The following is a 72,089-nucleotide window of genomic DNA, read 5'->3' as shown; positions in this document are numbered from 1 at the left end:
TTCAGCCCAATCCCTGCGGAACATAGTGAAAACATCTATGTTGTGACATTAGCCTTGCTACTTTGTCTTTGGGGTTGGCTAATGTGGCTGAAGTCAACGAATGAGGGCCAGCATGGTATCACTCCCTCAACAGTGTTGATCCACAAAGAGCCTCCCTGTGGCTGTGGTGGGTGCCAGCACGCATCGTCCACTTTGATCTATCCCTAGTTGTGGCGTGTTTTGTGCCGAAAGTCTAAATCTTCTCTTGTTGGAGTACCCTCTGCATTTATAGGCATCTCGGGAGAAGACTTAGCGGTGAACGAAACTCCTTTTGACTTATGTGGTGAGAAAACTTCCAAGATATGGCCGTGGATGGATATCTTCCTTTAGGGCGAAGCAAAGTCATCGAGAGCCTCATGGGCCCTGTTGCCAATAGGCAACAGGGATACCGTGATCGGTGCTAGTATTTCCTGGGCCTAGCTAGGCTATGGTTTTTCTGCCTTTTCTTGATGATCTTCTCCATCCATCAATGGGTTGGTTCTTGCAGGTTGCTCTATGATTCCATTATGTATGATAGAATGACGTCATTTCCTGTGATATATAAATACCATGAAAGGCATGCAACATATGTACGACTGGGTTAATGTTAGTCATCAAGTGACACAAATGATCAAATATCCATAAAATAGCCATTCAAATGAATGCTAAATGTGGTGCATAAGTGACGCCAACACTAACAAAGGAAGTATTAGATCCAAAGAAAAAGTCAGTGATTTATGACCATCCATACCCTATTAAATGAGATAATACAACCGCTTCTCCTCTCTCGAAGTATTTAAATAGGGGTATATAGTGGAAATATTGTAGATAAATATTTTGAAACATATTCTTCCGAGACCATGGACATAAATATTGAAACAGAGAGAGTATAATCTCAATAAGTGAAAACCATTAAAATAGTTGTGGACACGATTAAAGGGGTGCAAGGAGGTCACAAATCCAGCTTCAATTTTTTTTAAAGGGTCATTTAAGAGAAAAATCCGTTTGAAATTGGAAATTCAAACCCTGTCACGTCTTGTATCCTCTACCAGCGCGAGATTTCAAAATAAAATACTAAATCCGCGTGCCTCTCCACCCTACCACCATATCTCGGATATCTGTGACTTAGAGTGATGCCATGTGTCTTGTGTTTTTGTGATATGAGTGGCAAATCTAATAGGCACATGAATTTTTTTTAAGCCTCAATAATAGATATAAGTTGTAATATCTGAACGTGTGCTAAAACCTTACACACGCATATCCATACACATCTAAAACGTACGTTAGACCTACAAACTATGCACATACATCTACTTAAGAGATCCACAAAACCTTAGACTCTACAAATAACGGGCATGTTGTCCTCCTATTGTAGTTCACACGTGCTCGAGACTGTGCGGAAGAATTATATTATGAAGTTTCCCCTCTCCTTGTGCACTAGCCCCGTGCACTAACATCATGGCCATCCGTTAGCCCCGTGCAAAGGTGATTTGAAGTCTGAGTATAGGAATTTATAACTTAAGGATCTGTTTATTTTAGCTGTGGATTATAAAAAATAGTTTATAGATTATGGATTGTAAAAAACTAAATTTTGAAAGTTCGATAGTATAATATGCACAAGCAGATAAAAGACGAATTGCTAGATTATTATAATCTGAGAACTAGATTGTCCAATCCATCTTTTATAATTCAACCTGTGTGCAAATTGAAATAAACAGACACTAAATAATTAGGGACACTTTTTCATTTTGCCGTTGCATTTTTTTATACCGGATCAAAATGGCTTATCCCTCATGTGCCACAGGTTGCAATTCCTTATCCATCTATGTCATTACCATCAACTCCATTAGTTTGTGCCATTAAAAATTCTCCATGTTAAAGAGACTACCCTTTTCTTCAACCTTTAGCCTTTCTTCTACAACCAGAGGTTGGATTTGATGGGCAAAAATTAGGGAAGAAAAAGAAGAAAAAAACAAGAGCTCCAAGCGTGTGTCTTGGTTCCGCTCTAGATAACCTTCCAAGCTCTGAGCTCCAAGAACTGGAAGTCTTTACGGGGATCTCCATGAACGTCGCCGGAGCTGGATGTCCCGCCGGCGACGCTCTCAACGAACTGGCGTGCGCCCGCGTGGTTGCCTCGAGCCCGAAGCCGCGACGTGGGGCCTTGTCATTGCCTAATTGGTTGGCTTCTTTCACTGATCATGCACTCATCGCACACGAAGTAAATTTTACAAATCTTAGTTTTATAAAAGATCTTTTCCTTTGTAATGATATATGTTCACTTTTTTTCTTTTTTATTTAATTGTTAGATCAGAAAATAGATGGTGTCCTATAAAATTTATTTTTTATTTCCCATGCTTCGTCCAACTGTGTCAATACCGCAGCAAGTGTACGTCACCATCTCGGTATTGGCCTCCATCGCCGCCGCGGCCGCCGTTAACTTCATCGCCACTTCGTAGCTTCCTTCACGGACGGAAAATGAGCAATGGATTTGCTGCCATTCTTCTATTTTCTTCCCAGTCGACAGAAATCGGGTGGAGGATGAACAGGAAAGAACGAGAGGAGTAAAAAATTTGGAGGATGAACAAGTGCAAGCAGGTCTTTTTACGTCTCTATTACAAGTTAACTAGTTAACAATGGCATGTAAAGAGTAATAATTTGTATCAGGATGGCATACAGGGAGGGGTACATCGTTTTGCTACGGTAGATTAGGACACGGTTCGTTTAATGTAACTGTACATGTGATATCGTGGCTGATATACGGGGGCCTATTGAGTTATGTCAGAGGATCTTCAGTAAATTAGGGGTTCGAGAATTTGCAACGGCACTAGAGAAATTTCTCAAATATGCACATGCAGTGAACCAATACTGCGTGAGCCTCTGGCCCCACACGCAGCGACCCCGCAAGCTCACACCAAACACCAACACAAACCCCTTCCCGAGCAGCGTTCTAACGTTCAAATATTCGAAAAGAGCGGCGCATCGCGAGGAGGTTAGATGAGAAGGTACTAGGAGACGTCAGGGGCAGCGGTGGTGGCGGCGGCGTCGATGGATTTCCACGCGCTCTCACGCCGCGAGCTCCAGGCGCTGTGCAAGCGCAACCGTGTCCGGGCCAACATGACCAACGCTGACATGGCGGAGGCGCTCCAGTCCCTCCCCTCGGTAAGCGTCCTCGATCTCCCTATCCGTTTCGATGAATCGCTGCGGGATTTATTATCCTAGGCTCGGCGTTCGTGAGGCGTTTTGGAGTGGGTTGTCCGATAGATGTTGATGCGCGCGGCGGTTGTTTTTTGTGGGTTAGGTGGACGGGATCGACGAGATCCGGAGGACGGCGCCGCCGGTGATGTCCGCGATGAATTCGGCGCCGGAGGTGATTGGGGAGGAGCAGCCGCACGGGTGCCCGCTCCCCCGCCGCGGCCGTGCGCGTGCGAAGACAAGGAGGGCTGCGGCGCATAAGACGGAGGAGGCGGCACCGGCCCCTGCCACCTTGCAGGGGAGCCAGAGGATGGCGACACCGGAGGCCGCGGCGCCTATGGAGGCGGAAGGGGTGTCCACGGCAAAGAGAAGGACGAGGAGGAGGTCAGCGAGATCTAAAGGGAAGATGGCTGTGGCAGCAAGGAAGGAGCCGAAACGTGAGGAGATTTTTTTCCCTTTCCCTGATTAACTTGCGTATTGTTCGATTGCTTGAATGCAGCTTTCGGTGCTAGTTTTTTAGTTCTTTCTTTGCTGTAATTGAAATTGTAGATTCGGTATTGTCCGGAAGCAGTCATTGATGCTAGTTTTTTAATGTACAGCTGATTCTTCGGATACGACCATCGGTTCTGCTGTACTAGTTTCAGATAAGAGCTGTGATGATCCTAAGGAGGAGCAAGTGGTTGCCGCGGTAGAGGATAAGGCTACGACGACACAGGAAGGTGAGATGCATTACCGAAATCCGTCGATTTGTTCTCTGCTTTATCTCTAGTTGTTGAGTTGCTGAATCTTTTTGCTAATTGTGCATCCTATTGCATCGTTATCAGGAATTGTAGAAGAACAGAAACTGGTCAGTACTGTTCACAAGTCTGCTTCCTTGTCTACGATGGAGGATTTACCAATCCTAAGCGTCTCGTCCAAGGTGGAAGCCCCAGAACCAGTCATTGAGATGGAACAACATGCCTCAGTTGGAGATGCTGAGGCATTTGCCGAATGGTCACCTGCGAGGGAGATGACTGATAAGATTAATCCTGTCATTGAAGATAAGGCAGTGGTTGCGGATGAGATGGCCGTCAAGGAAGATGGTTTCACTCTCACTGATGAGGCTGATCAGTCGAATCTTCTTGTCAATACACTTGACAGATTTGTAAAGCCCGTGTGTGAATTCGCCGTCAAGGAGGAGAAGAAAGAGGGTGAATGTTGGTGGATGCTTATGTAATTTACAAGGAGATATAGGACACCAGGTCCAGTCAGTCAGGAACTACCAACAACCATCAATAGATATGATCCGGGTAACAAAAGGCATGAAAAACTCTACAATCAGGATTAGAAGAGGCGGACCAAAATTACCCATGCTTTGCCGTCCTCCTACAATCTGGAACTTTAACTAGTATGATCCTTGTTGATTTACAACTGAAACAATAGTGACTCGGGCCAAAGCTAGATGGCAAATAGTCACAGCATCAAATAGCTTGAAAAAATGTTCAATAATAGAGGACACAACGAGTTCTGAGAGTATGGCTGCATAGGAAATTAAATGTAGACAACCAGTTAAGTGCGTTACCATGTTGTTTGTAATATTATAGTAAATTTTCAGCATGTGTATATGCCCTGATGCAGATTAATCCTGGAACAAATAGTTTATACTGGAGCATGAAAACACATATATGGCCACTGTAGACACCTTCCACTAGGTGTACAAGATATTTTCTTGTCATTTACTACAGTTTTTTTCTCTGAAACACAATATTTTTTTGTTCAAACAAACATGCACATGTGGATAACTTCTGTATCATGAGGTCTGTCAGTGTTTTAGAATTGTCTAGACAATAAAAAGCCAACCCTTTTGAAGTTTCCAAGGATGCACAAAACCAGGAAATAGTTTTCCTTAGTACTGGAGGTAGAGAACAACAATACTGTAGTACTCTGCTTTTTTAGCCTCCTTTCAGTGGTTAGGTTGAGCATAAATCGGCAACCACATTGAGAATCTGCTATGTAGGGTCTGAAGTCATTAGATGAATATAAATTGGCAACAACATTGTTATTTTTAGTGCTACTTTTTCTGTCAACCCTGGCTATTTAATTATTATGGCTAGATTTCAGATCCTATGCTGGAGGCAGAATCAACCTAAGAAAATATCACCAGATTGGGATTCAGTAATCTAGCCATTTAGTGTGATAATTCTTGATCTGTCATTGATTCAGTTCAACTGAATTCCAGCTGTCTGTTCAATGGCTCTTTATTTGCTAATGCAATGCAATGTCAAAATGTTTTGCTCTGATGTCTGAAAAAATGCATACTGTACTTAAAAGTTCGGTATTTGAGATCACTCTCTCATATATGCTCTGTGATGTAGTCACTGAAGTATTTCTATACTATTTTGTCCTTCCTGTTAGCACTGAACAAAAGGTTTAACAAATGCACTTATTTGTACTGGTATACAATACTTGTATTTCTCCTATCTGATTGAACAAGATTATAATCTTGTCTTTTGAGTTATGAACATATGATCTAACAAACGTTCGTACAGAGAGCTTAGTGGAATTCATTTGAATTGTTGTCTAGCTCAGTAGCATGGAACTCATTTGAACTATACGTCTGCTTCATGAAGTGGGGAAGTATATACGAATGTTTCTACTCACTAGCCACTATTTAGTTATGGGATGCTTTGTTTCTCCGATCAGTTACTCTGTTCTATATCTTGTGTCAGCATGGCAGCCTTCGTTTCATTGCCGTTATGGATAGCAGAGTGGGTGGCAAAATGAAACTGGTGCTTCTTGTTAAAATGAATTGCTCTGATGGTAATGAGATTAGAATTCGGACGTCTTTATACATGCTGCTTGTTCTTTTGAGGTCCACTGGCTAGTATCTTTGTTCAGTAGGCCGGGGTAAGTTGTCAGTAAGGATTCTATCTTGTACTATTGGACTAGTATCTACTTGCTACTTTGCTAGGATTACCAATTTTAACCTTTTTACTTGAGAAAGCGACTTATATTATTATGGAATTTATAATTTGCAGTTTACTAATTTGCGAGATGACCACATGTATCTAGAGTTGTTTGCTGGTTGAAGATGTAGACAATGTTTACAAGCATTTTTTTCCTTGCATTATGTGGCCAACGACTACAAGGTTGCCCATGTCGAAACTTAACATGTCTGTACATGTAAATATGAACTGGACTTGTTAAGTTCACACATATGAACAAAGGCTGTTAGGACTTGAAAAAAGGGGAAAGGAGCAGAACGATTAGGGGTTACAAATTCTCTTGATCCATATGTCGAATATCTAACTATGGGGTATATACGCATAAGAAGTATATCATATACAGACAAGGTATATATGACGCACATTCGGTAGCTCCAGATATCACGGAACCGAATCAGCGGTACCTGATACACATGGAATCAAGGAAGTACATACCGAGAGGGTTTAGATTGGTTACCCAAACCAATACGACATGTGTTCAAAACAAATCTATATACTTGGATGTCAAGCAAGACAACTCCCTATCGACTACAGCTGGATAGGAGTCGATACCTCACCCCTATATAAGGAAAGGCTAAGAGGGAGAACAAGTAAAAAGAACTACGAGCAACACAAAAGGCAACAACAAAGGAGTTACTCGACAACTTTAGCCCTAGGAAAGATTAGATCCAATCAACTCCTTGTAATAGTCTTAGCCACCTTGCTTGTACTCAAGATCATCAATACAAGACAGCAATACCTCCACAGGACGTAGGGTATTATTCTAATGGGAGGCTTGAACCTGTATACATCGTTTTGTCTCGCTTTGTGATTAATCCCTACTTTCGCAGGTACCCAGTCAATTTATGGACATATTGTCGGGAACTAATCTTCGACAGTTAGCATGCCAAGTAGGGGTCTTCTTCTATTTTGTAGGATTAATCATGTCTCAGACTCACTCTTGCATCGGATTTTTCAACACCGGCTTCTACAACTGCTTCGAGTTGACGGAGGACGTCTTCGAGTCCCCTTCCGTCGACTTGGAAATCATCTTCAGAACTATGGTTTTTTGTTAGGACGATCAAGGTGGACTGATCCACACCGGTACCCTTGAGTCCATACCATTGGATGCATACCGTGAGGTGGGACATCTCGAGTGGGATTCTATGGAGCCTAATGTTCTCTATTGCATGGACATCGACAGCGACTAGGGTGGCGACGGTGACTCTAACACTAGCCAGAGCAGATTCGTGTTTATGGCTAGAGGCAATGACCCCTCATCGGCTGACCCAATGGCAGTAGATCCAAACGTCGTGGTCGATAACGGTGCGGAAATACTTGGAGATCCAATGACAGCGGTCGCTGCTGACGGTACTGGTGTCGAGTTACCACTCGAAACATCCGCATCTGGAGTTGTACATGCACCCGACATGGCTCTCCACCGGCAGAACACGAGAAGGCAGATGCCTCCTGGCCTCTCCCGATGACTTCTAGTGGGTGTACCTATGCCCGCGACAGCTCACAGTTTAAGGGACAAGTTCCCTCCGAACAATCATCATGAGGCTTCATCGGCTCGACCGCAACCGAGCCTCGATAGTGATATATTCAGTACTCCGGATGCTAACGTGCAAGGAGCTCATCTGAGTCTCAGATCCCTTCCAGAATTGGATCCGGCGAATCCACTAACTCCCATGGTCAATGCGGCTCAGAACCAAGTTCCTACTCGATGCGGCTCAGAACCAAGTTGCCCGAGCTAATAATCCCCGCAACTCTAGGCCCCCCAGTCAGAACTATCCCGGCTTGAGGAGCCACGGGCGAGAACGCTCTCGAGTAGGGGAATCCCAGATGGGATGCTCAGGTGGTCGAGCCTAAAAACGATACTGTGGGCCAAACTGTAGCTACCCTATCCAAAGGCATGCGCATCAGGAAGATCTGAGGAATCGTATTCCTCATAGCCGGCTTGATCTACGTATGGCAATCGAAAACTGCCATGAGGAACTCCGTGAAGACGATTGCCACTATTACGACCGCAGATCTACAGGACGAGATGGTCGATATGATTCCCGCGCTCGAAGAGACAGGCATAGCAGTCCTCCACCACCTCCTCATGAAGAGTTCGACAGGGGCTGCGAGGCTTTCCTACACAAACTCCGGTCGATTCATTGGCCCGAGAACATCAAAGCGGGCCCAATCCAGAAATACGACGGAAAGATTAATCCCAACGAGTGACAGCAGATCTACACCACCGTAATTCGAGTAGTCGGTGGTGACAATAGAGTAATGGCCAATTATTTGTTAACTCCCCTTGGTGGACCTGCAAAGTCCTAGTTGCTAAACTTACCGCCCAACTCGATTTGTTCGTGGGCAGAACTCAAGGCTCAGTTCATAGCCAACTTCCGAGGCACATTCGAGCGCCCAGGAACGGTGAACGACCTCCACCAGCTGCACCAAGGCAACAACGAATCTCTTCTAGATTTCATCCACAGGTTCAGCGACAAGCGTAACACAATCCTGGACATCTCAGATGAATCGGTAATTATTGCCTTCAAACGAGGTGTTCAGGACACAAACTTGCGTGGAAAGATGGCTACTCGGAAGATCCACACGCTCAAAGAGCTTTTCAAGTTGGCCGACAAGTGCGTGATGAGCGGAAGCGCAGGTGCGCGCTAAAAACCTCCAATCTGGCAAGGACAAACCCGAGTCCTCGAAGAACGGAGGAAAGAAGAACAAACCCGGTGACAAGAGTAAGGATCCCGATACAACTGTAGCCGAGGTCAATATGAGTAAATCGTGCAACACTGGAGACAACAAATGCCTTATTCAAGGTGGTGGAAAGTAGTGCCCCATCCATCGGAGCAACCAACACGACTTTGGCGAGTGCTTTGTGTTCAAGAAGAAACTTGATGAAAAGATCAAAGAAAATGCTAAGCGTGGTAGTAAGCAGGTTAAGCCTAATGTTGAGGTTGACGAGCCCTAGTTCCATGAGGCTGACCATAGCTTGGCGCACATCTTCGGAGGATCTACCACATATGAGTCCAAGAGATAGCACAAGACGGTCGAGCGAGAAGTTAACCTGGCCCTAACTGGGCCTACTCGGTATCTCAAGTGGTCGGCTGCGATATCTCAAGTGGTCGGAACAGTCAATCACCTCTGATCAAACCGACCATCCGGTCGTAGTACCACATCCTGGTCGATACCCGGTCGTAGTTCAGCCGACCATACTCAACATCAAGGTTTCCAAAACTCTGATCGATGGAGGTAGTTTACTCAACCTCATTTTCTCCAAAATCTTGGACAAGATGGGAATCCAGAGGTCAGAGCTTAAAACTGGAGTCGTGCCTTTCTACAGCATAACTCCTAACTCATCGACCATGCCTCTCAGCCAGATCGAGCTGCCGGTCACGTTTGGCATGCTCGATAACTTCCGCACAGAAAAGTTGACCTTTGATGTCGCAGATTTTGAGATGGTGTACAATGTGATCATAGGCCGCCAAATGCTGGACAAGTTCATAGCGGTGGTTCACTATGCCTACCAAGCGCTTAAGATCCCGGGTCCTAACGGGGCCATTACGGTTAAAGGAGATCAGTGTGCAGCGGTCAGATGCAACAAGCCAAACCTGTATATGGTCGAACACTTCAATTGAGTGGCCATCACTCCTAAGGACACAAGTTCTAAGCATCAAAGGTAGCTAGGTGTTTTCGAGGCCAAAGACTCCAGGCTCATAAGTCTTACTGGTGCTACCAAATCTGACGATGCCAAAGGCAAGACCCGCGACGGCGTCTGCAACAAAAAGACCGATAGTTGCGTCAAGGCAGTGCCCCTCAACCCGTCTAAACCATCCAAGATGGTAAATGTTGGGGCCAACCTCTAGGCAAACCAAAACATGTTTGCATGGCAACCGTACGATATGCCTGGGGTCTCCAGGGAGGTGATCGATCATAGACTGGCTGTTAAACCCGATACCAAACCTGTGGTGCAGAAGACAGGAAGCAAGCCATCCAGGAGGAGGTAGATAAGCTCCTAAAGGCGGGCTTCATTCGAGAAGTACGTCATCCTACAAGGCTTGTGAATCCCGTTCTCGTCAATAAGGCGAATGGCAGATGAAGAACGTGCATCGACTTCACTGACCTCAACAAGGCTTGCCCCAATAATCCTTTTCCTCTCCCGCGCATCGACCAGATCATCGACTCTTCGGCAAGCTGTGAATTGTTATGTTTTCTAGATGCCTATTCGGGATATCACCAAATTAGCAAGGGATTAGAGGATGAGGAGAAAACTGCTTTTACTACTCCTTTCGATGTATTTTGTTATGTAAAGATGCCTTTCAGTTTAAAAAATACTGGAGCTACGTATCAAAGGTGTATTCAAAACTATCTGCAACTCCAAATCGGGCACAATGTAGAAGCGTACATCGATGATGTTGTAATCAAATTGAAAACCAGAAACTCATTGGTTGACGATCTCAAAGAAATGTTCGACAACCTCAGGAAGTATCATATGATGCTCAACCCAGAAAAGTGCACATTTGGCATGCCGTCCAGCAACTTCTCTACTTACTGGTGTCGAGTTTAGGCATTGAGGCCAACCCGCACAAAATTGAGGCTCTCGACCAAATGCGGTCACCTCGAACACTGAAAGAGGTCCAAAAACTGACAGGTTGCATTGCTGCTCTTAGTCGATTCATTTCCAAGATAGGTGAGCGAGCGATGCCTTTCTTCAAGCTGTTTAAGAAACACGATCAGTTTAAGTGGACGGAAGAAGTGAAGCGCGCATTCCAGGACTTAAAATGTTACTTATCATCTCCATTAATCTTTGTACCGCCTAACCAAAAATAGGAGGTCTTTTTGTATATTGCAGCTACCCCACAAGTTGTACGCACGCTACTAGTGGTCGAACGGGAGTGTCCCGAGAGAAAGGCCAAGGTTCAGAAACATGTTTACTACATGAGCGAGGTTCTACATGATGCAAAGCTATGATACCCACAAGTACAGAAGCTGATATATGCAGTCTTGATGTCTTCTCAGAAATTACAGAACTACTTTCAAGCGCACAGGATCACTGTTATGATGACGTACCCGCTGAAGGATGTAATACGCAATCGGGAAGCTACTGGATGAATCGCGCAATGGGCAATAGAACTAAATGAGTTTGATGTAAGCTACGCACCATACACGAGCGTGAAATCCGTAGTGTTAGTGGACTTCATCGCCGAATGGACAAGTGTTGAAGAAGCAAGGTCAAACATGGTCAATAATCACTAGACGCTCTTCTTTGATGAATCTCTCACGCTCCAAGGCATGGGGGCTGGCATTATACTCAAATCTCCAATGGGCGATGAACTCAGGTATGTTGTTCAATTAGATTTTAAAGCCTCCAACAATGTTACAGAATATGAAGGACTGGTAAACGGGCTCTGCATAGCTACGTCACTTAGAATTAAACTTCTTGTGAAAGGGGACTCATAGTTAGTCGTGAACCAAGTTCAAAAGGAGTACCAGTGCTCAGACTACAACATGACAGCTTATTTACTCGAGGTACGAAAGCTTGAGCAAAAGTTTGAAGGGCTAGAAGTGATGCACATCAGAAGGAGTGGTAACTCTGGTACGGATGAACTTGCTAGACTCGATTCTTCTCAAGCACCACTACCCATAGGAGTCTTCGTTGAGAAACTCCTTAAACCATCTGTCTCGACAGTTCGGCGAACGGATGTTGCCCAACCAAACTAGCAGTTTGGCTAGGTCAGCGAGGCAAAACCCGTAGACACGGATGCTACACTACTCGAACGCCACCCAACATGGATGACTCCATATCAAGACTATCTCAAGGGTCGAGACATCCCTGATGATGATGTGTCTATAGAGAAAATTACTCGTAAATCCAAGCTCTATATTTTGGTAAACGGCAAGCTCTATCGAAAGGGGAGTAACAGAATCTTGATGAAGTGCATCACTCAGGAAGAGGGCTGTAAATTACTACTCGATATCCATGGAGGCATGTGTGATAATCATGCGTCTTCTCACACATTGGTTGGAAAAGTTTTCCACCAGGGATTCTATTGGCCGATTGCCCTCCAGAATGCTTCTGAGCTGGTCAAAAAGTGCGAGAGCTACCAATTTTTTTGGAAGGTAGACCACTCGACCAGCCCAAGCTCTGCAAACAATTCCTCTTATTATCTTATGCTCTCATTGTAGGGGAACGGGTAGGCTACGCTAGCACAAAATAAATTTTCTCTACCGCGTTCAACCAGGAAGCCATGCGAGTAGGGGATCATGGATCGTTACCACTTGACGAGCAGTGCAGCGGAAGAAGAGTTGGAGCAGACCAATCCAACGTCGTGCGCGTCAAGCAGTCGATCGTCAACCTCGTCCCGAGCACGTCTCGAGCACCTTCTGAGTACTCGCGAGTACGTCCCGAGTACTCCCGAGCACAACCCGAGCACCTCCGAGCAGGACCCGAGTACCCCCGAGCACGTCCCGAGCACCCCCGAGGACGTCCCGAGCACCCCCCAAGCACGTCCCGAGCACCCCCGAGCACGTCCCGAGCACCCCCGAGGACGTCCCGAGTACCCCCGAGCACGTCCCGAGCACTCCCGAGCAGATCAGCACCGCAATAGTAGCAGCGCCTCTACGGTATCCACACGTACAAGGATGGAATCGCCGTGCGCCGGTGTGCTAGCACCGCGCGCCCGGCTAGGGTTTCGAAGGGAGTTCGGGAATAGGAGGTGGCTAGGGTTTTGGTGGCAAGATCTGTTTTTCGGAAAAACTCTCAATACACCTTGGCCCCTGCCTATTCTTATATAGAGCACGCTAATGGGCCATTAATCAATATTAAAGCCCATTGTGACTCTAAACCCTAATGGACCTTTAATCAATATTAAAGCCCATTAGCAGATCCAATCTGCAAACTCGATCACCTCTAGGGCATATCACCAACACTCGTATAAAATGTATATCCATTTATGTCATATCCTTGGAATGTGAGGATTGTAGTTGACGGTCCATGAGCCAACGCATTCAACTGAGCACACTCTATTTGCTTATCCATCACATGTCTACGTAACCAGGCATCAAAATGATCTCGGTGCTCTCGTGCAATCCAAACATCAGGCTTCCTTGGGTTTTTGGTGCATAGCATCTTCTGGTGTTCTTTGACATACAGGGCCACTACAACTGATTGTTGCAAAACTATGAAATGTGCTTGTGCAAATGAAATGGGGTCGTTAGTGCAGAATGAGTTTACACCTATCGTCCCTTTCCCCTGTAGCCTCCCCTCATGGCGAAATACAGGCACACTAATCTATTTGAGATTCATGTAGTCGACGCAAAAATCAATAACCTCCTCGGTTCCCTAGCTCTCGGCCATGCAGCCTTTCTACCGATTTTGGTTATGAACATATTCTTCACAACTCCCATGAACCTCTCAAAAGGGTACATCTGGTGCAGAAAACACGGGGCCAATAATTCATATATCTTTCACAATGTGAACAATAATATGCACCATGATATCAAAATGATGGAGAGAAACATGGCTCAAGCTGGGATAGAGTCTCGACCATGTCTTCCTACAACTTATGTAGCTTGGTCGGATCAATGGCCTTCTGTGATATCACGTTGAAGAATGAACACAACTTTTTGATTGTGTTTCGGACCTTCGGCGGTAGAATACCTCTAATTGCAATTAGAAGCATCTGTGTCATCATCACATGATAATCATGAGACTTCATGCCAGTTAATTTCAAATCTTTCATGTTTACTAGTCTCTTTATGTTGACGAAGTAACCGGATGAAACTTTGATTCCATACAAGCACTTGCACATTGCAATTTTCTCACCTTGCTCAGACTGTAGCTAGCGGGACTAAGATATTTTTCATCTTCTTCCATATATTCGGGATGTAGATCCTATTTGAGTTTCAAATGTTTCAAGTCCTTTCGTGCTTGGAGTGTATCCTTTGTTTTGCCAGGTATGTCTAGTAACATACCAATCAAACTATCACACATATTCTTCTCAATGCGCATGACATTGATTGCATGTCGAACCACCAAATCTGGCCAATAAGCTAAGTCATAAAAAAACAGATTTGTTTTTTAACATAGTAGCTCTAAGATTAGATTTCAGAATTGGTGTACTCTCGTGTCCCTTTCCAAGGATAACCCTAAGTTCATTTACCATCTCATATATCTGTCTCCCAGTGCAATGCTTAGGAGGTGATCGACTCTCAACTTTTCCATCAAAATCTCTCCTATTATTGCGGTACGGGTGATCCTTGTGAAGAAATTTACGATGACCTAGGTACACCATTTTTCGGCAGTTCTTCAGACACAAGCTCTATGTTCATCCAAGTAATGCACGCATGTAAAGTAGACTTTGATAGTCTGGCCCGATAGGTTACCAAAGGATTACCAATCTTGGATTGTTACGAATAGCATTGCGCGTAGGCTGAAGTTCTCTCATTTGTATTCATCCCATAACCGCACATTATCATTACATAGTGCTACAAGATTTTCCATTAATGATTTCAGGTAGACTTCGATATCGTTGTTAGGTTGCCTCGGCCCTTGTATCAGTGCCGCATCATAAGGTACTTCGGCTTCATACACAATCAAGGAGGAATGTTGCAGATACATAGAGTCAAAGGCCAAGTGCTCTGATTACTGCTCATGTTGCCGAATGGATTCATCCCTTCCGTACTCAGGCCAAATCTTATATTCCTCACATCTTTTGCAAATGGCTTCTTATATTTCCTATCGATGTTTCTCCACTGTGTAGAATCGGCGAGGTGTCTTAGCATTCTATCATCCTTGTGCTCCTCGACGTGCTATTTGTTCGGCATGCCTTTTGTTCATGAATAAGTGCTTCAAACGAGGGACTATATGAAAATATCACATCACCTTGACATGAGGCCTTTTCTTCTTTCCTTTACCATCTATATCATCACTATCGTTCTTGTACCGTGGTACACCACAGACCAGACATGCTTCCAAGTCTGCATGCTCCTCGCGATACAACATGCAATCATTTGACATGCATGTATTTTTTGTACTTCCGACCCCAATGGGAACACAACCTGCTTTACCTAGTACGTGTTTTTTGGCAGCATGTTTCCCTTTGGAAGCAATTTCTTTAAGAATAGTAGCAACTCTGTGAAGCTTGTATTAGACCACCCATTGCTTGCCTTCAATTGTAGCAGTTAAAGCACGATATGCAATTTTGTGTGATCCTTCTTGCAGGCTGAGAACAACAGTGTTTTAGAGTCCTCTACCATACGCTGAAACTTTTAAAACTCTCTTTCATTGGTGAAGTTCCCCTCCCCATCGCACAACATCTGCTCCAGATTATCGTCGTCGTCGTCAACCAATATTTTCTCTAGATCATCATCAATCAATGTATCTCCGACAGACGACATATCGGTGTATTCGTCAGCTGGCATATCGGGGAACATGTCTTTGACTTCTCTGTCAATGTGTTGCTCTTCCTGTACGATCTTAGCTTCACCATGTTCGGTCCAATGAGTATAGTCATACATAAAGCCCTTTGGCATCAAGTGTGAATGTATCTGCTGGGTGGTGGAAATTTGCTTCTTGTTCTCGCAATCGACGCATGGACAACACATATATTAAGACTGTGTATTTGACTGGCCCTGCTAGTAGGAAATACTCAATATCATTCTTGTACTCTACGCTCACACGGTTCGCATCGTACATTCATCTTCTGTCCATCTACAATTACATCATTATTGTAAATCCATATTCATAATATCTAGAAAATTTTGCAATCACCAACAAATAAACTACCTCATCATCTCAATCGGCCCGGGTTGGAGGAGCCGTCTTTTGTATGCTTTTTTTGTGTCCGCTTACAATGAGTGTCTGTTGGTGCCATCCCTAAAAATTTTTATTATTATTCAACTCTTACGTGCATGATATACATATAGCGATAACTTATCAAAATTAAACAGCACATTGATCCACGTTGCTCTCCGGCTCTTCGTTCTCTAAAGAAGGAGCACATGCAATGCGATGAGCATGAGTGATATGCCATGAAATGTGATCTGAATGTTATGAAAATGCACATGAATGAAGTGCACCGGGTAATGAACATGATAGAACAAGATTTGTGCAAAGAAGACATCATAAGCTAATGGTATAAACAATTAAGTGAAGTGTTGTCCTACTTTACCAATTAGATCAAAAGAGAGTATACTAACACAACTTATATTTAGGAAAGACCTAACATGCCAACCAATATTTTTACTGTGTAGGGTTATACCAACAAAGATTTCTAGAAGTGGTCTCAACCCTAAATCATTTTTATTTATTTCTGTGCAATTTTTAGAAATTAACAATGTGATACTAAACATGTGTTAAAACAATGGGCAAACTACTCTAACATGCGGACAACTATTTTCCCATTTAGCATTCTATTTATAAAGATTATTGGAACTGGATTCATTATTTTTGGATAAACCAATGTTAAATAATGATTCAAGCGAGGTTGGACACAATTAAATCAGTATAGGAACAAAAATGCAATTCTCATGAGCGCTAACAATTTATACAGCGGAGCATGAACATATAAAGCTAGAAAAACTGGTTTCATAATTTTTTGACCTATACCAAAATTACTATGAATTTTCTAATCTTCAGCTAAATTTCTTGTTGTATAGATAATCCTTCCCCCTATTATATTTCTTTTTTAACCAAAAATACAAATCTTAGCTAACCCCTTGCACTGGACCCCATCTACCCTCGGTCAGAGATCGATAGTGCCCAGGGCTTGTGCTAACCCGAGTCAACATAGTGCCCCGAGAGAGAAAGAGGCAGCCAGCAGTGAAGGCAATGGTCACCGGTCACCGGCGGCGAAAGGGGCGACGGTGTGCCTGGCTGAGGACACCATAGGCACCCATGTGCAACAAAGAATACATTACTGGGATCTTTGGCCAGTAGGCCTAGCCAGAAGACAACTAACGGTGACAAGGAGGCAGACGGCAATGGGAGTAGTGACGCGGCAACACCTGGCTTACGCAGAGCACTAGGATGACGACGGGCTACGACCGAACTAGCGTGTGTAAAAGATTGGGTGTGGCACTGTGAAGCTCACCAAGCAATAAAATTGGATGGAGAGGGCTCAGAAGCGGTGGTGCATCGGTAGGGGCGAGGAAGTTCGTCGGGACCAAAGAAGACGTTGTTATACTCGAACTTGGGGAAGGGTCACTTTTTTATACTTCACACATCACTGTCGGCTAATACTACCAGCCAGCAGTGGTGTCCAACTATCGCTGCTAGTCGGTGGTTTTAGCCGGCAGTGATGATGGAGCTAGGCATCACTGTCGGCTCAAGCCATCGGCCGGTAGTGATGACTCTTATCACTACCAGTTTATAAGCCACATTGACTGATTCTTCTTATGCAGCTTATGAATTATCAGTGATGCCCCATCACTGCCAGCCTATTAGGAACCGACAGTGATGGCCGAACATATATAGCCCGTTTTGTAGTAGTGCCATGTCGCAAGCCAAGTCATGGACCACATGCGCCATGCAACATTTGTGCCTCTAACCCGCACATGCTTGTGTAATCGTAAGGGTCGACTCTGATACAATTTAAAATACTCAAAATTGTAAATTGGCTTAGGCCAATTCGCAAAAGAAGCTATGCTGATGTGGTATCTCATTCCAATGAACTAAGTCATCATGGTTTAATCAATCAGGTTTGAAAAGCTCTCAACTCCACAATGGTGATGATGCAGCCTCTAGTCAGGCTCCAAAGAACAGTATGAGAAATATAAGAATGGCAAGCCATTTCTGCTATTGTTTCAACTCCAAGAAGGTCCATGGGAGATGATGAGATTCCACGAATGGTACATGAGCGCATGTCGAGCGGGGTTCTCCATAATCACTACTTATGTCCCCGCTAACGTTTTTCTAAGCGGAGACTCCTATCTCATGGTGGATTTTAAGGTTATGCACGCTTTGTTCCATCGCGACAACCTAGACATCAATCTCATAAGCGTGTGGTACCTGTAAGTGCATACAATCTACCCCTATGTTTGTATATCTACCAATATATCCTATAGAAGCTAATAACTAGTGACTTGTTATGTAGAATGCAATTTAATGATGCGAAAAAGTTGAATGTACCGGTCGGATTCATTAATCCGCAACGAATTTTCTAGCCCAAATTGGTCGTGAAGTTGAGGACAGATGACCCCAGATTAAGGGGAAGAGTAACAAGGAGAAAGCAATGGTCATAAAAGAAATGACCAAATCACGCAGACTTGATATGTCAACCTACATAGGAAGGGCTACGCTAAAAATGCAAGACAAGGACTATATCATGGCTCCCTATAACTTTAAGTAAGTGTGATACGTCAAGAACCTAACATGAGTATTCAATTTAATAGGTCGATCAAGAACCTAATATAAAGATTCATGTAGCGATTCATGTAGTCCTTGACTCAGCCGATTTGCCCCAAAAATATTACTAAGATCTCATCGATGTTATACAGAGGTAAAAAAATCCACATACAGAAAATTCTTATAAATCATTTATGAATTAATAATTACTTATTAGCATTCGAATATGGTCTACAAGTGGTATGTAACGAAAGATGGGATACACGATACGACCAAGTCGGATGCGATGACGGGTCCATACATACTTTCCGGTAACAACACACTTCTAATGCTTGTACCTCACTATTTATGACTAAGAGTCTTAATGAACTAACGAATACATTGTGTTACTATTTGAAGTGTCACAAGCAAGATTGACACGTTTTTTGTGAATATTATGTTTGCCAATTTCTTAGGGTAAACGAGAGGTACACAACGAACCCCGAGAATGTAAGTCATCATTGCACTTGTACATTCTTATTTGGTTCTATTTCCGTTGTCAGTAGTGTTTTAGCTCTTTTAGTCGTGTTTTTATTTTAGGCACGGATGATCGAATGTACCCACACCTCACTCAAAGACGAAGATATCCAAAACGTCCAACATGACATATGTCGGTTCATCATGCATGAAGTCATTCACAATAGTGACAGGTTCTTTGACCTCAAAGTTGTCCTAAGGAACCCCCTGTGGAAAGCCTGTGGAAATCGTTCATTTCCACAGGCCTTCGATCACAGACGCTTACTTTAAACGCATGTAAAAACTAGTTACGAACTATCTCTAAAAAATAGTTTTTATAGTAGTATCAATGTCAACTTTAAAGTAGATCATCACCCCCATGTCCACATAGCCTCACCTTGAAGGCTCGCGACCTGAATCGGCAGCCATTTAAGATGAGGGCTTTCCTTGCCCAATCAATGGATTGCAACTATGAAGGTTTGGTGTATGCGATCATGGTGTCATCTGTGGCAAGGAGAATTTCCTGCCGAATGGATAGGGATAGCCAAGAGCAGATGAAAATTCTCCCCCTCGTCATGCTTGATGAAACGAAGCAAGTAAGGAGGAGTGTTTGGTTGAAGGATAATGTTGGATAGGATAGGGTTATCTCTATCTTTTAATAGGATGAGCTAATTTTTTGTTTGGTTAGATGAATGGGATGAACTACCTTTATATTTGGTTGGTGGGACAATAGTAGATAGGATGAGTCAATTTTCTGTTTGGTTGGATAAATTAGGTGAGGTAAGTTGATTATGATGATTTTTTGGTGAACATCCCAATGTGTGCACACTCATATTTATATACATTCCAAAAGCGTTGGGATGAATTTATGTATGTTTGAATTCAAATTAAATTAAAAAGAGAATGTCACACGGAATGATAAAAATACATATAAATGGAGTATTGCAAAGGAACTTATTTTTTCACCAAATAATCTAGGGTTGGAAATAATTTTAAAAATTATTACACCATACGAGAGGAATATTAGTGAATTTTTTCAGATTTTTGGAATTTTTTTGAGGCCTTAAAAATTGCTAGAATTTCTAGGAGTAGCCCTCTTTAGAGATTTTTATTTTGATATATACGATGTATATTGAGGTGAATCCTTGTAAAATAGATTCATCATGAATTATAGAGCCTATAGAAAAAGTTTCGTCATTTTTGGAGCAAGGCAACCCAACTATCCAAATCGCAACAGATGGGTACTGTTTATCCAACCCCACTAGTTATCATAGGAACAGGGTGAGGAATCAAAGGACCAGCAGACTGAAGCGGGCGGGGTACTAGCCCGGCTGTTTTTTCGATATGGGACGATCCTGAATCTAGAGAAAATTCGGTGAAGGTGAATAACTCTATCCACTCTGAGTCATTCAACTAAACATCTGGACGAGTATTGTTTACTTGAATGGGAAGATCTCATCCACCCTGCGTCACCCAATCAAACACACTTCAAGTTGTCTGGTTGATGATGCTCTGCATCCCTTTGGATGCACGGCCTGCCCTTGCGATCGCCAAGGCTGTTTCAGGGCTTTGGCTTGCTTTTGCACTGGCATGATTCCACCAACATGGCCCGCATTGTGATCGAGGTTCTTCTCCATGATGATCCCCACGTCCCAGATGATGTCAGTGAGACAATTGGGATTGCTCCATCTGCTCGCTCCTGGTTCGTTCCTGTGGAGATCCTGCAAGCAACAAATTGCCAGTGCCTCCTTATGAAGATGCACTACCTCACCATGGTCCTATACATCCTATTCCCCACCCTGATCCCCGTTGGATAGGCCCTCACGGTCCTCAGGATGATGGGCCAGAGGGTGGTGAATCTCATGTTGATGAAGCGCCTGCTCCTGGTGATGTTGCTGGAGATGATAATGCTGCTGCAGATGACAATGTTGGGCTTCCCTCATATGAGAATACTTTCTCTGGCGCTGCAGCGAACTTTCCAGGTTGATGAACTGGTTCTTGAAGTGGTTCCTGAAGCAGTGGCACCCTCTTCTGCTGCTGGCCTGATGGTGTCTGGTTCGGTTGTTCTTGAAGCCTCAACTCTGACTATTGTTCGTTCATATGTTATTGCTCCAAGCCAGGTATTTGGGCGTAAGGTCAATGTTACCTCTTCAATTGCCACAAATGTCTCCCCCTTGCATCTTTGCCATTCTATTATCAATCATGTGGCAATTGATTTAGGGATTAAGGTTCCCCCATGTATAGCTGACCTCCCTACGATCATTGCTTTATTCAAGGTGCTTGCTGATCCTGCGGCCCCAAGCAGTCGTACCCTGAAGGAGTTGGATGATGATGAGGTGGTGGAGGTGTTGTCTCCCTGAAAGCAACCCCATAAGCTCAAGGTTCCCCTGGACGTGGCTTTCCCTAGGAGGAGCGAGAGGCTAAACAAGGAGCTGGATGGTTTCAAGGACAAAGCCAGCGCAGAAACTGCTCAGCCCATGTATGTGGGTTCAAAGAATGATAATGATGGTTCTTTTTTCCAGAATGATAATGATAATGATAATGATGGTTCTTGTGCCCGGGTCCCTCGCCTTTCAACTGGGAACATCCAAAGTATGGGCACTGGCTTCCTGAAGAAGCAATCTGGTGCTGTTTCTACGCTGCTCTGAATGTTTCGTCATCCGATGATGAATATGATGGATAAAATGATTGGAAGCAATGGAGCTAGTAGTTGTCTAGCTAATACTCCATCCGTTCAAATATAGTAGATGTATTTTTTTAAATCGATCTTCGAAGTTAAATTCTGATTAAGGTTTTCTAACAAAATATATCATTTATAGCTATAAAACCTATATAAAATAATTTTGAATTATAAATATAATTGTATAATTTTTATATACTAGATATTCTTATAATTTGATTAAATATTAGTCAAAGTATACAAAGTTTGACTTTTTGAAAAGAAATATGTATATTATTTCTAAACGGAGAGAGTAATAGTTTTGTATGCATGTGTCGTATGTTAGTAAGGGTCTGCTTTTGGCATCAAGAAGCTTGTCAATTGTGTGATCTTTTATCCTCAAGACTAGCCACCTTTCTTTATATAATCAGTTGTGTGATCTCCGCAGAAAAAAGAGTTTATGTAATCGGTTTGGCACACATGCTTCTTATGATTATTAAGACTATTTTTCTATATGATGATTATCCTCGTCATTGTGCTGATGTCTAGTGTAATTCTGGTGGCACAAGTACTTTGATTCCTTTTGGTGCCTGTTAATGCATCTAAATTTCTTCATCCTTGTGCTTCCAGATTGGGACTTTGCTATGCACTGTTCCTTTGCCTATTTCAACATAGTATCCAAAGAATAATAATAAATACTGGAACATTTTAGCTTGGAACATTAGATGCATCAACTCTAAGCCTAAGTGGGATGACATTCGTACTCGAGAAGAAGAGAGTAGTTTGATTCAACTTATCATCAAGTTTTTTATTTTTTAGGACAACTTATATCAGCAAGTTTTGTCCTCCTAGTCTGAATAAATTTTCTATATCTCGACAGTGGGTGTCTCTGCATTGACACAGAGAGGAAGTACAGATTTCCAAACTTCCTCTCTACTGTGGAGCTGCATTGACACACCGCGTAATTTTTTGGTACCCCTGCTAGGAATATCTATTCTAAATTGAAACAGTTGAGGAAGGGATTGAAGGCTTGGAGTAGAGAACTCACTGTTAAACAAATTGATCAGTAACTCTAGTTGGACGATTGCCTTGCTTAATGGCTTAGAAAATCAAAGATAACTTAACAGAGCAGGAAAAAAAATCTAAAAGCGTTGTCTCCTTTCTCTCTTGGAGTCTAAGAGAATCTATTAGAAACAAAGAACCTGTCACACCCCAGGAAAAACAAATTATAGCCAACTACTACACTTACAGCCCTGCTAGGCCCAATTTGTTGTCCGTTAGGCTCAGCTGTTATGCCCAAAGAATTAGCCAGATGAGTCTTTTCCTATTCTTCTCCCTTGTTTGTTCCCCTTCCTCCCTTACGTTGCTTTTCTCACAACAAAAACAGATCCGCCCCTGAGCATGGAAGGTGCTCCATTTCTGTTAGGCCTGTAGGCCAGGAGATGGAGCAGGCCGCGACAATCATTGGCCGCCGGAGGCGCCTTCCGGAACCGAAGTCGTCGTCCTATCCTGTCTTCGAAATTTCCATGCAGCGTTGCTGCAGTCCGATTGTCATCAAGCCCTATTTATTTGCTTCTTCCTATCTCTCTGTACGATCTGGTTCTTCGGATCTCTTTGTACTAGTCAACGTATTCGATCTAGTTCTAGGAATTTACTGATTGCTAGTGTATCTTAGTACAAGATGATAGTGGTTTTGCACAGTGATACCGGAAAAATATATTGCTCTCTGTTCTGGACAGCAAATTAGAGATGTTTACTACCATTTAAGCTAACTTGCGCATATGTGGTTCAAGGAGGATTACTATTGTAACTAGTCAATGACGTGGCTGACAATATACTTGCGTGGTTTGTTAAGATCAATATTTGAAAAATATGTACTCCCTCATTTTATTTTCAAAAAGTCAAACTTCTTAAGTTTTAACTGACAATTAATCAAATTAGATGTATGCTTAATATACAAAATTTATTTCAATAGGTACTTGTAATATTATGTAGATTTTATACCAATTAACAACATATTATAAAAGAAATTAATAGTTAAAGTTTACTTTTAATAATTTTTTCAAAATAAAATACTTCTTACCTTCTTGAAGGGTGACATTTAGGCTTAGCAACTTGAATGTACGTCGTTTGAAAAGTTACCATCCACTAAAGTGACAAATAAAAATTAAATAACAGAAGACAAGAGCATGAGAAAAAATAGTCAATAAGCCTACTAATGGTCGGCCGTCGTAGCCACTGTAGAGTTGATCATAAACCAGGCAATAGTAAAAATCAACCTACACTTAGGTTCACGAATTCGTTTGGCCACCGAAATACGGTGGCTTAGGAATTCTCCGAAATTCATGAATATCGGCACAAATTTGGTAGAAACCAGATGAATTCTATCAAATTCTGCTTAGCATTTTGTGCGTAACATAGCAATTCTGCTTAGCATTTTAGACCAGCAATAGGTGGCGTTGGTCGATAATCTATCTGGTAACATATTGATGAAGAGTTCAGTTGAATCACTTAGCAATTTTAGGCGCATCAAACTAAAACCACAAGTGACACTCCAAATCAAGTTTGAAGACTGAAGACCACTAATGTATTTTACTCTTATTAAATTACAAGCATTGGTATTGGGATCAGTATGATTGCACAAATTGAGGTTTGTTGACCTTCGTGTTAAGGGTTGAATATTCGTCTACAGAATGGACTCATCTTGACGACTTCACTAGTCTTTCGTTCAGCCATTGCGACTTTGCGAGTAATGTTCTTGCGGTATCTTTCGACGGCTTGAGCTATATGCTTTTGCATAAATGCTCCACCTGCAGCTGAATACAGATTCATCCTATGCTCATTGTTGGTACCGCTGTAAAATGTGTGCAGGATTAACCAATCCCAATCCATGGTTAGGAAATTCTTGTAGAGCTTCATTCAATCGGTCCCAAGCAAATAATCATTCTGTTAAAAATAAATAAATTGATGCAAACAAAACAAATGCAAACATACTCTGAAAATTCAGCAATGCAAACTTAAAAAGATTTAGAATCCAATGAAATATTCACATTTCAAAACTAACGTATAAACCACTGTAATGAGCACATTTAATTTTCCAAAATTTAACTAGAATTTTACCGGACACTCAAAGAAAAACCCATAAAATACTATTTTGAAATTTTGGAAATTCCTAGGATGTAAGAGCAACTCCAACCAACCTTCATCCAACCTCCTACCATATTTTTGAGGGAGAAATGATCAAAAATCCTCTCCAACCAATCCCTCATCCAACCTTCTAGATTTGAGAAGCCCTCATTTCTCCTCCTTCATCCCCACATATAGGAGGTTGTAGTCAAGCCTCTATCTGTGCCACAACGCTAGTGGCCCCCTCATGCACCACCGTGCAACCCAACAGCCGCTGCTGCCATTGCTACCGTGAACCTCCATCGCCAACGTGCATGCTACCATCACCCCAAAATAGATTCCTTTCGTCACACTGATCCTTCTAGTATCGACCTCCGGTCACGCCTCACCGCCGTTTGCCACCAAGGATAGGTCAAAGGATCAGTCAAAACTGATACCAAAAGTTTCGAGTAGAACCCAAAACTTCCAAGTAAATTAAAAAACCAAAACCTAACTGAGAGATCAAACATAAAAGATCGGTTGGAACAAGCTGAGAAGAGGCTCATAATATGGGGGTCAAATATGAGTAGCTATACAGGGTAAACAGTCACAGCAGAGAAGGCAGCTTGCAATTCAGTGATCCAGGATGCGAACCTTCATTCAGTACATATCACAATTTGGAAAGAGTTCCACGTCCAACAGAACGTATACATAAGAGGGTAGTGCATCTGCGTCCATTTGACTAGATATTTGGTGTAAATACAGGGCACGCGGAACTCTTAGTATCAGGATATAAGAAATTTGCATCATCTTGGATATTTCAAAATTGCCGCTACCACTCCACATCTCAACCATTTCCTACCAACCAGTGTTGCTGATAGTATTTGAGCGATAAAAAGCCTGCACTCGTAAAGAACCCATATATATAAATAAGCAGCATAACTTCAGGAACAAACAGCACAATGAGCAGTGCAAAATTAGCTGGCACATAGAAAAGAAAAACAAATCTGAAATTGTGGACATACCTGGGCACATGAGCAAAGAGATTAAGATCATGAAAATATATTTGAAGATATTCTGCATGTTTAGCTGACCATCATGGAATAGATTGCATCTTTCTCCACAACCTTTTTTACATATTTAGTAGTTTGTGATAACTTTCACAAACAAACTTGGATGTATACATTTACAAAAAAGAATCACTATCGATCTTATATACATGTTAGCTGAAAAAAATGAATAACCAGAACAAGTACAAGGACTATTTGCACGATCTCGATCTATGACTCATGAAAGCAGAGGGGGCAAGAGATGTAACTATCAAGTTAGCCTCAGTTAGTCTTCTTGTACAGTACATGCAAAATATTTGTAAAATTGCTTTTTTTGCAGAACAGGAGCTCCTAGTCAGGCTTTGTGTACTCGAGCAGCATGTGCGGTGACCTATAAATGTTTACCAATGTCCAATATAGAACTTCTTCAACTTCTAACTCGCCCTCAGCTCTCGCCGCATAAATACCTTCACAGATGTCGAGTAACCTACAAAAAATAGGTATATCATTCTTTATCCTAAAAAAACAAATATTGACAATAAATCTATTTCAGAAAAGAGTCAGTTTGTTTATCCTATGACCATTTGAAATTTTAATTAGCTTGAGAAATATACATATACTGCAGCCTGAATTCGGAACTTTGTTCTGTCCTGTTCGCGTTGTTTGGGTATTGAAAAAAGGTGAAAGCAATGAAATGTAAAAAGACAGGCATTCAACTTTATCAGTTCCGAAAGCATAAATTTGCAAGGAAAACGATAACACGGAAAATTAGGGCTTTCGGAGCTGTGCCTATGCTTGCAAAATCTTCTGGATTCTGACATCTTTTTTCGGCAACATAGTCTCATGCCACCACCACACGCAAACAAATGCTGCTGTAAGGTGTGAACAGATGCCATCTGCGGTTACCTCCAAGCCGACAACAGTAGATCCAAGTATTGGGCTAGAGCTGTGGATCCAAGTATTGGGCTAACAGATTCGCAGTTAAGGGGAGGGTGTGGTGCAGCAAGACATGGCAGCACCAAAGACTAGTGATGGTAGGGCCTGGGTTGGTACGGAGGTTGTAGGTTGTAGGTTGTAGTTATGGTGGATCGGAGGGCGGGGCTTGACGTCCAGGTGCCGCAATGGCAACCTGGCCAGCGACGTCGATGTGGAGAGCTGAGGCAGAGGGATGAGGTAAGAGACTTCTTTATTGATTCTTGCTTTAGGGAATGAGTCACAATTGCCATGCTACTTATAGCTAGGCTTTAACTAACCAAAGGATCCTAAAAACTCGACCAAACCAAATGCTAACAAACAAACTAATTGAATCATTATGAGCTTGCTCTTCTAGCTGTTGCTTCGCTTCACTCTGTGAGCCTTTGCATGCTAGTTATGAGCTGGGTTAAGGAAGGTATTCAATGCTTCGTGAGCTGTTGTGTGGTTGTGTTCTTGCTAGATGGCTTGTTGTCCATGGCCCATGGTTGTTGTGCTAGCTTCATTCACGTCTAGCTTTAATCTTTGCTTTTCCGCTACGTCTATCCGTGCTTTAGTCTCTCTTTGAGTTCGTCTATCCCGTGCGAGTCCACATATTCCTAGGTCCATTAGTCATTTCTTTTCCCATTGTTATTGATGCAACAGTGTCATTTAGATCTTTCAGTAGCTTTAGTGACAACTTCTTTTGTTGTCTCGCTACTTGTCATTGTTGTGTTTGCAATTCTTCATCTAGGGCATTCTTTTGTCGTCTTGGTCTTTCCGTAGCTTTAATGATTACTTCTTTTGTTGTCTTGCTACTCATCGTCGCTTTGTTGCAATTCTTGACCAAGGATATTCTTTGTTGTCATCATCACAATTCTACTCGTGTGCTTAGTATTGCACTTCTTCGGCTTGATTCAACAGGATTACAAGACTTCACTTTACGACGGCTTTTAAGAGATAATTTTTTGATATATTAGTCTAAGTTTATTACTTAGTGTCATCTCTTTCAAATGCAACGTTATTGCATACGCCTTGCATTTGAAGAGGGGTGTTGGGAATATAGAGTTCTTATCAATTACATATAGGTTAGGTTACTAGAGTCCTTATCTTGTACTCCTCATGTACTCTATATATTGCCCCCCGAAGCTATGCATACGCCTTGCATTTGAGGAGGGTGTTAGGAATATAGAGTTCTTTCTTATCAATTACGTATAGATTAGGTTACTAGAGTCCTTATCTTGTACTCCTCGTGTACTCTATATGTTGCCCTGAGGAGTTACTATTGAATATAAGTTGCTGACGTGTCGTCAAAGAAGGCGCAAGCTACTGATGACGCTGTGTATGGATGGTCAAGTGCTATGAAATGCGCATATTTAGAAAAAACGGTGGAACACAGCGAGGATAACAGACTTGCCATGTACCTTAGGTAGACCCTCGACAAAGTCCATTGAGATGTCCGCCCAAACCTATGATGGCACAGTGAGCGGTTGAAGAACGCATGCTAGGTGGAGCATCTCTGTTTTGTTACGCTGACAGGTGACACAGGAGTGAACAAAATCACGAACGAGGCTGCGGTCATGAGGCATGTGGAAGTCGGCTTGCAATCTGTGCAACGTCTTCTGAATCCCCTCGTAACTAACAAAGTGGGCGGTCAGCAACAGAACTATGAGCAAAGGCGACAAGGTAGCCAAGAACACATGACGGTCGTGTAGGATGAGGCCATCGTAGATCCTCCAAGGTGCGTCGGGGTTGCCGGCAAGGATCTGGTCACGGATGGTCACCATGTCTGGATTGGTGTCGAGTTCGCGGCAGATGTCATTGTAGCAGTGCAGTCAAAGGTGCAAAAAGGGTTCTCCTAGGCGCTCAGGCGAGGGAAGGCGCAGCAGTAGCTCCTCAAGGCATGCAAGGCGCAACGCTCTTCGCAAGGCGCACGCTTTTTGGGCTTAAGCGCAAGGCGCACAGTGCATAGGCGCTCGCTTTTGCTCTGCCTTGTTGTCTTTTATCTGCTACCGCTAGTGGCTAGTGCCATGTAGATGTGATGCTCGGGAGGGAAAAAGGAGCAAAGGAAGTGGTGAAAAGGGGGTTTGGGAGTTGTTCCGGCCGTGAAAGTTGTGGTCCAGCCGAGTTCTTTCCTTTGCTCTCTTTTTTGGCTTTAGGGAGTAGGTGTGGATTGATGCATACAATGGCAAGTGTACATTGATGGTCTGACTCCCTTTCTCACCTCTAATACTCTAACCTCTGTGTTTCCTTTTGTTTTCTTTTTTTATAACTTAGGCAAATACATGTGATGTTTAGCTCAGGCAATGTAATTATAGAAGTGTCATCGGATAATACATGCATTTTCCTGCTATTATGTTACTACAATGAGATGGACTAAGAATTGGCAGCAACAATGTTAATAACTATGGATATATCTTATATGTATGTTATATACTAGGGGTACGATAAAGGTTATTATACTTGCACCTATTGTTTCTTAAGCGCACGCCTTTTTTGCGCCTTGCGCCTAAGGCAATTTAGGGACCTTGCGTCTTAAGTGTGCCTTGCTCTTTCAACTGCATTGCATTGTAGAGGTAGAAAGTCGGCCAAGAAATACTCAGCAAGGCACCCTAATCAGAGTCACGACGCAAGAGCGCATTCGCAACCATATTTAGGCACCTAGGGCGGTATTCCATCGTGAAGTCAAAGCCAAAGAGTTTGCTAATCTGTTGATAGTGCGGGATGGTTGATAGTCGCTAATCCAACATGAACTTTCAGACTATAATGATCGATGTAGATGACGAAGCAGCGGCCTCATAAGTGAGGTCACCAGTGGCGCACCGCTTGAACCAGTCCGATGAGCTCCCTCTCGTATGCTGCAAGCTTGACGTGTCGTGCCACGAAGGGTCGACTTAAGAACGCAAGCGGCTCGTCACCCTAATGCAGAACAACACTTAAGCCAGTCCTCAAAGCATCGTAGTCGACAAGGAAAGGTTTGTCGAAGGTCAGAAGTTGGAGGATCAGTGCCGTGGATAGGGCATGCTTGAGGGCTTGGAATGTCGTCTATGCCTCCAGCGACCAATGAAAGGACTCCTTTAGCAGCTTAGTGAGCGACGTGATAATGGTGTTGAAGTCCTGGATGAACTTGCGGCAATATCATGCAAGTCCCGATAATCCACGCAATCCATGAGCTAAGCAAGGCACCAACCAAGATGCTACCGTCTGCACTCCATCCATGGCCATGCCGTCTTAAGAAATGATATGGCTGAGCTAAGATATGGATGAGGCGCCGAACATGCACTTGGATCGCTTGAGGAAGAGGGAGTGCAATGCTGACCCATCCGTGGCTAGAGTACGGTACTCATAGGCGTGTGCGAGACTCATTGCTATCTGGATGTCCTGCGATCATGGAGCTCAACATCGATGCAGACCCGATCCAGAAGGCTAGCGGTGAACAACTGCACTTGTTGGGTCGAAGACAGGTGATCCGTGCAGCAAAGGAATGCCAAAAAAATTTCCTGGTAATCATCAACCTTATCGTGGAATGGAAGCCACGCTAATTCACCGAGTGGATTGCTCCGGAGTGGAGGCCCGAAGCGTAGATTGCACAACTCTTTGAAGCTCTTTCAAGCGCTCCCAGATCGGTGTGCCTATGTCGCGTTCTAACATGAAGTACCAATGTTGAGCGACGCTGATGAGGTGATAGGAGGCAAGCCACACCTTGTCAGCCTCCAATGTATGTTGGTCGCGGTAGAATTGGTCGCATCTGTTCAACAAGCTAAGTGGATCTTCCTTTGCATCGAAGGTTGGAAACTCGAGCTTATGGAACCGTGGCACGCCGGTGCTGCCACCAGCAAGTGGCACCTGATTGTATATTGGATCTATGGTGGTACGGAGTTATGGCACAGATGTAAACGGCTAGTACCTGAAGGAGTTGGGAATAGGTAATGGTGAGTGGGGAAACTGGATGTGTTGAATGTCTGTGGTGGGCGATAGTTGTGGTCGTGTGAAGGTTGATGGTGTTGTGCTGGCAGGGATGACAGGCGTGGGCAATGCTAGAAAAGAGGCTGACACGCTGGAAGCTGCACCGCCTAGCAGCGAGGGTGCCTGGTTCGTGAACTCCAGCGGGCACTTTTCCACCACCGTGAGGCGCAAGGACATGGTGGACATCTGTTGTGCCATATCGCCCAGCTAATTCTTCATGTCGGTCAACATTTTGGTCATGGCCTCCATGGCCTGTTCATTCGCCGCCGAGGTAGCCCCTTCCTCATCATTGGAACCTGGCATCTTCGATACCAAATTGGTAGCCTAGGTTTGTGCAGAGGTTGTAATTGTGCCGGATCCAAGGGAAGGGCTAGCCGTGACGGCAACCTAGCCAGCAACGTCAATGTGGAGAGCTAAGGTTGATGTGAGGGCTGAGGTAGAGGGATGAGGCAAGAGACTTCTTTATTGATTCTTGCTTCAATGAATGAATCACAATTGACGTGCTACTTATAGCCAGGATTTAACTAACCGAAGGATACTAACAACTCAATCAAACCAAATGCTAACAAATAAACTAATTGAGTCATTATCCTAATCGACTGAAGTCTCTGGGCCAAATGCTAACAAATAAACTAATTGAGTCATTATCCTAATCGACTGAAGTCTCTGGAACATAGCTGCCGCTTGAGTCAATCCTTAGCCACTTTACTTCGTGTTGCATCGCTAGTACGTTTTGCCGATCATAACAGGTGAAATTAAAGATGGTGAGACCAGTGTGACAACTAAACACATAAGGCAGCCATGGAGACAAAGATTGTCATTGTGAACAATCCTAAGATTTGCCACCACAATTGCGCACTCTAGGCAGCCACTACAGTGCTGTCCACACCCTGGAATACCCACTGAGAGAATCGTGCCCAAAAGGGGAGGCAACAATGAGACAAATGTGGCATCTTGCAATTGAGGCAAGTGCACTTGTGATAGGGGAATGGAAGTTTTGTAGCTTTCTTTTATTCTTGTGGATGTCTAGTGTCTCCAAATCAACAGAATGGAAGAGAAATAGGGTGCTGATGAAGATGTAGTGGCAATTGTATCATTTCTGAGAAGTTGACCCCTACAACAGCATGTTCTATAGCTATTTTGGGAAGCAATGGCTCAAGATCAATTAAGCAAAAAATGATGGCAGAATAAGAGATAACATATTTCCCAAAGACAGAGACCAAATGTTCCCAAGAAATATTCAAATTACTTGGTTCAAATTTTGATCTTTTTTACTGTTGTTTATTAAGTCCACAGCATGGAAAATTTTCAAAACATATTTAACATACCTGTCACAAGATGGAAGGTTCTCATAAGGTATTCTCATTCTCAAGTCTGAGCATTGCAGCCTAATAAATCTTGCAACAGCTAAGACAAAAGTAATGTACAAACTCCATATGCTAAATTTGCTGAGTGTTTCACCAATAATGCCCTCTGAAATGTAAAAAATAATAAAATTATTAGCAGGAAAGAGATAGCAGCTAAAAGTACCCTTCCTTTTGTAAACAAAACTGTAATCCTAAAACTGATATCGTAAACAAATTCAAGCTCCACAATATGAACGAACATTAGCAAGAGTAAACAAATAACTTCAATCAAGAGATCGTTCTTGCGAGAACTACGATTAAAATATTTAGCATAAATTTGAGTCCATCTGATACGTGAAAATCAGTTAAGGATAAGAACAAAAACTAACCAAACATGAAAGTTACCGAATTCTGAATTAAGTCTGCTAACAATGCTAAACTGTTGGTTCATCCAAACTTTCTGTGTGAATTAGTTTTCATGCATTAAGATCAAATAGAACCACAACTACAAACTCATTATAAGTCCAGATGTATTGCTAAAGTTTTGAAATAATGCACTTCATCATATAAAAATCATGCAATGAAAGAGCACAGAAAAAAAAATGCAGGGTAATGAAAAATAGAAGGACAGATTAAGCATTGAGATTTGTATCAGCATCTTCAAACAATATATAGAAATGTAAACTTATTATCTTCTCTATCAGAATTCAAAGGTCACTCGAGATTTGGTAGGGAACTAATCAAATGTGAAACCATGGATAGATACATACGAGGTGTCTCCTCAGACACGACAATAACCATGGGACCATTAAGCCCTTGACAGCCAGCCAAATCTGATGGGTTTGCATTGTAGAATGACCACCAAGGAGGAGTGCCATTATTCAAGAGCAGTTCACCACTAACTGAATCTATCTGCACTAATGGATAGATAACACAATTTAGCTTCTGTCAAAGGAAAGCTAACAAATAAATAGAAGTCTAGAAATTTAGTGCATACCGCTGCTTCTAGTTGCCGAACTTCACCTGAACCAGTGACCCGAAAGTACCGAGGGTATGCATCAACTATACTGAAGCTGTTTGCAGTTCCATTAAGCACTTGTTTAACATCATCTACACTCGGGTGGTGTTCAACAGAGGATTCATATTTCACTAATTCCTTCCCTTTTGGTCTAGCTCTGAGAAAATCCCAATTTAAAATAAGTTCCATCTTTCCAAAAGGCATTTGTGTCTCCTCAAGGGATTGGATAAATCTGCTTTGGACTGGAGGAGGTATCAACCACATTGTGGATGCATCAGGTTGGCAGCAAATCAGTTGAATGTCATCGACATTGTATGCCCCTAGGTAACCTAGAGGATCAACATCATCATAGGCCTTCAAGTACTTCCAAGGTATCTTTTCACAGGCAGTAGTCTTAAAAAAAGTTAACCTTCCACCAAGAGCATTTATATCAATCTTAACACTTACATCAATAATGGGGTTGGCAATATTTGTAGGGTTACCACTACTGTAAATCTGAAATTTTGAAAAATAAGAAAATTGTCTTTAGACATTGCAAGAGCATAGACCAGTTGTACAGGAGATATGAGAACAAATATTGAATCGAGGGAAGTTGATGGTAAACATTTGAACTAAGGGAAAAGGGAATAAACATAAAAGGTGGAAAACATTGGCTGTCTACTAGTAAAAATAAGTTTGCACAATGAAATCACGTGATAAAGAGAGCATGTTACAAAGGTATATCAGGTTTTCTGTATTCAGCAAAAAGTAAGTTATATATACATAAGGGAAAGCAGATTTGAGGAACAAAATGAGGGACAATCCTCTAAAGTTTATTGAAATCGTAACTGCCATATTACAAATGCAAGTATGCAACCAATATGATGTGAACACAGCTATTATTCCTAGTGTGATGGAAAAACAAATATGACTGTTAAGGCAAAAATATTAAATTAATTTCCAAAAGCATAGTAATGACTAACTGAGAAAAAAGCCCACCACCTAAGCATGCCCATTGCCCAATAAAAAGTTACCAGGATTCTGATGGTTCAACAAACACTAAATGCAACATTCTTACAATATAATAATGCCCGTCACCTAAAAAAGGAAAATTGAGGATTTGCCACTCCAATAAAGTGCATTTGAGAGCTATCATTCCATTATTTCATTGAAATATGGGACATCGAAACATTGAGTGAAAAAAGTTTCAAAACCTGACAAAGGGAGTGGCAAATCCACGATAAATTATGCTGATGAGGAAATGGTGATTTCTTTGTGCGAGACAAGGCTCAGCATTTTTTAATATGCAGAGAAGGGGCTTGGAGAAAGACATATTAATGTAACTATTCTGGAAAATTGTTGTACTCACGTACCAGCATAGGAGCCCAAATAACACAAATAAGTACAAAGAATAGGCATATCCCACTAGAGAATTTTGTCATTTTTGTTTGCTTTTCTCCTTGTCGATGATTCGCCCTATTCAAAACTGCATCGCATTTCACAAGGAACAAGCTTGCATATATATCCTCCAACTGTTCAGATCAATAGAAGTATCAGATTGGAAAATTTGCCTTATGTAGCCATAATAAAAATACTGCAAAAGACAAATAAATAAATACATTGACTGAGAAAGCAAAAAGTTCAGATAATTTCAGGCCGTCCATAAATGCATATACTTTACGATAATGCCATCAATTTTGTAGTTAACATGTCCCTTGAAAAGGGGTATGTTTGCTATTATGATGTTATATAAAGCTGACTGCACAAATCACATGTTAGAGGACCTATTAATGTTAAAGCTTAATTCAGTAAGTTAAGCATGCCTTCTGAATATTCTACAAAAGCTGAATATTGGTCACGGAGCTTCTGGGACTTCTACTGAATTCTGAAATCAAACATCAGCTGGGTTATTAAATACAACTAGCCAAACAGGCCCCTAAAAATTGCTCGTTCATACTTCAGAAGTCCACGGTGGTAGAATTGTCAATGTTGAAAACTAAAACCATTCAAATGCAAGTAAAAATACCGCATTTTTTACCACTAAGACAATTTTTTTCAGGGTTACTAGCACTAATAAAATCTTCCCTTGTTTTCAAATCAGACATTCTGAATATGAATGCTAAAGTATAAGAGATGGAACCTATAAAGAAGTTGTACAATTGCCATGATGGTGATCAGAGCACAGTAACTCTAGAACCTTCATACAAGATTATACGATTTTTACTACTGGAACGACAAGAAAATTTTGAATTGAATGTAGTTAGTTGTGCATCACTCAAAGCATACAGAGGCACATCTAGTGGTTTCCTACAGCTCAAGGTTGGCTTCAGGACCTATATGCAAAAAAACTAATGGAATGATTAGCCATGTATTAGCAAAAGAACATCTAGAACCAATACATACCTTAAGCCAATCATACATTGTTAATGATGTGGTTGTGCAAGACCAATCAAGCACACACCGCAACTCATACAAGAATGGTAACGCACGATACAGCCGGAAGCCCAAGTAATTTACTTGAGTAACTTTGCTGGTCAAAAACTGTCTATATAAGTTGCTCTTGTTAGGAATACCATATCTGATCTGTAATGCCTGCAGTGCTAGGGAAATTGATTTTGTAAGGTAGATAGCGCGTAGAACAAGTCCTCCAACATCCCTGTGAGCTAGCTCCATTCCCCAGGCATATTCAGTGACTGAATACGTGAAAAGCACAAGGTTAAAAAGATAGAAAACAACTTTTCCGGTGGCAAAGGACCATAGGTATATAATGCGGTCAACCACTATCAAGAAAAAGAGAACCTGCAAAAGAGGTAGGGCAATCACTAAGGGGGCCAAGAGCTCATAAAATAATATATACTAGAACCTTAACTAGAACAATACATTAGCATGTAAGTTTGTAACAACGTCAATGGGAAGGTGAGCTCACCATTAGGATGAAAACAAACTCTTTTGGGAACTGATCCTCCAGCTGGTAAACTTCTATAAACTCGCTCTTATTTTTTAGGACAGATTGATAGAACATGGCAACAAGGAAGAAAACTGCCAAATCAGCACCAAAATAATATGCATAAAGATCAATCTCTCTTTTACCACCACCAATCACTGAGACGATTGGATAAGGAAAATTTATTTCTTCAAAAAGTCCTGCTTTCTGTGATTCATGAATCTCCTTTTCTACGTCTGCTGCTGGAGTGAGTGATTTGTACCATCCTGCGGACTGGCAATCTGCAGGAGAAGCGTAAACAACTTCTACTACAGCAAGAGCCATATTAGAATTTTCTTTGCTTTTTTCAATACTTTGAATCCGGACTTTACTACAACAATGGCAAGAGGAAGGCAAGTTAGCCTGGCATCTTTCTTCGTGTGCAATAGCAAGCAACCTATTTATTGCTGACTCTATCCTCTCCGGTTGGATTCCATCTTCTGGCCAATGGTTTACTTCCATTGTAACTTGAACAAAATATGGAGGAGATTCTGCTCCCTGTGTTAATGACATCCAATATCTAGACAAGCCTCTACCAGTCATCCTTATGAGATTCATTACAGGCAAATGCAAACTTTTTAGCCTATCTCTCCAACTGTAAGGCATACAGTGTTTCTCTTCCACGTTGTTTCTTGCACTAAGAAAGCTGAATTCTGTTACAGGAACCCATTCACCATCTTTGGCAGTGATAGAGCTTTGCAAGAGAGTAGATATATATACTAAAATGAGAGGTAATATACTAACGACAAACGATGCCTTTATTTTATCATCAGGGAATCCTAATCTCTGGAGAAGAGGTAAATGTATATTCAAACCACAGTGCTGAATGATAATCTGAAATATATACTGTGATAGAATGTTGAGCTCAGTGTAGATCAGCATGATGACCCAAAACAAGTAACTTGGCCCATAATTCACACAAAGAGCATATAAGAAAAGCGCCCCAAGGTAGACCATGGATAGCAAACTAAAGTTCCACAGGAAAACCAGAACAAAACAGCAATAGCAAACATAATCATAATTACTTCGCATCTGATACCATATATACCGAAAGATCACACCAATTGGCATGCTTGATTTCACTTTAGTTCCTGAGGCATCTGAAACGGAATGTGTCCTCAACAGCTGCCCCTCTTGTGTTTCCCTCTGACTTTCAACATCATAAATGTCATCTTCTGCAATATGCTCATTGGAATGTGGTTCATCTGGATCAATGTTCAAAAAGCTCACAATATTTGTGACTGCCTGGTTTCCAAACGACTGAACATGGGAAACACCGTCACCAATCAATTGTACAGCTGATTTTAGTGGGTTTTCCTTGGGTTGTCCTCTTGCCCTCCCCTCTTTGTATAAACTATAATTAACCTTGCCATCACTCTCCTCAAGCTCAGTGATCTCTGGTGTCGAACCTAGGGAATTTCTAGTATTATCAGTCAGCACAAGTTCTTCACTTCTCCCCCTGGTTGGTGGTCTCAAAGTATCAGATGAGCACTGGAACAGCAAATCTGCCATGTTCTTTTGTGTATCTGTTAAAGAAAATTCAAAGGACTGTGATGATTCTGCGCTTCCAGTCTTATCTTGGTTGGTTGGTGATCCATTCTCATTTTCTTCATGTGGGGTACTAGTATCACTATACAACTTAGTATTCCTTCTGCGTCTTAGGCCCTCATTGTGAGACGTATCATTTATTGGTGTGAAGGAGTTCATTCTGTTAAGCTGACTTTGTAAATTGTACATCTCAGATTTCATCCTTTCCACTTGCATGTTGCGCTGACGTTTATGCTCCTCAGACCTGCGAAGATGCTGCAGCTGCTCGGTTTTCTTTAACACTTTTTTTTCCTGCTCACGGACCATAGCACCAATTTGCTCTGCTTCAAGGTATCTTGACACATAATCAAACTCACTAGAGCTAAAGATGTATGATTGGACGGACACCAATAGGAAGATCACTATCTCAACAAAAGCCGATCGTGATGTTATCTTAAAACCATAGTCATACTTGTAGAATCCAATTATTTCATACACGTAATCAATTTGATCACACTTGCCAGAACTAAACTGCCCAATGTAAGGAGATTGATAAGCAAGTGACAAAACAATGAGAGCAAAATTATACATCCGTAGATACTTGAAAATCATGTTCTTCTTCTTCAATATTTCAAGTCTCATTCTGAAGAAAACAAGAGCAAAACCGAGATAACCAAGGTGCAGAACATCGTACTCTAGAGTACCGGTAATAGCAATTAGTGCCAAAACTATGTCTAATAAATGGCAATAAGCATAAAGCCGTACATAGTCAAGCAATGTCCAGAAGCTCTTTGTTTCCAGTGAGAGGTCCCTCCAAACTAATGCATTTTTCCTTTGGGACATCATCTGACGATACGTATCCGAGTCCGAGAAACCAGAGAAGCGGTCAGAGCGTAGCTTAAAAGAGGAAAATATAAACACAACGTAGTAGCTAATCAGCATTCGAGGATCATCGGCAATTAGTCCTGCATCGAATTAATATAGAAATAGTTTGTAAATGTTCTGATTAAAGCTGTACTATAATATAACATTGAATTTAATTAGTTACAACGAAGAATGGCGCAAGGACATACCGAGCCAGCATTTTGAGCAATAATCAATGAAAATCCTTGAATTCTTCCAACATTCATTACAATGGACTTCAATGTCATTGATATCATGAAACCAGGGCATCCCATCATTCCAAAGAGCAAAATATTCAAGTATTAAGACAGAAGCAAATAGAAATACAAAAAGGGGCCACAATTTCTGGATTAGATCTCTGTTCATAAGAATGCATACGACGAGGAACATGATATAAAAGATCGATACAACATTCAACAATGTAAAGCTTGCCAGCAGTAACACAATCATGTTAATTTCCAGACCTCGCAGTTTGAAAAGATTTTCTATCCAGAATTTCATGTAACATTTGAATGTTGTCTTCTGAGTCTCGAATCTCTCTCTTTTCAGAGAAATAATTCTTTTCTTGTCCCACTTGTGACTTTCTTTTGACAATCCCCAAATCTTCGCAAACGAGTATCTGTTGTCCTCATCTGAGCCTTTGATGACATTATCGACATACTCTGATTTCTGGTAAATTTTGCCTGAACCAAGAGATGAACTTGAGCTGCTACCAATAAGACCTTGAACTTTAGAAAACAACGAAGTAAACCTATTTGATGAATGACTTTCTTCATTGCTTCTAACAGGACTATAAGGTGGATCAGATGAGATAAACAGCTGGCAGGGTTCTTCCCATTTACCCTTGTGTACCAGAGATGTTGGCATCAAATCTAACCAATGGAAAACATTATACTGAATGGTACAAGCCACAATCACCAAAACTTTTCCCCTAAGTCCATGTTCGACACCCCAAAACCCAGAATCATAATATTTCAAACCAAGAGACACAGACAAACCATAGAAACGCTGACCAGGACACATTTGTGCAGGTTTGCACACCATTTGAAATAGATACTCAGATGCAGCAAGTAAACCGGTGTAGACCAGGTACACCTTCGAAGGCATTCGAGACACTTTTGGTAAAATAGAAAACACAATGAGGCCTAGCAGATAAATTAGGCCAGACAAACTGATTGATGACAGGCAAGCATAGAAGACACTAACTGATAATATCTTCTCGCTGTGCCAAATTAGAAACCTTCTTAGGAACCCCAGAAACCCAGATTCCGAAGCATCAGATACACCAAAGTTCTTGTCACTATTTTGTCTTCTTTCATAGCTGTAAAGTTGCATTACTATTAGAATAGCCAATGATTGCCAAACATTTGTCAACAAAGAAGCTTCAGGATCAAATCCCAGATCAGGATATAGTTTAACAAACTTTGATACTGATTCTGCAAAGATCGGTGAAACACTCAGGCTGTAGGTAAAGATAAAAACAACCGTGGCATATACTTTTAGAGGAAACCACAGTTGCCTTTTTGTCTTTTCAACGAGCTGCCTTCCAATTATCCAAAATAGAAGGAAAAACAAGTAACCAAATGATATATAATTGGGGGTCACCAAGTATAGAGTCAATAGGATTGTGAGAAAGGCCACATAAGTTCCATATGAACGATACACTGACAGAAACTTCAGGCCGATTTTACTGAGATATGTTGCAATCTTTTTCTCTGCAAAACAGCAGAAAAGGGAAATACCACATTATGGATTTTCTACAAATGGAACCTACTTTCCTTATATTCAAATCTGCATACTCAAATCTTCGCATGATCAGACCTTCCTAACAGGAAGTTAAAAGGCGAATACCCTAGCTTCTCCCACATACATCTTGTTTGGATTAGTGCTTGCATGCCATAAAGGGCCAATATATCAACATATACAAGAATAAAAATACAGAAAAGCCCTTTACAGAGACATACAAGTACTAACATAGTCTAACAATCAAATTGAAATTATCGATTTTTACAAGGAAGAAGGGTTAAATTCAACTGAAACATAGAACATCTTCCAAATTTTCAATAAATATTTGTTGAAAATATTATAGTTTTACTATGCCAATATAGAATTTCAGTTGTCAAAATAAGAACGATCAAATCTTATGAGTACTTTAGAGTGTCCAAAGTCCAAGACTACTCTGCTAAACAAAGATATGTAATTTGCAATGAATTGTTTGACACATCACAAAACCTTAGTTGCATGAATAATTTTGGATGCAGCGCTCCTGGACCAGCCCTTTTATCGACACATTAGCCCTATCCCAGGGACATACTATAACACACAACTAAAATTATCACTGAAGAAAGAGCTCTCACCACCAGGTTTGGAATTAACTGACGAAGCGTGACATATGTGAAAGTTCAATCCTAAGTGAGTTATACTTGTCATAGCTCACGCTATAATTAATCAATCAAAAATTGAAATGTTCATGGTGATGAGGCTATACCATGTGAGTTACGGTGGGCTTGACCATCTCGCGAGTTTTGTGAGCTATAAACTGAAAGTAGAACTGACTTGTTCAAACCAGCCTTTAGAATAGTGAATCCAACAGGTGGATAAGGTGTATGTCGAAGAACCGCTGAGAGTGAAAAAAGCATCTTAAAACCATGACTATGCACGGCACAGAAGCACACTATTGAGCCTATCTCTAGAAAGTCCTTTGCTGTAGCATTATATGAGAGACCTGCAAGATGCATCAGAGAGTAGATTAGGATGGTACAAGGAGGATGATACTTTGATTATTCACTAGCATGTCAAATTTTATGTCCATAATTCATCACAGAGCACACATAATTGCCAGATTACAAGAGGAAGAATAACCAACAGTGAATAAAACAAAAGGAGTGAACAAACCAAAAAGGCAATGTTTATTCATGCCAATGAAGCCCTGGTTGAGGGTGTGGATGTACTCCTAGACGACCCAAGTTTGAGTCCTCTTCGACGCGAATTTGGTTGTCTTCTTAATAAAGCCACCTAATTCCTCCTAGGTTGGTCTAGTTTTTTTTTATTCATGCCAATGTGTAACCTCATTATCCATACAAGCAAGATCCCTCTGGAATTTGTTTTATTCATGCCAATGCGTAGCCTCTTTACCCATACAAACAACATCACTCTGGAATCTAAACAAATATTTTGTAGGAAACTTATGTAAGAGCTCGTAACACTAAACACCGTTATGACATACATGACAGATCTAGAAACTATTTTTGGTGAAGTCAGATAGGATCTGTGATTGTATGATCTACGATGCAATCATGTCAGAGCACCTATGGCTCGATTCAAAATCTCGATCCTGATAACCTTGGTCTGCAGCTCTACAAAAACAAACCCTAGGCCTGGAACACGATATTTGTGTTGTTGAGCTTTATTCAGGCCAAGCACCTGTCTTTCTAATTTCCTGTCTTAAACAATGCTTGGCCGTGAGGTTCATGTCTCAGCACACAGCACTTTCCACCTTGGGAATCATGATAAAGTTGGTAGGCATTATGGATTAATACCATAGAGGCGTAGATCATGAGATTTAGGATCACTCCGTATACGCCTAGCACATTTTAACTTTTTTCATCTTTCCCCAGTATAAAATCGTGCTTGGCTGGCGATGCATCCCTCAGAGCCTTGCTCCTTGGGCAGAAATGCAACACTTCACCCAATGTGCAGAGTGAGGTGCCTTGCCTTACTGTGTGCCTTGCCCAAGGGCCATGCTGAACAGCTTTTACCCCTTTAATAGCACTCGGTGGTCATCTATGTTACAAATGATAAACAAGGGTACCTTGCCAGAGTATTGGAGACAAAACAAAACAAAAGAGTGCGCACCTAACTGTGAGAGTACCTCCATTGTTAATGAACCACTGCGCTTCAGAGCACTTGACACTAGATCAAACTGAAGAATGTACAGTACTGAAAAATGCACCTCGCAGAATAACACTAAGATCTGGCGCAGTCTCTTGTTTATGGAATGATTCACCAGAAACACCAGGAAAAAGCACACTGAGCAGAAGCGATGTTAATTAGAAATGATACAGATCTAGGAAATTAATGAGGGAAAAGGATAAAACAATTGATGCTACAAAGTGATTAATAAGATAAAAGAGCCAACTACCAACATAAGAACATAAAGAACATTGCTCTTTTATACAGGACTGAATTTGTCGACACGAATGAGTAGATACATACAGAATAGGACAATGATGTGAAGGGCAAGATATGTTAAGAAAAACTTAGCAGAATAGCAGTGTTTTGCGTGCTCAGAGCCTAGAGCTTACAAGTTGCACTAAATGGCCGGGAGAACAAAAAATAAACCTTAGAGCATCCGCTATGGAGACATCATAGTTGACATATAGGTGAGGTTCATGCCAGTCATTACTCAGAACAGAACATGAGCTGTTCATAGATGAATAACTCAAGTAATGCATAGCCTTGAAGAGTTTTAATGACAAACACTTTAAGAAAAAGTACACAAATTCGATGGGTCAAATATCTTTTTAACATTTTATAGGACAACCTATAAGATCTACCATGAGTTAAAAAGACAACATAGAGAAGGAATGTTTCACCATACTGTAAACTGCATGAATAAATCCACGTTTCATCACAAGAAGAAAGAGTAATGTCAAAGTAATTGCACGTGAAAGTTTGCGTAGTCCCCATGCTAGTGTTGATACAATAAGTACCATTGTATCTTCCTTCTCTGCAAATAATGGGCAATAAGCAAATTAGAACAAAGTCAATGACATCATACAAGAACAAAATTTTCGCAATATCAAACTTAGGGCACTAGAGCTCTTGTGCAATATGTTGGAAATAAACTCTCAAAAATCAAAATAATGAGAAATGTGATAAGGTAATGTACCAGAAACTGTTACCACTATACCAGGAAAACAACGTCCTGTTTCAAGATATCAAAGCCAAGGACATAGCTTCCAATGACAGGTTTAAGTCAGAAGATTTGCTCAAAAGTATGGCATGATAAATAGGTTAAGGCATGTTGGAACATGATTACAAAGTTCAGAAACGGAACGGCACAAAGGAGATTAAATTAAACCATTGCTTAATTTGGTGTTAAGGGCCTTGAAAACAGATCCAAGTCCTATAAGCATATAAGACAAACAAACAGGAAATCACATGAGCTTCCCAACAAATGACTTTTGGAGGGTGTAAGCTTGAGATAGCTCTTAAACTGGCCTAAAATCCACTAAATAGCCACATAAACCCAGCCAAGCTTCAGAACCAAGAAAAACAACATGAATAACTTTGTATTAATGGGTTCAAGTAGGACTTGAATAATCACGACTTCAATTTGTTCCCTTGAACAATAATCATGCAAAATGAGAAGCTAAGGGTTGCAGGAGTTTCAAGCTGAATCTGAAACTCAGAAACAAAAGCAGAAGAAATCTATGGAATATAATTGCGGTTTCTTTTTGCAAGCTTGTCATTGGTGTTGTCATAATTAAATACATAAGACATATCCAACATGGTTCAATTTATGACAGATTATACAGAGCGTCATATTGCTCAACTAACAGATGTGGCAACAATGGAAATGTAAAATCAAAATGCTTGTTCATGATAATATGATGCACATACCATCAATGAGGTGATCATCGCTCGATGACGGACCCTCCTCAGAAGTCAAGTAAAGGAAAACAGAATTATTTACAAGATTACACAGTGCTACAAAGACTCCAAGGCAGAATTGGGCAAGTAAAAATAATCCAGGAATAGGATAGTGCCACAACCCAATAGTTTCCCAAATCATCATATCCTGCAATGTTGATTTGATAGCTTTTGTTAAATATTGATAGATAAAATAATTTCCGGTTGACTTGCATAGCCTAAGTTGATACCTTTTGAAATCTTTTGTTAAAGAATGTGAATGCCACATTGAAGACATATGTACTGGCTGCCCAGAGTAGAATGAACACTAGAAGTGACCCATTCAATCGATGCATTTGGAACAAGGAAGGGAAAGCATATAAAATGTATCCAACATATGCTAGGAGACCAAAAGCACAAATACTAGTGAAGTTGAAACTCCAGAAGGAAAGGGCAAGCAGCAGGACCTGCAATAGTCAAAGGTGTTTTGTTAGATGAGAAACACCTTCAGAGTTTTTTTTTTTCCAGCCTATAAGATTAAGGCATTCTTACTGTTTCTCTTAAAGACATGCTCAAAAAAAGATCAAACATATATACATGTACAAGGGGCCAAAGAAAACACACTATATAAAGAGCTGATACAAACTAAAATACATACCACTAACAAATAACACTGTTTTATACACCTCTTTCTTTTTCATAATCCAAGAATAAATGCTCATTCCAACTTTACATAAGAAGAATATGCATAAACTAGACAGGCAAATAGATTAGTTTAGTACAATTAGGAAAACAGATTTCTTTTTAATGCCTATGCACTCTGTTGCTGAAAATGCTTTGTTTTATTATGAACATTGTTATTAAGTTGAACGATTAGTCACGACTAATCGTCGATTAATCGACAAGTCGGTACCCATGCTCGACTAGAGGGTCTCGACTCAACTTGGAGGGCTAATCGAGCGAACGGTTGACTGGGCGGCTGGGCGTTCGACTGGAGATCGATTGGGCTATCCTTGGCCCATTTTTTCAGCCCACATTTGTTGCCACCAGTCCAATTCAGTCCAAATCATAACCTTGAGCAACTAAACCCTTGTCGCCGCCAGCTCCTTCACAACCGCAGCTCCGCCAACCCCTTCCTATCACCGCCGCCCCCTTCCTGGTGGGCTGCCGCCCCCTTCCTGTCACCGCTGCCGCACCCCCGTCCTTTCGCCACCGCCGCCACCCCCTTCCTGTCGCCGCCGCCGTCTCCTTCCATTCGCAGGTTCTCAACTTCTCATCCCCCTGTGACTTTTGCTCTGTTCTCTCTTCTCTAACTCTCTATTCTCATCCCCCTCGGTCCCTCACCCCTTCAAGGCCTCACCCCCCTTTGTTTATCTTTATCTGCTGTCCAAAAGTCTTGCAATTGTTGTTATATTGTGACCTCTGTGGCCTGCAAATACATAGTCCAAAGTCCAGACTAGTTTGTCCACCTCCAAACTAGTCGTGGACAGGTCGCAACTAGTCAACAAAGTCAACCCTATGGCGACTCGACTCGACTTTACGACTTGATAACTATGATTATGAAAATGCCACTGAGATTTTAAACTTTATCAAATGCCACTAAAGCAATTGTTTCAGGATCGCTATGGGCCCTTGTATGATGTCATCACATTGATGCACTGCTGCTACAACCCTGAGCTCTGATAGCTTCACTCACGGTGGATATTGTGTGCCTGAACAATGCTATGTTACAAGGCATGACTACTGTTCCACACTGGTTTCTTCTCCAAAGCCATGAGGCACATGTTAATAGCATCCTGTTCTTGTGTGATCTCCACAAGCTTTTGGTCTGAACTATAGTGTTGGGAGGTGGTACATTCTCCAGTACCTCAAATTGAACCGACTGCAGCTCAAGTTGAGCAGCCACCTCAACCTTTCCAAGGCATTGTTTAGCATTGAGGTGGACTATGATAATCTCGTTTGGTGCAACTGCTTTTAGATATTTTAGTGTTTGGCTACAGCTTTTATTCTAATCTTGGTTGCAAGTAATGATATTAATGCGTGTCAAATTACACAAGGATGTGCGGGCCAACAGTTGTATAACAGAATTTATCTAAACTTAATTTGATTTCCCAAACAAACTACAAGATTTTTCACAACTGTTTTCCTACAGCAACTTAAAAAATAAGCACATCACAGCACAGCGCAGCAACCACAAACTGGCTCTAAGTCTGTAATGCGCTCTTCTGGTTCCACCACACATGCAATCATGTGCTGCTGCAGCACATTGAGCTTGGTGTCAAACTCATCCATCTTCTTAACTGCATGATCAGTGCAGCAAAGCCCTTCTATATTAAGCCCAAGCAACTTCAACTAAGCATTAGAAACCATTGCTTCTGAACTTTACATCGAGTTGTTGTGTAGGAGACGAATAGCATTAGAATACAATGAGGAGGGCTCCCATCATCACGGGTCATCAAGACCGTGTGCTCATCAGTGACTTTAGGAACGTGGCAAGAACAAAAAGGAATGGTTGGCCCAGCCAAGAATGTCAAACTCTACAACAAGAAATAGGAAAGGTATGGAGTAACAAAACAAATACTTGGAGAGATTACCGGGAAGCCATAAGTGAAGAAGTTAATACTGAAAGTTCTGAAAACTGATCCTCTAATTAATACGTTAGCATGCCTTCTGCCAGATCTGAGGTAAAGGAAAGTTAGTTAGCAATAAGATGTAATTTAATGTTGTAAATCTAGAGTGGTAGCAGTTACAAATAAACAAAGCAGAAGTTATGCAGCTTGCTAACAACACTGAAAGTTCAATACAACATTTTGCAGAGGGCATTATTCTGTTGGCAGGAAAATGATGGAAACATAAGTAGATGACTTACTGCATCAAGATTGAGAAACTTGAGTATATTATATCAGGAAATTTAGCAGTCAAGTCAGTATCAAGTTACAAATAGTAAAGGCAAATTTTGCTAGGACACACTGACTTTCTGGCTTTTGCTGGTGGACACTACAAATTTTTATCTTTAGGGGAAGACACTGGAAAACACTGTGCTCATTAAAATATTAATATTCTGGTCAATAGGAGAGAGAAACAGGACGAAATGTCTATTTTTCCATCGGGCCCACTGGTCATATCCTTTCTTCTTCCTCTAGATTCTTCATCTTTGCTGCTCCTTTCTTCAAAGTAAAGCCAATCACAGCAGCCTACTGTCAGGTTCTTGCCATCCACCACCGAAGAGATTGCAGCAGCAGCCCATGGTCCTCCCAAATCACAAACAGAACACTACAATCTTCTCAAATATAGCCCATAGCCTAATCAAGCATAACCTGTCCATGGCCCTCGCAGCGGATGGAGCCGAGGTCGTAACATCTGGCAGTCGGTCCATACACGGACATGATGTATACCATCATTAGCTCCTCGAAGCCCTGTTTCCAGATCTCTCTCCAGATCAAGCCAAGTCCAAATGAGATCTCCACAAGAATATGTACATAAACAAACAAAAGAAATCAATCGGTGTCCCAAGATTTGGCGCACGTGGACGGAGGTGGACAAGCCGCGACGAGGAAGATTTGTATGGGCTTCCCCTACACCCACGCCTTCACGATCCCCTCCATCCCGACCGCCCTCGCTATCGACTCTCCGACTCTCACCACTATGCTTGCTTGGACTGGGCACCGGTTTATCGTCCACTGAACCACCGCGCCAGGTGGTGTTGGTTGACAATTCGATAAATGGCCAGTCAGGTCCTGCCGCTCGCCATCATAGACCATGCATCCGCGCTCAATCTCATCGTCGCCTCACGTCCCCCCCCCCCCCTGCATCGTCCAGCGACGCTACACGCGACACGTCATGAATTAGAGAGGAATAGGGAGGTGCTGGGGAAGAAGAGAAGAGGAAGGAGGAGGGCACTCTGATCATTTTTTAGATTATTTCTCTCCCCCATTCAACAAAATAGTATATTTTAACGCGTGCAATGTCTCCTGGCAAATATCAAGCTTTTGGGAGTGTCTTCCCCCAAAAAAGACCAAAAGTTTTAGTCTCCACCAGCAAAAGCCACGAAGTCAAAGTGTCCTCTAGCAAAAAATTACCAAGAATAAACAGTGCTTTTCATCTCCTTAGTTCTCCTATTGTATTCATTTTGGTCCCTCTACATTCAAAACAGCTAATTTGACCCTTCTACTTTCATTACCAGGTGATTTTCAACGGCAACAAAAGAAGCAAGATCCCAACTGAATCAACGACCTACCTTGCTTCTCATTTCGAGTTCTACATTTAACCTTGCTTTCTCAGTACTTTACTTGAATCACTAGAAGCTCCAAAAAATTGCTTCATGTGCTCAACAAGCCTGATGAATTAGAAGTGATTTCTTTTGGGCCAGATCAAGTAGTGTGTAGTTCAGATAAAAGTTAGCACATTTCTCAACCCCAAACCAACAATCTGAATGTACTGATGATGTTTATCAACTCATTTGAACAACCATGTCCAGAAGACAGCAATTCACAGATATCAAAACAGGTTCCGTTTGAGCAAAACCATCTAGGGAAACCCAAATTAACCTCATTTGGCAAACCGACAATTTTTTTTATCTACCAAAAGTACTAAATTAGCTCAGTAATATCAAAGAGAAGATAATTACATAATAATATCACAAAGGAGCTCAACTGCTAAATAACATCACAAGAACTATTGAAAATGGAAATAACAATGCGTCAATGCCACAGTAAAATGACTTTTTTCATCTCCGAGGCTAGCAACGCCAGAAGAGAGAAACACTAAAAAAACAATATTACCGGTGATTGGATCAAAATATATGTTGTTTCACCTTTAAAACAATTTTAAGTTCTAATCAAAAATATTTCAAATGAATATCAGTGTGATTGTGATGTCATTTAGCAGCATTTTTTGTGGTTTTAGTACCTAAAACGTTCAGTTACTTCACAAGTGAGGCAAATGAAATTGAATAAGTTCAAGAATTTAGCAGAAAAAATTATTTCCATACCGAGATTGGCGAACCAAAAATGCATTCCTAGAAGGAAGAAGGTCTTCTGTTAAGCTGTCATCTTCTATAGATATAAGCGAATCCATTTCCTGTATGTCTTGTTTGGCTGATGACAACTACAGTAAGTGGAAAAGAGCCAGTATTAGAAGGAAAGACCTTTTGTCCATTGAAAAGCCAGAACCCTCTTCTTTTTAGTTGGATCTTGTGGGTTTCATCTCTAGCCTACCCCTAATTGCTTGGGACAAAGGCTGTTGTTGTTGCTGTGTTGTTGAAAAGCCAGAACCCAGCAAAGTTTCCTATTATTGGCAGAATTCTGATGATAGTTTGACTGCTACTGATTCTGAATTTGAACTAATGGAATGATAGTCTGCCGTGATATTTCTAATGATGTATACTGTATTACATTTTACTTCAGTGTAGATTGGTCAATTGATCAATAGGTTAAATCCATCTAAAAACATAGAGACCACTTCTTTATTTGATTGAACACCAAAAGCTACATTTGGGGTAACACTTGACATTACATTCAGAAATGTTTTGTCCCTTCATATATTACTACCACAGCCAACAACGCAGTTGACCTCAAGAACATAATTTGTTCTATTTCAAGTTCTTGCTTTAAGCTCTGCCTAATATCTGACTAGAGATCCCGATCCAGAGTTGTTGTAGTATTTTATTTTCATTATGCTACTGGGTTCTCGAAAAATAACTGGAGGATATGATGCCGTTGTCAAATTGATTGTAGACTCTGCTGCATAAAGCTCCAACATAATGAACTAATGGCAATAACGGTGTTTGAGCAGAACAACAACAGTTGAGTAAGTTATATTTGAACATAATATTAATCGCAATATGCACAAGTCCGCTACTAGACAGCTCATCCCAATCAATTCGAATAATTCCATCCTCCATATTATCAACCAAATCCTACCTCAATATAACATGAGGGATTACTACCATGAAAACATCAAGATTTAAGAACGACTGAACATGAACAATGATGATAAGAATCATTCAAAAAAAATATCACAAGGTTTTTTTTTTTCCATATGAATGCCAGACAACATCACATCGTGCATGCTCAAGAAATTCAAGCATAGTTGCTTACCATGAAGTAATAAATCAGAAGTGAAATACTAGAAGACAGCTCAGGCCATTCTGATTTCGAGGAAACTTTGAATAGCCCAATGAAGTCAGCAAATGCTAGCACAACATAGGGAAACCTCACAGGCAACTGGTAGATATAAAGCAGAAGAATACTGAACACCGAATATATCTCAAGTAGCCTCCACCATCTTCACAAAATATTTGAAATTAAATTTAACAATATCAGTAAAAAGCGCATTTGCTAAGATAATAAACCAATTCACAGCAAGGAGCTTACCGGAAAAGACCAAGAAAGTTGCTTGTTAAGGACCAATCCACAAGTCCAATGCAGCTAAATACAAAGAACGGTAAAGAAATCCACGAAGGATGGCTAATACTGACAACTAACTGGGCGGCAGGCAGTAACAAACAGCATGCTACCCGCAAATGGTAACCTGCATGGAGTAAATGCTTTTTCACTGTTCTGAACTAATGTGGCAACAGTTATATGGCAAACCGCAAACATAAATAAGCATAGGAAATTCGGGGTTCTATAACATTGCAAGTCTAAGAGGAAATTAAAAAAAAAAGGTAACTAATATCATTTCCCAATGATCTTTTTCCAAATATCTCCTTCGTAATATAACTGGTTTTGCAATGGTCTGAAGTCTGAACTAATTATTACATAAGTCAGTTTGAATGCACTACTCCCTTGATTCTTTTCTATTTTATGTTCTATGAGTTAAAATGTGTTCTCTTTTTTATCTTATAGTTTTCCAAAAAGAGAGATATCTACAGCTTCCTAAAGTGCCCCTGGCTAATTTAGTTTATCTAATTTAATATTTTACAAGACACTATCCCTTTGTTCGTTGGTCAGTGGGCAGTTTAGGAGACAAATAAACTCAATAAAGCTGCAAGAGACACAACCTTATATAGGGTTATCTTGTGCTTTTTCTGAATACGTCATCACAAATCTAAAATCATAAAATAAAATAGGATGGAGGTAATAAATCATTCTAAGAATATAACTATGAATTTTTTTAGTCTAGTCCATATTGATCCACAATGCGCAGCAAACTGACCTATTTGCTCAACCCCAAAGGAAAAGTTGAGCCAACATGAATCTTGATGAAGCCTGCTTCCGAGGACTTCAACCAAAGCAAGAACAGCAACAGATAGCTGCATGACAAGAAAATAGATAACTGATGGTGATTCCCAAGGCTGGTCCCTGCATCAACTGCCATGATTAGTTGCAATCCAGAGGTGCTTGCATAGGAAGCATCTACCAACAGGTGGACACATGGATATGTTCACATACATGAGAATACGGGATCAACATGAAGAAAAGCACACATGCATAAACTTAACTACCTTGCTAAACCAACCAGCTTCGCCCACCAAGAATGAGCCACAGACCAACGCTTTCCCTCAATGCACCAGATTATATGAAATGTAACTTGTGCTAAAATAGCAAGCACTGAGTAAATAATTGTACACCACAACAAAAGGTACAGCCTCCAAGTGTGAAACCCTTCAAAATGAGAAAAGAACATTAGTCATTTAGGATCCGCATCAATAATCAGATAAATATTGTGTGTGTAGATTGCAAGTAATGCAGTTAGGAGAACCAATTTTGCATGAAAAAGTTACACCAATAATCATTCCAAACTTAAAGGAAAAGTTCATAAGAATAACTATCAGTAAATTTCCTTGAGTTTATTTGGTATCTGAATTTCATTTAATATGCATTTAACCCACTGAACAAGACAAGGGTTTTTTTTTAGAGTAACAAGTTAAGAGTTAAATGGTCTCACATGAGATCAAAGTGAAACCTATAAGTTATGTTCAAATAAGTTATTCCTTCTCTTCACTCGTCCTTCCCGTCAAAACCTATAAGCTACAGCCAAACCACCTCTCCGGCAGATCATGGCCCCTCACCGCCTCCTCGCCAGAATCTAGCCAGAGTTGAGCAGGTGAGAGACCTAACTCTTCTTTTATTTTTATATTTTCAAAACTTATGCAGGAGCTCTTCCAATCAATTAAGGCGGCAAGAGAGACCACCTCTTCAAGGGGGGGAGTGCCCCGCATGGGAACCCGAACCTAAAATTCCTTCCAATCAGAAATGTGCGGATCCAAATTCAGCACTGTGTTTTCCAAATCATGTATCTCTTCTTCCTCACGAGTCTCCTCATCAAAAGAACCACTATGAGTGGAGTTCATGATGATAAATCAACAATCAACCTTGAATACAAACAGGTAGGGAGGCCCTTTCATTAAGCAGTCACACAGTATCTTTTCCGAGAAAAGATCGTGCCTGGTATGTGGTAGTCGTCCCGCGACTCAGCAATTCGTCAAACACCACCCCATGTTTGTGATCTTCTCGGGAGAAATCATGCCACTATCTTCAATAACCTCATCAGAAAGCCTATCAACACCAACACTAACTGCCATCATCAGCTGGATTGACGATTCATCCAAGTATTGCTGAAGGCCCCTGCTGTCCAAGGCCAGCGTAAACTATACAAAAAGCCACGTGGAGGCTGTGCGAACTGCTCTCTACACATGTGTCTCTGATAGCTATGTTGTAATTTTTACATCTTATAAGGGCAATTATGTTACCTATGGGATGTATGTTCTTCGTTTGATCTAATATTTGCAGGGGTAATCCCTTCTCAGACATATTAACCTTCAAAAAGACTTGATCTCACATCAACTACTTTTTTATGGTGCATAGGCTACTTTGCACCAAGCCACCAAAAAAGACAAAAAAAAATTGTACCAGGCATAGACATAGCAAGCATTATGCCAAAATTATTAGCATGGAAAAACAATGAAAATATGAAAAGCAAAAGGAACTGTCAACCGTGTGCCTGGACAAGAACATGCAGTGGACTTGATATATGGCAGTTACTTGTCTTCATCCACACGTAATTTGTTGAGGGCATTGACATGACTCAATTAAGCATGTGCTACAATTTGCTACAGTTTAGCTTGGCAACATCAACTTAGTTCTTCAAATAACCAACCAGAACGACAGTCTAGCTTTAATAGACGAATATAGTTTACACTAGAGAAATGCACAAAAAAGACATCATAGACATACCTCTTCTTGGAGCAACAAATCGAATAGCAAAGAGGATGATCATATTAATTAGAGAAATCAAGCTCCAATCAAGTAAAGAAGCTGCAAAAAAATGGATGCAAAGTGAATGGTTAGATCAACAGTAAACATGTGCTTAAAACTGGTCAGATTTTAGTGCTTTGAGAAAGACAGCTTCGAAGAGCCTTACGGACCAGCTTGAGATTGCTATGCAAAACAGGGGGGAAACAAATAAAGATGAAGGAGATCAATCCAAGGGCCTGGTTTTCAGGAAGGTAGCCATCTAAAGCAACACCAGAACCTGAATGACTCAGGATCATCAATTGAAGAGGGTTGCCAGGCTGAAGGGGTAGTATCACTACCCCTTGGCCGTCGCCTTCCAAGCCATGTTGAGCCCTTGGGGCATGAGGACCAGCCAGCCAAAGGGTCTCATTAGTCATTACCCTTTGGCACGTCAGGTCCTTGCCAAAGCCTCCATTCCTGGAGTCCACACAAAGTACCCCTACATTTGTAACCCTTTTAAGACGCACCTTTCTATCTATACTGAGGCCAGATGAAAACAGACATGTATTCTAAACATACTAACCACTTTTCTACCATGTCCCATTTTCCCCCACAGGCTTCAGGGGCTACACTATTCAGGTTCTGCACCCTTATTCTCTGTTTATTCATGTAACTACAACAAATCCTATTTGGCATGTTTCATTTGGGGGTAGGGGGAATATCCAACTCGTGCATGCAGGTTCAATTGATCAATGGAAAAGTACAACATAATTTTCTGAGCAACAGATGATAAGAAACTAGTTTCAGAGTCTGAGAAGTAAATAAGATCATCAGTGATGGCGATAAATACATTTAGCATTCAAGGAGCATCACATCGCGATAGTAGTTTCCTGTATCCACATCTACCTAGTATTCTGAGTTCTCAAAAGTGGTGCTCCAGGATACATCAACATTATAACTGTGTCACATGACATGACAGTGGTTCCAGAAAGTATTGTTAAAAATTTTGGCACAGCTGCATCAGCGTCAGGTTAGTGCAGTGTGCTACACCGTTCTACGTCACTAAGAAGTTACGCATTCTAAACATACAAATAGACTGACGCTTCTCCGGCAGACATCCTAGACATCGCCACAACTATGTATGTGAAATGTTCAAAACATGACAGGTGTTTCAGAAAGTGTGAAATTCTGATCACGGCCTGCTAGAAGTATCACTATCAGCACAGATAAGAGAATTGATCTCTCATTCCAATAGGAACCGAGCTTTCATCTTCATTTAAACCATTTGCATGCATTCAATGACTTCCCCTATCACACATTCTATGTTGGCAACTTATCAATCTTGCCCCATGGGCACCAGCACTTCCATTAGCTGCGCAATCGAGTCCATGTCCCCCAGAGCACGGCAACAGTAGAAAACACTATGAGCGCAACCATAAGGAATCGAAGATTGTAGCCAGCTAAAATCACCGCGCGGCAGCATCGAAAGCCTCGCCCAATCGACAGAGTAACCCGCGCAGCAGACACGGCTAGGCATTTCGCATAGGGTTCGGATCGGAGGAAGCGCACCTGCCAGGAGCAGCACTGGCAGCAGGAAGCCGCCGGCACACCCGTCCGTCCGCCACGCCATCGAGGGACGGCGGCGGCGGCTCCTCCTCCTTTCGCTTCGGTCCTCCGGCTAGTCCAACGCGACCGCCATCTCGGGCGCGAACACGAACCGGATCGAGACCGCTCTCTGTCCTTCCGCGCCGGGGAGGGAGAAGAGATTGTTGGGGATTGCGGCGGCGAGGAGAAAATCTTACTGGGGTAGGGTGTGTTATCTCCTCTTTCCTCTGTTTCTTCACCCTCTTGCTTTTCCGATGTGATCTCCCCAAAAGCTGTCGACGATATGTGCCAAGTTTTCAGCCCAAACATGACCCACATAAGGCCCGCCCGTGCCCGATGGTCTCTTTTTTTGCCCGTTAAGCCCATTAGCCTGTTAATACATGAAAAAATCAAAAAAAATTAAAAAATCAGAAAAACTCAAGAAAAAATGAAAAAATTAAATGGGTCGTGTTGTGCCAGCTGCCGCGGTTTTGACCCATGCCGTCGTGTCGTGCCTATAGTAGCGAGCATCAAGCCAGCCCATCTGGACAGCACTAATCTGCTCTCTCTTGGGGAAAAGCGTGGGACGGGCGGACGGAGGCCTGCTGCAAGTGCGACACATGTGCATGTGGGGTTTGCTCACCCAACTTGGGGCCATGGGGCATGTTGACTTGCAGGGCCACGTGACGTTGGCTGGGCTTAAGAGAGAGTTAGTGTTACGGCTTGTAGGAGTACAACAAAAGATACTTGCAAAAGACATTAAAGAGAGGTGATATAGTCACGGCAATTGGGCTCATTACGTGGAGTAAGGGTTATAGAGGAATTTTCTTAGTGAAAATATTTATTGAACAATAAAGAAGAAATGCGGTCAGAAATGAGGGTCAGACTTCTTTTCAACATGAGCTGGAGTTAAACTGGAGGCAAATATGGTTGTTACCATGTTAGGGGAAAGTGCATCAATTCCTTTGATGTTTAACACATAATAGCCTGCCAGCTCGTCGTAATCTACAATGTCATAGAATGCAAATTTGTCGTAATCTACAACATCATGGAATGCAAATTGATACTATCTTTCCGATGTGTCACTGACTTGATGAAGATGAGAATATATGTTCCTAACATGCAAGCAGATTTGAGAGAGATGGAGCTCCTTTTGCTTAGATGAGATATGCCTGAAGCTAATTGATTGTGTTTCAGTATCCCAAGTGGTTGCAAAGATTCTCAAATGGATGATAGGCAACGTTTGTTGGTTGTGACTATATTATGGACATGGTGGGGAAGATCATGAATGCTTAGGAAAGTAGCCGATCTATTGATGTTTTTGAGATAGTAACACAACGAAGAGAATGCAAGTTTTGGGACTGTTTTGGCAAGTATAATACAAGAGTTCCTACATCGACTTGTAATGGAATCATCCGCTGAGAGAATGCATTAAGTTTAATTCAGATGGTACTTTGTTAGTACTCGAAACCATGGTGGATGGGGCTTCATCACATAGGACAGTTTTGGTGACATTCTAGTAGTAGTTGCAGGCCACATCTGATATATTGTGGATGATTTACATGCAGAAGCAGCAGCTCTCCTTCATGCAATGAGAGAAGCTATATCTCTGGGGATGACAAGACTTACCTTTAGATTGACTGCCAAGTTCTACAACATGCAGTTACAGTCAATGAGTATGATTCTGCTCTGGATGGTGTAATGTTCAGGGAAACCAAAAGCTTACTCCATATGTCGTTCGGCTCTTATCTGCTCTGTAACAATGCAGCGTATGTGTTAGCTGCTGTGATATGCATGGTGAGTGAGATGCTGATGTGTGACATGATCGTTTCCCAACTTTTATAACTGATGCGGTTGTCGGTGATGTTACCGTGCATCATGGTTAATGGAATCCATGAGTTCCAGTTCAAAAAAAAGACGATTAAAGAGAGATGATATAGTCACATCAATATATCTTCAAGCAAGTGTTGATATATCATTTCACATCTCATGTGTGCTTAGAGAAAATTTTAGTGATCATATGATTGTATTCAGCATAAATTAGGTTGAATTATAAGCATAGGCACCTATATTAGACCACATGGGTGCCTAGATAAGGACATGAGCATAAACACCACTCACATAAATAAGGGCAGCTGCAAGTTAAATTTTCTTGTGTAGCTAGCATATTGACTTATTGTCATATGAATAAAAGAAATGCTAGCAGACAAATGTCCAATACTAACAAAGTTATCAAATGTCGTGTGGCTCACGTATTTTACTCACTACAAGTTATTGGGATGAGAACTCCATATATGTCTTCATCATTGATTTTATGACTTTAGGCCATGAGTTCCTCCTTGCTTTCCTTCGGACTCTAGCTAATTGTGAGGAACCGTCTAAATTATATTTGAATTAATTATTAGAATGATCATTTACATAATCACAACCACAATAATTAACTAGAATACAATCCTGTTAATCCCGGCATGTGTTTTATGCCTAAGATCGAAATATATGTCTTTACAACCAGCTTCATCACATCAAGGCATAGTAAAGAGCGAGTAATGTAAATATATTACAAGTCCTTAAGCTATTACAGTCTTCGATCATTTACAGAAAATGAACGCTACCATGGCTGTCAGACCGCTAGAAGGTCCGACGCCAGGCAGTAGCCTTTCCACCACATTCCACACACAACGAAACTTTTCAACCATGAAAATGACTCGATCCTACAATCACGATTGTCATCTCGATAAGTTTATGAATACATTACACTTAGGGGCATAGTATAGCTAATTTAATCGTCCAAAAGTTCACGACAAACCGAGAAGCTCTCCCCTGAGGGGAACCCAGACACTCCAGGTTGAGTGACAGAATCCGGAGTATCCGAGTGAACCTGGAGACTCTGGGTTCTGTCAACTCGATAGAGCTAGCAGAGGCTAAAGGCCTCCAGAATCCAGATATTCCAGGCTAGGCCGGACCCTCCGGGTTCTGGAGAAAGGCCGAGACAGATTTTGGAGATGAGATTTGATGAGGATCTTTGGGAGATGGATTGTTAGATATATAAGACATTTTTACCACTTATAATCAGCCAACAAACAACAATACATAGCAATGATCACAAGTAGCAAATTCAAATTATGATCATAAGATCTAAGAATCAAATATTTTCAAAAATAGCACTCAAAAGAAAATTTCGCAAACCTCTAGCTATCAAAGCTATAAAGCTAAAACAATCAATTGCATGCAGTATATCAAGTCACGTTGAGAGAATCTAGGATATTTAGCTCACTTCTCAACTCACAAAATATTTGCTCGTCTAGTGGCTTAGTGAAGATATCGCCTAGTTGTTTTTCGATTCTCACATGGCGAATATTGATATCCTCTTTGATTGAGTGGTCTCTCAAAAATGGTGACGGATATCTATATGTTTTGTTCTTGAGTGTTGTACGGGGTTATTGGCTATTTTGATGGCACTCTCATTATCACACAAAAGTGAGACTTTGTTTATGTTGTAGCCATAGTCTCTCAATGTTTGCCTCATCCAAAGTAATTGTGCGCAACAAACTCCTGCAGCAATATACTTAGTTTCGGCGATGGATAGAGCTACGGAATTTTGTTTCTTTCAGGACCAAGACACCAAAGACTACCTAAGAATTGGCAAGTCCCTGACATACTCTTCCTATCCACTTTGCAACTGGCATAATCGGAATCTGAATAGCCGATAAGATCAAAGGATGAACCTTTAAGATACCATAAGCCAAGGTATGGAGTATGAACCAAATATCTCAGAATTCTCTTAACGGCCACTAAATGACACTCTTTTGGAGCGGCTTAAAATCTAGTACATATTTACACACTAAGCATAATATCGAGACTAGATGCACAAAGATAAAGCAAAGAACTAATCATGGAGCGATATACCTTTTGATCCATGACCTTGCCATTTTCATTTAGGTCGAGATGTCCATTAGCTTGCATTGGGGTATTGATTGGTTTGGCATTCTCCATGTCAAACTTCTTGAGCCTGTCTTTGATATACTTAGTTTAACATAGGAACGTTTCTTTTTTGAGTTGCTTGATTTGAAATCCTAGAAAGAACTTTAATTTGTCCATCATTGATATTTCAAATCTCTTTATCATGATCCTACAAAACTCTTCACAAAATATTTTATTAGTAGAACTAAATATAATGCCATCGACATATATTTAGCAAACAAATAAATTATTATCAACATTTTTAGTAAAAAGAGTAGAATCAGCTTTACCTATTTCAAAACCTTTCTTGATAAGAAAATCACTAAGGCATTCATACCATACTCTATGTGCTTGCTTAAGCCTATAGAATGTCTTATGGAGTTTGTATACATGGTTGGGAATCTTGTGATCTTCAAATCTAGGTGGTTGCTCCACAAATACCAATTCAGAGATTGGTCTATTGAGAAAAGTGCTCTTCACGTCCATTTGATACAATTTGAAATCATAGTGAGTAGCATAGGCAGATAATATATGAATTAATTCAAGCCTAGCTACGGAAGCATAAGTCTCACCAAAATCTAAACCTTCTATTTGCATGAAGCTTTGAGCAACAAAATTTGCCTTGTTTCTCGTAACGATCCCGTTCTCATCTTGTTTGTTTCGAAAGACCCATTTGGTGCCAATCACATTTTGATTTGATCTTTCCACCAATGATCAAACTTTATTTCTTTTAAAGTTGTTGAGCTCTTCTTGCATAGCCACCACCCAATCTGGATCACCAAGTGCATCTTCCACCTTCACTAGTTCTAAGGAGAAAACAAAAAAGTAAATATTCATAAAAATTTGCAATTCTAGAACGAGTGATTACTCTCTTTTGTATATCACTGAGGATGTTGTCAATCGGGTGATCTCTTTAGATACTTTGATGGACTCTTAGATGTGGCACTTGGGGTTGGGGTTGAATGTCATCCACTTCATCATTATCAAGCAATTTATTGGAGTCATCATGTACTTGATCTTAATCTTGACTTGATGTAGGTGGCTCCACTTGAGTTGATGAAGGTGGATAAACTTGATCATTATTGGGCATTTGTTGCTCTTAGGGCTCTTGAGGCTTGATTTTATGATGAGCCTATTGCTACTTCAGATACGATCAATACCGCCAATAATTTTCAAATCATACAAGATCCAATTACAAGAGCACGTGCACGATAATTAGACCACCAGATGTATACGTTTCTCGCTGTTCATGTTTTTTTGGATGGATTACTACTAAATTCTTGTGATATTTTATTGCTTAGGAACATGAGAGAAGCACTACAACCTTTACCCAGATATCACCCCTCGAAGACCAAGTCTGCTCGGACTCGAGGCTGAGCTCTAGTCGAAGTCGTGGTCGTGGTCGAGTCTCAAGATAGCACATTAGTAAAACGGGCATAACTCTCTAATAAAAAGTTCGTTTTAGGCATTCTTGAACTTGCTGGAAAGCTTATGTCGAGCCCTTTCCAATGGATATATGCTCGACCAAATATTCCTTATAGTTTAGTCAAAGTCGAAGGAACAAGGTGTTGCGTCACCGTTTTGGATCCTGTCAGGTCTTGTAATTGTGTCGGGGTCGGAGTCCAAGTTGTGCATGCCTCTTTCCATGGCTGCACAACCTAGGTCGACCTCCTCACGTCTCCCTTATATATACAGAGTAGCCGTCGTAGTTTAGGCTTGGATTTAGTTTAGATTATTCTATTTTAGATAGTTTCACCATTTATCGGTTTGTTGAACCTCAAACTCGAGCACTTCATTGGTAATTAGCAATATTCAGATTGCATCTACCTATTCTTACTTGTATTCTTGATTCACTTGAAGGAAAAGCTTTCTTGGCGAGGTCAACCACGTCTTGGCACGGTTGATAACCACAGAGTAGTGGTGTAGTGGTTGCGAGGGTTCTCGATCTATTCTAGTCAGAGCCTTTGGATCATTAACGCCGAAACTCCATAAACCGACTTATCATATTACCTTTGGAAGATTAGGCAAACGCGCATCAAGTGTTATCAGAGCCTCAGTTGCCCCTTAGGTAATCTCAGTTATCCCCTTTGTTTAGTTTTGTTTCATTACCTAGAGTCCAGAAAAAATTGCCCCACAAAAATATTTAGATCATAGTTTTTCCGCTGTCCAAACCACTTTGAGCTTTTCGCAATTTTATTTTTAGTTTTCACGTTGTTGAGTTTGAGTCCATCGTCGGTGTCTTTGTTGCTGGTCGAGTCATCATGTTCTAGTTTCTAGTGTCGAGTCTTTGCTGTCTTAGTCGTCGTGTATGTCGATTTGCCCTTGTCTGCTTTAGTCAAGATTGTGTCACAGGCCGTATCGACCACTAGTCAAGTTTGACCATCAACTCAGGTTCAACTATTAGTCGTGTTCGACCACCTACTCCGCTTCGACCACTAGTCGGGTTCGACCATCAACTCAGATTCGACCACTAGTTGTGTTCAATCACCTACTAGAATTCGACAATCTACTCGGGTTCAACCACTAGTCATGTTCGACCATCTACTCAAGTTCGGCCACTAGTCGAGTCGGCCATCTACTCTGGCTCGACCACTCGCTTTAACCATCTACCCGAGTTCGACCACTAGTCGAGTTGAACATCTACTCGGGTTCGATCACTGGTTACTCTGACGACCCACTCGTGTCCCCCACCTAGTCGCCCAACCACCTAGTAGGATTCGCCCACCTTCTTGGATCTGACCACTTAGTCAAAGTTGCCGACCTTCTCGGATCCGACCACCATAGCCGAAACAGAGGTAGCCAAAGTTCAGAGAGAGAGAAACAAAGAGTGCAAAAAAAAAAGAGAAAAGCAAGAGTGCAAAAAAAAGATAGCGAGAATTAAAAAAAGAGAATCAGTTTGCATTATGAATTTTGTTCCATTGTACTTGTGTCTGATATAGTCTTCGGTTTGCTTGAGCTAGTTCTAGGAACGTGATCGGGCCAGCAACTGTGACGAGTACTGTGGACTTTTATTCAGCTTTGCTAATCTAAATTTCATTAATTTCTATTCCTTGCTACTAAATATTGCTTATCCAAGCTACACCTTCTCGCAATCAGAACGATATCTTCCCTTGCAACTACCTCACTCGCACCCGATAAGGTATCATGAACCAGCCACCGGTTGTGCCAACTGCGGTGATTGGTAAGAACACTTGCAAGAGCGTGGTAAGACGTTTGAGAGTGTGTGACTCTACCTCCACCACCTAGTAGTCGTTAGGAATAATTTATCTTTCGTTATTTTCTATCTTCGACTAACCATGGCAAGAGAAATATCGAATGCACAAGAGTGTGTTTTGAGCGAAGAACTCACAATGTTGTTGGATGTTCATCGACAAACTATTATGACGACAATGACAAAAAGCTTGCGGGAACCAATACCGTATTGCAGCGACTTAATGAAAGCATTGCAATGCTCAATACATGCTTTGATCAATTTGTTAATCCGCCACCAAACAATGGTCGAGTGCATCCTCATGGTGCAGCCTATGAACAAGAGGAGTCCATCGTGGATGATGAAATTTTGAGACAAGAACGTGACGCCTTTGATAAACGACAAATGAACTGACTGAACTTTAAAATATCAAAGTATGAGAGGTAATAATTTTCAGCAACATAACTCACATATTAATGATGATCCATTTGCTAAGGTTAAGTTTACTATACCATTTTTTGAGAGTGCTTATAATGTTGAAAGGTATTTAGATTGAGAGATGACAGTAGAATAGAAATTTAATGCTCATTTAGTTCTTGAAGTGCATAGAGTTAGGTAAGCCACTAGTGAATTTAAAAATTTTGCAATCATCTAGTGGAATAGGGTATGCATCGACGGATTAGCTCCTACTACTTGGAATGCTTTAAAGATTGCTGTATGTAACAAATTTGTTTCACCCTCTTTTAAACGTGATTTGCGTAAAAAATTACAGCGCTTAAACCAAGGTGATAGATTCGTAGAAGAATATTATCAGAGCTTCAAATTAGTATGTTGCGTTGTGATATTATTGAGTATGAAGAGGATACAATGGCACACTTTTATAAAGGGTTAAGACGTGAAATTTAAGACATAGTTGATTACAAACTTGCGTGCTTGGCAAAAAAAAAAGAATTGTAGGGACGACAACAAAGGCCAATGAGTAATTTTGGAAGCACAACAACTTCCAAATCAACACTGGGACAAGTCAAAATAGCCCCACGTTCAGCTACATGGTCTGCTACTCCCTTCTCGAGTAGAGCGCGTTCAGCAATACCTTCGATACCGTCACACGCTCCTGAGGTAAGCAAATTCATAAGTGTGCAGGAGCAAGCGGAATAGATACAACGCCACAATTTGTTTCAAATATTCCTCATAGTCAAGGATTATCGTGTTCAAGTCATTATTGATGGAGGAAGATAGAACAACTTGATTGTTCTATCATGCTAACAAGCTATGCATTCTAGCTTGCTCCGTTCGTCTTTTGTTGTTACAGGAGGCGCATGGAGGAGGATTGATGACACATTTTGGAGCAAAGAAGACTGAAAATGTGCTGGCCGCCTACATCTTTTGGCCAAAGATGAGACAAGATATCGAACGCTATGTGTCTGATGCACCACTGGCAATAAAGCTAAGTCTCGCTTGAATCCACATGGTCTTTCAATGCTTTTTCCTGTTCCTAGTGCACCATGAGATGATATTTCTATGGATTTTGTTTTAGGACTGCCTAGGATAATGAGGGGGAGGGATAGCATATTTGTAGTTGTGGATAGATTTTCTAAAATGGCATATTTTATACCTTGTCACAAGAGCGGTGATGCTATAAAATAGCTAATTTGTTTTTCAGGGAAATCGTTTGACTACATGGAGTGCCTAATACTATTGTCTTGGATCGTGACGTAAAGTTTTTGAGTCACTTTTGGAGATCACTTTGGAATAAATTAGGGATGAAGCTGCTCTTTTCTATTACGTGTCATCCCCAGACCGACGGTCAAACAGAGGTCGGTACACTCTACCACCAAGATTTGAAGCCCTACTTGGGAGAAGACGAGCTTGAGCCGAGGATGACTCCAATTCAAGAGAGGGAGGATGATGAGCTCATGGCTCCTTCGAATACGATCAATACGGCCAATAATCCTCAAATCATATAAGGTCCAATTACAAGAGTACGTGCATGACAATTAGACTACCAGGTGAACTCGTTTCTCGCTGTTCATGTTTTCTTGGATGGATTACTACTAAATTCCTGTGATATTTTATTGCTTAGGAATGTGGGAGAAGCACTACAACATTACTCAGATGTCACCCCTCGAAGGCTAAGTCTACTCGGACTTGAGGCTGAGCTCTAGTCGAAGTCGTGGTCGTGGTCGAGTCCCAAGATAGCACATCAGTAAAACGGCATAACTCTCTAATACATCAGTAAAACCCTTACATTGTAGTTTCCCACCCTTTTGATCTTTACATCAAATTCATTTTGAGCTCTTCTAAAATATTTCTTGAATATGGCTTGTGTTTCACTCTTATCATGAAAAAGAATACCCATGTGAAACAAGAATAGTCATCAATAATTATCAAACCATATTTGTTACCGCTAATGATTATGTAGGCAATCGGTCCAAATAAATCTATGTTAAAGAGCTTCAAAGGTCTTGTAATCGTCATCACATTCTTGGCGAGATGAGGAGCACCAACTTACTTGCCCGCTTGACATGCACAACAAATTCTATCTTTTTCAAAAGAAATATTTGTTAGTCCTAGAATGTGCTCCAACTTTAAAAGTTTAGACAAATTCCTCATCCCAACATAGGCTATTTGGCGGTGCCATAGCCAACCCATGCTAGACTTAGCAATTAAGCAAGTCTTAGGCCTCATTTCATCCGTTGAAAAATCATAAGATAAAGTTTACCGTTCAACCGACCAGTGAAACCTATTGAGAAGTCTTCCCTCTTAGAGACGATCACGCCATCATTAGTAAAAAAGCAATTGTTGCCTATCTCACAAAGTTGTGATACAGACAACAAATTATAACTAATAGATTTGATCAATAAAATATTTGAGATAGAATGATCATTAGAGATGATAATTTTACCTAAACCAGTTACCTTTCCTTTCCCATCATCACCAAAAATAATATTCTCATGAGATCATCCATTTTCTTCAAATGATTAGAACATACTCTTTTCTCCGGTCATATGGTTTGTGCATCTGCTATCAATCATCTAACTTGATCCATTGGATGAGTATGCCTACAAAACAAATTAAGTTTTTGTTTTAGGTACTCAAATTTACTTGGATCTTTTCATATTTGTCACAAGCACTTTTGGCACCCACATACTCCTTTTGACGACTCGATCCTTTGTGCGAGCACCAACATATAGACTAATCACTTTACCACTGTGTTTCCTCTTCAAAACATAAGATGCAGAAAAGGTAAATTAAGGTGCATGGCATTTGTGTCGTTTGACTTGTGTGGTGAGACTATTTTGCTTACCTCCCTTGATGAACTTGAGGCACTCATTGATATTAATCACCACACACTCATTTAGTTTGCTTGTATGTATATCAAATCCAAGACCTCTCTTTTGCCTATTGTTGTTGGCCTCAATGGTCTTATATAGTGCATCTTTAGATTTGTATGTCTTGATGCATCCATACTTAACTAAGGCATTTAGCATCTCATTTTTGTTTTATAATGTTTGCAAAGATTAAACATTAGTAGTACAAGTATTTATATCAATATTGTAGCAACGAGAACAACCATTACTAGTAGAAGCAATAGAGAGTGAGTTTGTATCATTAGATGTGGGAGTGCTATTTTTGAGGACATCAAATTGCACTTCAAGAGCTTTATGAGATTCATCTAAACATTTAAAATTTTCTTGAAATGTGACATTTCTATCCTCAAGACTAGCAATTGAGATATTGACCAAATAAAGATCTTTGGTTAACTTCTCAATTTTCTACTTCTCTTTAGCAAGGAGCTCATCGAGTTCAAATTTTCTCTCCTTTTCAAGGATAAGCAAGTACTTTTGCTTCTCGAGAATCTCCTCTTGACTCCCTATTGTTTCCATTAGTTCTTTTTATCTTAGACATGATATTTTTACTAAGAACTATAAGCATGCTTTCAAAACCACTATCACTATGACTATCTAGGAGTTTGAGTTGTGATTTTACCTTGCGCCCTTTTGACATGAGACACTTAGGAGTGTCGTCATCGTCGTTCATCTCGCCAAAGGGTGACTTTGTTGATGTAGAGGAGTGGATGGCAATGGTGGTGACACCTTCATCATCGGAGTCGAAGTCGAAGTTGGAGTCCCACTTCTCACCAATATGGGCTTGACCCGAATATTTCTTCTTACGAGCCTTGTATTTCTCCTTTTTGAAAGGCTTGTTCTTCTTTTTCTTCCTTGTCCTTACTTTTCTTGTTAGGACACTCAGCGATAAAGTGCTCAACTTCGCCGCACTCATAGCATGCTCTCTTGGATGTTCTTCTCTTGGGCATGTCTCTCTTGTATTTGCTATAGCCACCCTTATTCTTGAATTTCTTGAACTTTCTTACAAAGAAGGCTATTTCTTCATCATCCGAACTTTCATCTTCACTTGAGCTCGATTCTTTAACTTTCTTGTTTTTGCTTGTCTTGAATGCTACTTCTTTATTCTTTGAGGTTGAGCTTTGCTTTGCAAGATTCTTAACTTCATTTGTTTCCTCCTTCATGAGCTCATGTATCCTACCAATCACATCACTTGGTATGAGCGTCTTGTAATCTCTTCTTTCTCGAATGAGAGTGACCAAGGTGGGGTTTCTTGGTGCATAAGCTCTTAGCAATTTTTGCACCATATTGTGATCATCTAGCTCTTCACTTCCTAGCCCTCTTATTTTGTATACTAGCATCATCATACGGTTAAGGGGTTTCATCATCCTCCATAACAAATCTTCCTAATTTGCCTTCAAGTAACTATATCTTGGATTCCCTCACACTTATGCTGCCTTCATGTGTGACTTGAAGTGTGTCCCATCTCATTTTGGCTTCTTCAAGCCCATCCACCTTTTTAAACTCCTCAAGGCTCAAAGCACCAAGCAACACATTTGCGGCTTGTGCATTGCGGGTAGATTTTGCTTTTGGCCGGGAGTGAGATCTTCGTCTTCATCCGGCAATGTAAAACTTGTGCAAACAATCTTTCAAATACTTGGATGAAGGGATATTAAATCTAATTTCATTTTGTGCCTCCAAACGGTATAGTGTGTGCCATCAAAATATGGCGCACGCCCGGATGGCACGAAAATATAAGAATTGAAAGCATTCAATGTATCATAATTGAACTCGATTGCGACTCTCTTTCCTTTACAATTACCCAATGTCAAAAGATCACCTTTTGGAATCGTCGAGCTCCTCAAACTCTTCTCCCAGACGTCGACATCTTCAAATCCTCCAAGTGGTGAAGTCTTGTAGGAGGTTAGACTCTGATACCAATTGAATGTATGTGATGTCACATAGAGGGGGTGAATAGGTGTTTGCTGAAATTTAAAACTTTATGGCAGATTACAAAGTTCGGATACTCTGGGTCAATCCGGAGACTCCGGATTATTCAAGATCCGGATACTCCAGGTGAACCCAGATAATCTAGAAATAACAGGAATCGAAAACTATGATATTTAAGTGAATCTAGTTGAGTCTATGAGTTACCACATGTTCTAATTGATGTATGAGCTTCTTTTCAACAACCACTTATGGTCACAAACTCACAAACAAGTAGATTGGGGCAAACCCAAAAGATCAACTAGAATAAGAAAGTATGCAAGAAAGTAAAGAAGATAAGTATTTATTTTCCGAAGTTTGAATCCAACGACATACGTCTCCGTTGAGATGCTCACAAAGAGCCGGGTATCTCTCAACCCTTATCCTCACCGAGCAACCACAAAGATCGAGCTCAGGGCTTACTCAACCTTCCTCTTCCATTGAGGAGACGAGGATGATCTTCACAACTTTCTGAGGCACTCCATAAGATTGGGTACTCTCCGGGTGACGCCTAACCGTCTAGGAGCTTGGAGCTCCAAGAGTAACGAATGTGAGTCAACGACTTGACGAAGAACTCAAGTGCTCAAAAGATGTATTTAAGCTCAGTAGCACTCAATCTCACATTCCAATCCACACTCTCAAATCCTTGCTAGAATTAATGCACTAGAGGAGTGGGAGGGCTCTAAAGTGGCTATGAAGTCTTTTGTCTCGAGTTGGTTCAGCAACAATGAATGAAAGGGGGGAGTGGTATTTAAACCTAGCCCCCCAAAACCAGATGTTACAGTACTTTTTGTACTGACTCGGAGTATCTGGGTTCACCCGGAGTATCCAATTATCCTTCGAAAGCTCCACAGAGACCTCTGTCCGGAGCCCTATCTGGAGGTTCCGGACCTTCACCATATCCCAAAGTATCCGGGACAACCCGGAGACTTCGGGTTGGGCACTCAAGCCCAAACAGAGAGCTTGACTCGGAGTTTAACTCGGAGACTCTGGGCCATTGACCAGAATCTGGAGTATCCGAGATAACCCGGAGAGTCCGGATTCAGCACTTAGGTTCTGAAAGTGCATCTAGGGCCCTAAGTGCGTTTTGGTGATAATGGCAAAACAAATAAGGAACTAATGAGCTTTATGAAGTATGGACGGATATAATTCCATCAAGCGAGAATTTGACGAATGGTGTACCCCCCAAAAAGGAAAAAGGAAAGTGGCACATGAATCCTATAGCTTTTAAATTCTTTTATCTTTTGAAATTGAGTTTAGGATGCTGTACTATAAAGTGGGACATGTAATTTACTTGCTTACGTAGAAACAGTGCTCAAAAGTCCAAACAAACCTATGAGAGACATAGAGCCCATGCTTACACCTCAGATAGCCCCAAATCTTTTAAAATAGGGAAATGCGGAAGTTCTGCAAAATTGTGCGGAAGTTCCGCACTTTGGCTGTTTTGGGTTAACCTACAAAAGGTCCGCATTTCTGCGGAAGGTTCGCACTTTTGCGGACGGTCCGCACTTTCTAGAGAGTAACGGCTAGTTTTTGGCTGTGAGGCATTTATACCCCCACACCTTTCGACCAGCTTTAAGACAAAAAGGCTCTAGCTCCTTAAAAGCTCCTCTCTCACTCCCCTTTGTGATTCTTGGTGAGATTTTTTGCTAGGATTAAGTGAGATTAAAGAGTAGTGCTTGTGAGATTCAAAGCCATTATTTGAGCATTTGTTTCTTCGTTAAACTGGTGGATTTCTTGTTTGTTGCTCTTGGTGGTTCGTCCACCTAGACGGCTAGGCATCGCCCGTTGAGCTCCCAAGCTTGTGGTGAGCCCGGGGACATTTGTGTCACCCCGACAAAATGAGTAAGTAACCCTAGCTTGATCTTTGTGGTCGCTTGGGAGAGGAAAGGGTTGAAATAGACCCGGCTCTTTGTGAGCTCCTCAACGGAGACATAGGCACTTCTTTGTTGAGTGGTCGAACTCCGGTAAACAAATCCTCGTGTCTCTCTCGTCAATTTCTTATATTTGGCTATATACTCTTGTTTGAATTGATTTTTAGGGTTTCAACCCGATCTATCTCCTTGTACGGATTGAGCTGCAGGTACTTGGATATACAGGTTAAAAGACATCTCCTAGTGCTTGGTAATTTATGAAATTGAATCACTTTGTTCTTGCATAGGTGCAGATTCATTTTCTTTCAGGAAGTCTGGAACTTACACAGATTTCTGCGGAACTTCCGCACATTTGCAGAAGTTCCTGAAAAATCTGCGGAACATCCGCACCTTATCTGATCCACCGCTTTAGTTTGTTAAAAATCAGATTATGCCTATTCACCCCCCTCTAGACGTCATTTCAATTAGTATCATAGCCTAACCTCCTACAAGGCTTCACTGCTTGGAGGAATTCAAGATGTCGACATCCGGGACGAAGAGTCTGAAATAAGGCAGAAGCCTGAAGACTCCAAAGGATGATCCTTCGAAACTGGGCGAAGGTAGTGGTAATGGTAGAGCAAAGGGAACTGAAATTCCTTTCAATTATGATAGATTAAATGCTTCTAACTCTTATATCTCCGTGCCATCCGTGCGTGCACCATTCTTTGATGGCACACATTGTGCCGCTTAGAGGCACAAGATGAAAATGCATCTAATCTCTCTTCATCCAAGTATTTAAAAGATTGTTTGCACAGGTTGCTATCTACCGGATGAAGAGATGGACCTCACTTCCGAGCAAGAGCAAAGCATCCACCGCAATGCACAAGCCACAAGTGTATTACTTAGCGTCTTGAGCCTCGAAGAATTCAACAGAGTGGATGGGCTTGAGGAGGCCAAACAAATTTGGGACACTCTCCAAGTTACTCATGAAGGTACCACAAGTGAGAGAGAATCCAAGATAGATTTGCTTAAAGGTAAGTTGGGAAGGTTTGTTATGGAGGATGATGAGACTCCATAAGCTATGTATGATCGGATGATGGTGCTTTCAACAAGATTAGAGGACTTGGTAGTGAAGAGCTTGATGATAACAAGGTGATGAGGAGATTGCTTAGAGCTTTTGTAACATGAAACCCCACCTTGGTCACTCTCATCCGAGAGAGAAAAGACTACATGAGACTCACACAGAGTGATGTGATCGGGAGAATTCTTGCTCATGAGCATATGGAGGAGGAAGCAAATGAAGTGAAGAATCTAGCCAAGCAAAGCTCCATCTCCAAGAACAAAGAAATTGCATTCTAGGAAAGTAAGAGCAAGAAAAAAGGAGAATCAAGCAAGTGAAGATGAAAGCTCGGAAGATAAAGAAATGACATTCTTTGTTAAGAAGTTCAAGAAGTTTACGAAGAAAGGAGGCTATAGCAAGTACAAGAGAGATATGCCCAAGAGAAGAACATCCAAGAGGGCATGCTATGAGTGTGGCGAAGTTGGCCATTTCATAGCCGATTGTCCTAACAAAAAGAAGGGTAAAGACAAATATGAAAAGAAGAACAAGCCATTTAAGAAAGAGAAGTACAAGACTCACAAGAAGTATTCGGGTCAAGCTCATATTGGTGAGGAGTGGGACTCTAACTCCGACTCCGACTCCGATGATGAAGGAGTCACCATCATCGCCATCCGCTCCTCTATACCAACAAAGTCACTCTTTGGCGATATGTGTGATGAAGACACTCCCAGGTGTCTCATGGCGAAAGGTAAAATCACAACCTAAGCTCCTAGATAGTGATAGTGATAGTGATAATGGTTGTGAAAGCATGATTAAAGATTTTACTAAAAATGCTATGTCTAAAATGAAAGAGCTAATAATGGAAACAATAAAGAGTCACGTGGAGACCCTTGAGAAGCAAGAGGACTTGCTCATCCTTAAAAAGGAGGGAAACCTTGAACTCAAGGAGCTCCTTGCTAAAGAGAAAGTGAAAGTTAAGAAATTATCCAAAGATCTTGATTTGGCCAATTCCTCAATTGCTAGTTTTGAGAGTAGCAATTCTACACTCCAAGAGAAATTGTCATGCTTGGATGAAAATCATAAAACTCTTGAAGCGCAAATTGATGCCCTCAAGAATAGCTCATCCTCCTCGAATAATACAACTTCACTCTCTAGTGCTTTCACCAGCAATAGTTGCTCTCGTTGCTATAACATTAATGTAAATGCTTGTACTACTAATGTTGACTCTTTTCAAGCATTGCAAAATGAGAATGAGAGGCTAAATGCTTTGGTCAAGTATGGGTGCATCAAAACTTACAAATCTAAGGATGCACTATACAAGACCATTGAGACCAAAGACAATAGGCAAAAGAGAGGACTTGGGTTTGACATACATACAAGCAAGCCTAATGGGCATGTGATGATCAATTGAGTGGAGTGCCTCAAGTTTATCAAGCGAGGCAAGCAAAGTGATCCCACCGCACAAGCAAAGCAACCAAAGGGCTATGCTCCACAATCTACTTTTGATGCATCTTACGTTCTTAAGAGAAACCACTGTGGTAAAGTGGTTGCTCTCTATGTTGGAGCCCGCACAAAAGGCCGAGTTGTGAAAAGGAGTGTGTGGGAACCAAAAATGCTTGTGACTAACGTGAAAGAACCCAAACAAATTTGGGTACCTAAAACAAAGGCTTGAACTTATTTTGTAGGCATACTCCTTCAGTGAATCAAGTTAGGTGATCGATAGTGGATGTACAAATCATATGACCGGAGAGAAGAGTATGTTCTCATCATTTGAAGAAGATGGAGGTCCA

General features: G+C 41.2%; 2 protein-coding genes across 5 annotated transcripts; one reads left to right on the top strand and one right to left on the bottom strand.

Moving 5' to 3' along the window:
• The first annotated feature begins 2,948 nt into the window (after window positions 1–2,948).
• Window positions 2,949–4,806, top strand: LOC133901701 (uncharacterized). Its single transcript, XM_062343159.1, has 4 exons — window positions 2,949–3,177; window positions 3,317–3,647; window positions 3,810–3,929; window positions 4,035–4,806. Exons 1-4 carry the CDS (start codon window positions 3,064–3,066, stop codon window positions 4,424–4,426), a joined length of 957 nt encoding a protein of 318 aa, XP_062199143.1. The 5' UTR covers window positions 2,949–3,063; the 3' UTR covers window positions 4,427–4,806.
• Window positions 4,807–25,421: 20,615 nt separating this feature from the next.
• On the bottom strand, window positions 25,422–55,193 carry LOC133901683 (piezo-type mechanosensitive ion channel homolog). Of its 4 annotated transcripts, XM_062343124.1 has the most exons (22): window positions 54,889–55,193; window positions 53,320–53,400; window positions 51,588–51,747; window positions 51,299–51,444; window positions 50,515–50,671; window positions 50,239–50,425; window positions 49,131–49,246; window positions 46,735–46,819; window positions 44,392–44,607; window positions 44,132–44,309; window positions 43,107–43,235; window positions 42,362–42,535; window positions 40,995–41,231; window positions 38,677–40,221; window positions 36,020–38,568; window positions 35,497–35,892; window positions 34,467–34,625; window positions 33,094–33,609; window positions 32,867–33,008; window positions 32,079–32,223; window positions 25,810–26,320; window positions 25,422–25,684 (listed from the first exon to the last, which is right to left on the bottom strand). In XM_062343124.1, exons 1-21 carry the CDS (start codon window positions 54,947–54,949, stop codon window positions 26,185–26,187), a joined length of 7,515 nt encoding a protein of 2,504 aa, XP_062199108.1. In that variant the 5' UTR covers window positions 54,950–55,193; the 3' UTR covers window positions 25,422–25,684; window positions 25,810–26,184. The 4 variants fall into 4 exon arrangements, with proteins under 4 accessions (XP_062199108.1, XP_062199131.1, XP_062199116.1 ...); XM_062343132.1 differs by lacking the exons at window positions 25,422–25,684; window positions 25,810–26,320; window positions 32,079–32,223 and having other exon boundaries at window positions 32,872–33,013; XM_062343140.1 differs by lacking the exons at window positions 25,422–25,684; window positions 25,810–26,320; window positions 32,079–32,223; window positions 32,867–33,008 and having other exon boundaries at window positions 33,466–33,609; window positions 34,467–34,687.
• Between the last annotated feature and the right edge of the window lie 16,896 nt (window positions 55,194–72,089).

This window comes from Phragmites australis, chromosome 2 (assembly GCF_958298935.1).
Source record: "Phragmites australis chromosome 2, lpPhrAust1.1, whole genome shotgun sequence".
In the NCBI taxonomy this organism is placed as follows: domain Eukaryota; kingdom Viridiplantae; phylum Streptophyta; class Magnoliopsida; order Poales; family Poaceae; genus Phragmites; species Phragmites australis.
The sequence above is the reverse complement of the archived record's forward strand: the minus strand, read 5'-3'. Positions and strand labels throughout refer to the sequence as shown.

Coding starts and splice junctions, on each gene's coding strand:
- LOC133901701 (XM_062343159.1), top strand. CDS start 3,064: ATGGATTTCCACGCGCTCTCACGCCGCGAGCTCCAGGCGCTGTGCAAG. Junction 3,178..3,316: donor CGCTCCAGTCCCTCCCCTCG/GTAAGCGTCCTC, acceptor TTTGTGGGTTAG/GTGGACGGGATCGACGAGAT. Junction 3,648..3,809: donor AGCAAGGAAGGAGCCGAAAC/GTGAGGAGATTT, acceptor TTTAATGTACAG/CTGATTCTTCGGATACGACC.
- LOC133901683 (XM_062343124.1), bottom strand. CDS start 54,949: ATGGCGTGGCGGACGGACGGGTGTGCCGGCGGCTTCCTGCTGCCAGTG. Junction 53,401..54,888: donor GCCAGTGCTGCTCCTGGCAG/GTGCGCTTCCTC, acceptor ATTTTTTTGCAG/CTTCTTTACTTGATTGGAGC. Junction 50,672..51,298: donor CTTTGGGGTTGAGCAAATAG/GTCAGTTTGCTG, acceptor TACTCCATGCAG/GTTACCATTTGCGGGTAGCA.